The sequence below is a fragment of the Juglans microcarpa x Juglans regia genome, chromosome 3S (genome assembly GCF_004785595.1).
Source record: "Juglans microcarpa x Juglans regia isolate MS1-56 chromosome 3S, Jm3101_v1.0, whole genome shotgun sequence".
In the NCBI taxonomy this organism is placed as follows: domain Eukaryota; kingdom Viridiplantae; phylum Streptophyta; class Magnoliopsida; order Fagales; family Juglandaceae; genus Juglans; species Juglans microcarpa x Juglans regia.
Genome location: NC_054599.1, coordinates 7,182,702 through 7,254,643, shown reverse-complemented (window position 1 = coordinate 7,254,643; position 71,942 = coordinate 7,182,702). Strand labels below are relative to the sequence as shown.

At 35.4% G+C, this 71,942-nt stretch overlaps 4 protein-coding genes and 2 long non-coding RNA genes across 22 annotated transcripts; 2 read left to right on the top strand and 4 right to left on the bottom strand.

Annotated features, from left to right (window-relative positions):
- Positions 1-18,403: 18,403 nt before the first annotated feature.
- On the bottom strand, positions 18,404-22,893 carry LOC121258038 (E3 ubiquitin-protein ligase SINAT5-like). The gene is made up of 3 exons (XM_041159367.1): positions 22,214-22,893; positions 20,168-20,554; positions 18,404-19,046 (listed from the first exon to the last, which is right to left on the bottom strand). The coding sequence occupies exons 1-3, from the start codon at positions 22,469-22,471 to the stop codon at positions 18,684-18,686; spliced, it is 1,008 nt and encodes a 335-aa protein (XP_041015301.1). The 5' UTR covers positions 22,472-22,893; the 3' UTR covers positions 18,404-18,683.
- Positions 22,894-31,279: 8,386 nt separating this feature from the next.
- LOC121256920 (CLP protease regulatory subunit CLPX1, mitochondrial) lies at positions 31,280-37,906 on the bottom strand. Of its 2 annotated transcripts, none has more exons than XM_041157715.1 (15): positions 37,049-37,906; positions 36,502-36,563; positions 35,242-35,342; positions 34,993-35,072; positions 34,773-34,823; positions 33,904-33,978; positions 33,719-33,796; positions 33,451-33,507; positions 33,299-33,369; positions 33,107-33,206; positions 32,850-32,954; positions 32,406-32,468; positions 32,047-32,169; positions 31,740-31,895; positions 31,280-31,642 (listed from the first exon to the last, which is right to left on the bottom strand). In XM_041157715.1, the coding sequence occupies exons 1-15, from the start codon at positions 37,604-37,606 to the stop codon at positions 31,571-31,573; spliced, it is 1,752 nt and encodes a 583-aa protein (XP_041013649.1). In that variant the 5' UTR covers positions 37,607-37,906; the 3' UTR covers positions 31,280-31,570. The 2 variants fall into 2 exon arrangements, with proteins under 2 accessions (XP_041013649.1, XP_041013650.1); XM_041157716.1 differs by having other exon boundaries at positions 36,502-36,591; positions 37,049-37,170.
- On the top strand, positions 35,937-50,340 carry LOC121256925. The gene is made up of 3 exons (XR_005939132.1): positions 35,937-36,116; positions 50,086-50,101; positions 50,330-50,340. It is a non-coding gene; the product is annotated as an uncharacterized LOC121256925 (long non-coding RNA).
- LOC121256923 lies at positions 42,200-54,530 on the bottom strand. Of its 6 annotated transcripts, none has more exons than XM_041157729.1 (3): positions 54,390-54,530; positions 45,229-45,389; positions 42,200-42,925 (listed from the first exon to the last, which is right to left on the bottom strand). In XM_041157729.1, exons 2-3 carry the CDS (start codon positions 45,313-45,315, stop codon positions 42,524-42,526), a joined length of 489 nt encoding a protein of 162 aa, XP_041013663.1. In that variant the 5' UTR covers positions 45,316-45,389; positions 54,390-54,530; the 3' UTR covers positions 42,200-42,523. The 6 variants fall into 6 exon arrangements, with proteins under 6 accessions (XP_041013663.1, XP_041013664.1, XP_041013665.1 ...); XM_041157730.1 differs by having other exon boundaries at positions 45,301-45,389; XM_041157731.1 differs by lacking the exon at positions 54,390-54,530 and adding an exon at positions 47,564-47,581 and having other exon boundaries at positions 45,301-45,389.
- A 1,510-nt stretch (positions 54,531-56,040) lies between these two features.
- On the top strand, positions 56,041-64,150 carry LOC121256921 (protein DEFECTIVE IN MERISTEM SILENCING 3). Of its 11 annotated transcripts, none has more exons than XM_041157726.1 (9): positions 56,041-56,167; positions 60,159-60,302; positions 60,699-60,813; positions 61,355-61,583; positions 61,849-62,040; positions 62,129-62,449; positions 62,895-63,120; positions 63,590-63,638; positions 63,761-64,150. In XM_041157726.1, exons 1-8 carry the CDS (start codon positions 56,147-56,149, stop codon positions 63,629-63,631), a joined length of 1,290 nt encoding a protein of 429 aa, XP_041013660.1. In that variant the 5' UTR covers positions 56,041-56,146; the 3' UTR covers positions 63,632-63,638; positions 63,761-64,150. The 11 variants fall into 11 exon arrangements, with proteins under 11 accessions (XP_041013660.1, XP_041013659.1, XP_041013656.1 ...); XM_041157725.1 differs by having other exon boundaries at positions 63,590-63,674; XM_041157722.1 differs by having other exon boundaries at positions 61,849-62,046; positions 63,590-63,674.
- LOC121256924 lies at positions 57,480-57,962 on the bottom strand. The gene is made up of 2 exons (XR_005939131.1): positions 57,801-57,962; positions 57,480-57,552 (listed from the first exon to the last, which is right to left on the bottom strand). It is a non-coding gene; the product is annotated as an uncharacterized LOC121256924 (long non-coding RNA).
- Positions 64,151-71,942: the final 7,792 nt, after the last annotated feature.

The window sequence follows — 71,942 nt, the reverse complement described above, 5'->3', positions numbered from 1 at the left end:
TATTATTATAGTATCATATATATTATTAGTATTAGTATATAGTATTAGTATAGTATCATATGTAGTATTAGTATGATATATAGTATTATATATTAGGGTTGTACACTGCTGGGTTCAGCATTAGTTTCGGTGCCAAATCGAGACCCCATCGATATCTGCCATGAGAGCTCAGAATATATCGAAATCAATCGACTGGGGAGAGAAAACCGATCATATCGGTCTCGACATGCGTTGGTGAGGTCTTCGGTCTACCATCGGTGTCTTCTGTGAAGAAGGAAGGATGCCACATCACACCGTTGTTTGCCATGGGAGTTTAGAAGAAAGTTGCAGACAAGGAAACGGCATGAACTGAGGAAGAAGAAGAAGGGGGTTATTAATCCATTTTGAAATGGTTCTAAGAAAAATTGTTCCACTCTATTAGGGTTTTTTTTTTTAACTTCCAGGCCCAAAACGATGTCATTTCACTCATTTAAGTAAAACGATGTCGTTTCATTTACATATATTTTGAAATATATATATACAAACAATCACCCAATTCAGCGATTTTTTTTCTGGTTCGAACCAGCCGACATCGATTTTCATGTATTCTTGCTGTATGCCTATCGATTTTTGCCTGTTCTGTGCTCCGGCAGCCAATCTGAGTCGGAGCCAGCCGATTTTCTCAATTTTTGTACAACCCTATTATATATAATATCATATATAGTATAATATATCATATATCATATAATATTATAGTATTATATACTATATAGAATAGTGTTATATGATATATAGTATAGTATTATATGCTATATAACATAGTATATAGTATATATTACATGTGCTATATGTAAATCGCGAATGTTCAGTTTGTGCATTTGAATCATACATCATATAGAATAACAGTCAAATGTTTCACTTTAACGTTCGAACGATATAACACATATAAATTAAGTATGGCTTCCGATCAATCGCATTCTAATCTCCATACGAGCTAATGCCTTTGGTCGAATGCTCCTTGTGCTTTTTGATCGCCGTCATCACTACTGTGTCACCGCCATCGTTATAGATGACTTCGAGTCAAGAGGTACACAACTGATGAACATTTAATGGGTTGATTTCATACTATTTTAAATGATTTTTTATAGAAAATAGGAAAATCAATAGTTTTTATCGATGGATACCATAGGTGGCTGAAAAACACAAGGTTGGGATGCCTCAATACACATCCCGGCCATGTATATGTATTATTTGTGGGAAAAAAAAAGAAATTGGTAGATTCTTTTCATTTCAATGACCACCATTTGTATAAACAGGGGAAGTAAAATAAAGACGAGAGAGTTTGAGCTGATTGGCTTCCTTGCCGTTTGTATTTCATTCCGTTGTATTTATAGCAGATTACATATAACAAACTAGAGAAAATTAAGGAGTATAAAATATATTTTACAGCTAACTTTATTTTATTGTTTGAATCAAAACTGAATGAGGAAAATCTGGAGATGGATGGTTTACTGCACCACTTCTGATTTGATCCGATGTCTTCAACTTCTCCGTTGATTCTCTTAACTGCTCTTCGACTGATTTCCTTGATTCTCTCAACTGAGCACTGAATACTCTAACACCCCTTGCAAACTCATGAGAAGTTGGCGAATCATGAGTTTGGTCCTTAAAAACTAGAATCAAGTTGTTATTTGACCCTTTATAAACATGTCGGCTATTTGATCTTTTGTAGATATATGCTTCACCTAGATATCTTTGTCAACCACTTTTTCTCTAATGAAATGATAGTAAATTTCCACATGTTTTGTCCTAGCATGAAAGACAGGATTTGAAGCTAATGTTAATGCTCATATGTTGTCACACTAGATAATTGGAGGTGATGAAAGATATAATTTGAATTCCTTTATCAACATTCAGAGCCAATAAGCTTCGGTTGTAGTCAAAGCCATGCTTTGGTATTCCGCTTCCATTCTTGAATGCGTGACAACTCCTTGTTTCTTGGCACACCATGATATTAAATTTTTCCCGAGAAAAATACTAAATCCACTTGTGCTTCTCCTGTCATCTGGGTTACCAGCCCAATCCGAGTCACAGTAACATAAATGTTAATTGTTGAAGGTGAATAAAAAAGTATGTAGTCCACTGTTCCTTTTAAATATCAAAGCACCCTTTTTGCCGCTATCCAATGTGAGTCTCTCGGGTTATGCATAAACTGACATAACTGATTTACAGCATATGAAATATCAGGACGTGTAATGGTGCAATATTGTAGAGCTCCCACTACGTGCCTGTATTCCGTCAGGTCTGATAGTAGTGTGCCAACATTAAAAGGCAGTTTCATATCTAAAGTAGTTGGACAAGCTAATGGCTTTGCTCCTTGCATTTTGGTGCTTTCAAAAAGGTCGGATATATATTTTGCTTGCCGAAGATGAACACCTTCATCGTTACGTTTTGCCTCAACCCTAAGGAAATAACTTAGCTGTCTAAGATCTCTAATATGGAAATTTTCCTTCAAGCTGTCAATGAAAGATATAATAGCCGAATTGCTTGATCCAGTTATGATAATATCATCTATGTAGACCAACACAAAAATTTTTACTGTGTTGATATAAAGAGTAAATAACAAATAATCAACTTTTGATTCCTCAAATTCAAGATCTAGCAATTGTTGAGATAGCCTTCAAAACCAAGCTCTCAGGGCTTGTTTAAGTCCATAAAGAGGTTTATGTAGTCGACTCACGAAATCTGGTTTGCTCTCATCAATGAAGCCTTGAGGTTGTTCCTAGGCTTGTGCAAAATACCCGCTGGGCCGCACAATCCTCACAACCCGATTGGGTCTAACCCGTTAAAGTCGGGTTGAGTAAATGTCGATTTCATCATCCATCCAATCCGACTAATATCGGACAACACCTTTGAACCCGAAAGTCGAAATCCATTGCAGTGAAAAAGAAAAGTCTTCTCCCACTGCGGAATCTGAGTTTGAAAGCTACAAATCAAATGTGAGGCTTACGATGGGCAGAAACTAGATCTACAAATCAAAAAAGTAATATCGAATTAAGCGAAAATCCACCAAGTTTTGCTGCAAACGCTGCTCTTGTTCCACGTCTTTGCTCTAAGCCACCTGTAGGTATCCTTGATTCCTTGGACTTGACCGAATTTGCTTGCTTGTGGTTCTCTCATGATGCTATCTCATGGGCCACTAGGATAGCCGAGGCTCCCAAGACCCATTTTGAGTTTTGGAAGAGTTTGTTTCTGGTGAGTGAGAACCTTGATTTTGTTTGGTTGGTGAGAAAGTAGAGTGAATGGAAAGAAAAATGAAGTTTTTAGTATGTATGCCTCTTTATATGGTTTCGCATTTGATCATTTAGTTTTTTTTTAGTAATCACACGTATATTTGTTTGAATTATGAAAAGTTAGAAAATTGCCATTTTGTTTGGCTACTGAGAAAGTTAAGAAAAGATAAAGTGATTTTTTGGTTATGGGGGTTTTTCAATTCCAACTTCCCATCATCCTTGAAGCTGTCATTTTTTTAGTTTTTAATGGTACGTAATTTGATGGGCTTGAATATTTGAACTTTTCCTTTGGTATTTTTTTTATGGATTTTTTTTGGATCATCAAATTAATATTATGCTGATGTAGATTGTGATGTTGAGCTCATAAACCTCACAGTTCCATTGAGCTCATCGTCAATCAAGTCCTTGAATATCGGAACCTACACTTCGCCGATGGTTTTCTTTCCCAGAACGATACCTTCACAGCGAAGATCGAACTTTAGAAAAAGATTCTGCTTGCAATCATCATCAAGAATCGAGATTTCTTTAAGATCAAAGTGCATCTCGTGATTCCACTCAGGATTTCCATCCCCCACTCTGTCCACTGGCATTTCTTGATGCTGAAGATGTTTTCGCTCTAGCTTCTTCGATTCATCATAGAAAAACGATTTTTTACGCTGCAGATTTTGTTTCTTCTTCGCTTCATCATTGACCAGCATTTTTTGATGCTGTAGATATTGTTGGTCTGGCTTTTCCTTCACTTCATCACAGACAAGTTAGTGGTGGTGGGGTGTCGGTGGTTAGACAATGAAGAAGGGAAAAAGGAAATAGGTGAAATGTCGGTTCTGAATTTTTGACCCGACCCGCAAACATGTGGATCGGATCGGTTTAGTCTCTATTCTAAATGTTTGCGGGTCGGGTCAGGTCGACCCCAAAACTGGCTTTTCGGTGGATCGGGTTGCAGGCCTAGTTGTTCCATATACACCTCTTCATCAAGAATGTCATATAAGAATGCATTGGATACATCCAATTGTTTTATAGGCCAATTAAATTGAACGGCAGCAAATAAAACCAATCTAACCGTATTTGGTTTAACTACTGGAGAGAATGTATCAAAGTAATCAATTCTAGATTTTTGATCAAAACCATTTGCCATAAGCCTTGCTTTGTAGCGTTCGATGCTACCATCCAAGTGTCTTTTAATTTTGAATACCCATTTATTTCTTACTATATGTTTGCCGTGTGGCCTTGGACAGAGAGACCATGTCCCATTTTCCATCAAAGCAACAAATTCACGTCTCATAGTTTGTCTCCACTCAGGTTTCGTTACTGCCTGTGTATAGCAAGTTGGCTCAAATGCAATTAAAATACTAGTTAAACAACGGAAATGATGATGAGTAGAATAAAACATTTTGAACCCAGGAAATTCTTTTGGTTTCGAATTTCCTGTTTTGGACTGAGTGATGATAATATTTTCTGGTGGGTCTTGAGGTGTTATTTGGTTGAGGTTCAGGATGGGTCTGCTCATGCGAAGAGAGTGGTTCTATATGTAAGTCGGCTGTGTTCTTAGACATTATCAATGTTGAGGACTCATTATTAGGCAAGATGGTTTCAGTTTGAATTTCTGGTACTGCATTGTTTTCACAAGCAGTATTGGACGTGTATGAACTTGGGATTTCATTGAACAAAAATTTGGGTACTGCATTGTTTTCACAAGTAGTATTGAAGGTGTTTGAGCTTGGGATTTCATTGAGTGGAATTGAATGTAAGATAGGAAACAAATCTGTCGACATCATGCTTTCGTGGTCTAGTGAAATGCAGCTTTTATCCCTTATTGGAAATGAGTGCTCATCAAACACTACATGCATGGAAATATATATTTTTCCTGAGTCCAAATCTAAGCATCTATACCCCTTGTGTTGAGTGGCATACCCGAGAAAGAGACATTTTTTGCTTTTAAAGGAAATCTTATTGTTCTCATATGGTCTTAGATATGGGTAGCAAGCACATCCGAAAGTTCTTAGTGAAGTATAGGAGGGGATTTTTTTATGGAGCATGAAGTAAGGGGATAGATTTTTAAGAACTTTTGTGGGAAGCCGATTTATCAGCAAAACCGTTGTAAGAAAGGTATCAATCCAATAGTTATTTGGTAGTTGTGCTTTAGCTAATAATATTAAACCAGTTTCTTGAATGTGTCGATGTTTTCTTTTGGCAATTCCATTTTGATGTGAAGTGTAGGGGCAAGTTAATCTATGGTATATCCTATGTTTTGTTAAAAAAATATTTGAAATCATTGGAAATATATTCTCCTCCATTGTCGGATTGTAGTTGTTGAATTTTAGAAGAGAACAAATTTTCCACAAGAGCTTTATATTGCAGAAAAATAATAAAGACATCGGACTTAAAACGCATGGGATACATCCATGTAAACCTACTAAAATCATCAACAAAAATAACATAATAGCGACAACCATCAATTGAAGTTATTAGAGATACCCATATATCGGTATGAACGAGTTGTAAAGGCTTGGTAAAGACTGGGTAGAATCAACAAAAGGCAATTTGGTAGCTTTTCCTAATTGACAAGAGTTGCAAAAATCTAACTTTTTTAAGGACTCGAAAAGAGGAAAATAATTGCGCAAATAATTTAAGCTGGATTTGGCAGGGTGCCTTAGGCAATTATGCCAATGTTCTAAAGATGTTTTTATTCCTATCTTGGCAGTGAAACAACGCATTTTTATTTGATAAGCTCTTGTGGCTAGCAAAAGGATAAAGTCTGTTTTCAACCAGTCCTTAAAGCAGGATGCGATCCGTCTTGTTGTCCTTCACACAAAAATCAGTTCCAGTTAGCACAAAATAAAAGTCATTGTCTAAGCATAACTGATTGGTGGATAAAAGATTGGCTGAGGCGTTGGGGCAATGAAGAATATGGTTGAGTTTGAAAGAATTATGATCAAATTTGAGAGTTGTACTTCCAGTATTTTTAATAACCAAACCTAAGTCATTGCCAACTTGGACAGTATCATCACCCTCGTAGGAAGCTTGGTTCGTTAAATTTGCTGCATTGACAGTGATATGAGCATTGCCACCACTATCCGCATACCAGACATTCTAGTCATAGGAATTATTGGCTTCGACAGCCATTACAACAAGATCAACAGGTGGCAAGTGTCCCTGAAAAGAGAAGTCAAAGCGATGATATCAATCAAGGGCAACATGTCCTCTCTTATCACAAATTTGACAAGTTGGTCTGTCATATGCTTACTGATTGGTTCGAGTTGTAAGAGGAACCTGATTGCCTTTGTTCGGAAGTAAAGGTTTTGGAATTATGTTTTGTTGTTTCGACTTCTTTGGGAAGAAGAGTGATTTGCCTCTTTGGTTTGCTACAAATGCATAATGTTGATCAGGTGCCGAGTTGTGTTGTGCTTCAATGAGAGTTTCAAAGCTGAGGAGTTCAGCTTGGAAGTCATCGAAGGAAAGATCTTTGTCGCTGCATGCAATGTTGAATGTAGTGATGAAAGGAGTAAATGCTGGCCAAAGTCCTCCCAAGAGAAAGCTAATCAAATCTTGATCATCTGTAGCCTTTCCTGCAGCTGCAAGTTGATCAACGATATTTTTTGCTTCCTCCATAAAGTCACTACAAGACCGATTACCTTGAGGAATGGTCTAAAGTTGTCTTTTTAAAAGAGCAATCCTTGACCGAGAAGTAGATGAGAAACGAGTGTGAAGCGCATCCCACACTTGTTTGGAAGTCTTCATTCCATAAACAGTAGAGACTAACTTCTCAGTAATAGAAGCTAATAGCCAACTTAGAACACAAGTGTCTTTCTTTAACCACACTGTGTAAGCTGGGTTAGTGGTTCCATCTAAAAGAGTTTTGGATGGAGGAGTAACATCCCCATCCACAAGATCAACAAGATCATGACTCTTTAGAAAGACCATAAATTGGACACTCCATGGCAAATAGTTGGGACAGACCAATTTTTGGGACACAGGTTGAGCAATTGGCTTGGATATTGGGTTGAGGAAGTGGAGTATTGTCATTTGAGTTGGAAGCCGTTGTGTTGAATGTGGAAACTATTTTAGGATCAGGCATTTGCCTATGTACCAGTTGATACCATGTAAGAATTATAAACAGGGGAAGTAAAATAGAGACGAGAGAGTTTGAGCTGATTGGCTTCCTTGCCATTTGTATTTCATTCAGTTGTATTTATAGCAAATTACATATAACAAACTAGAGAAAATTAAGAAGTACAAAATATATTTTACAGCTTACTTTATTCTATTGTTTGAATCAAAACTGAATGAGGAAAATCTGGAGATGGATCGTTTACTACACCACTTCTGATTTGATCTGATGTCTTCAACTTCTCCCTTGATTCTCTTAACTGCTATTCGGTTGATTTCCTTGATTCTCTCAACTAATCACCGAATACTCTAGCACCAAACATGAACCCGGCATGTTTGATGGCAAACACGAGCGTCTCCTTGACGTAGTGTTGGAACCCGTTGGCATAGTCACCATCGAAGGAGACGAGCTCACAATGCAAGTTCTCCTAGCACATGACCCGCATCTGTTTCTCGATGAGGTCGTCCATGGTCATCTTGCAGCCGAAGGAACCGGCAGGGTGGAAGGTTGGGTCAAAAACTGTGCACTCCCCATTGTAGGTGAGGAAAACAATGGAGCCGTGAGAGAGATTGAGTGCAAAGAGAGGGATAGAAGGGTTGGACATCATCGCAAAGAGAGCGGTCTGGTTTTGGACGAGGATTCGAAGCTAGGATTAGATTAGGGTTTTGATTTAGGCTTTCACTTTCGTTTCTGGAAGGATGGATGGAGACGAGTGCTTCAATGGTTTGGACAATGGCGGAGCAGCACTGGTTTGATGTGGGTGTGGTGGCTAGCTGTGGAGTTGGATACTGAGTGGAATCGATTATGAGGGAGTATTTAAGTTTGAGTATCAAGAATACCTCAGGTATTTTCAAAATACTCCACTATTATTCGCTATTTTATTATTATTTTTTACCTACTTTTTACTATTATTCATTACTTTTCACTATTATTCAATATTCTTTAGTTGTTGGCTTTTAGTTTATATATAGTTTCTGAAATTTGATATTGCAATTTTCGTTTCTTAATTATGATGGCCTTTTTATTAGGTTTTTGTTAGGAATACGCTATATTATATGGATCAACTGCCCATGTAGTCTAATCATACAGAGTAAGATGTTCCAGCACTAAGTGCATGATGCTTAAGGCTCGGTAACAAAATTAGGCTTGCACATTGGCCCGCCCAATAAGTTATTGGCCCAACCCGACCCGACTTGATTCGCATTTATTTTTTCTTGAGAAAATAGCCCGACTCAGGTCGGCAGATTATTATTATTTTTTCCTCTTATTTTTTTTTTTTTTTTTTACCACCTTCCTTTCTCCCAAGCCTACGCACTTCCATTGTGCAAAGTTCTAATTTTCTAAACCTAAGTATCATTTATTAAACTACAAAGATAACTCAAGTGAAAGTGATCTCAAAAATATTTAGCCCTGAATAAACTAAAAAGGTTAACTGATCAATTAAAAGGATTGGGCACAACCCAAATTGGAGATGGCCAAACAGATTTTGAGTCACCTACATAAGCTCGAAAGTGCTCAAACTTTTCTTCATCCAAGCTAAATGCACCTACATCCAAATCCCTTCCAGTTCCCTTGATTTGAAAGCTTAGTTGGGTGTCAGTAAAATATATACAATTTCTCTTATAGCTCGAAAAATCGAGAGACGAAAAGGATATAGTGGAATTCAATCCCAAGAACAGCACATCATCTCCTAAGCTTTTAACCTCACACCATGTTTGAGCAATTGTGTCGAGTTTGAAAATCTCAAAGCCAACAGTCTTTAGTGTGATTATCTGGTCCCGATGTTCATCGTACTCATCGACATCGTCATATTTCATGTCCCCTCGGACCAACACAAATATAAATTGTCGAGCAACAATCTCGTAGGTACAATGTCATTGAACTCTGGCTTTGGAAATGAATTAGAGCTTGCATTCATAATATTGTCAAAAACTACCAGCCGTCCAAGGTGTTGAACTCCGTACAATTGGCCTTCATGAAATAAGAGATCTTCCATAAGAGGGATGTCTTCATCAAGAAATGACCATTTGTTGTCTCCACGTTTACAGTAGGCTAGTTTTGCATATTCACCAAAGATAGCCACTGCCACAAAATCACTGCAAGTAGGACTCGAAGAAAAGACAACTTTTTGAAGAACTGTTCCTGACATGAGTTGCACCCAAGGAATAACATTCCTCGAAATTATAACATCCATCGCCTTCGGGAATCCCCTCCCAAAGTTGATACTCCTTGTCTTGATTATGAGCACTGTACTCTCTTATATCAGGAAACTTGGACCTTTGAGGCACAGAAGCCAAACTCTGGCTCTTGTAAGTGGATTTAGTGCATATATTGCATCCTTATTGTCATGAATCACAACCCAGCCATGGTCTACTCCCTTAAAAGCTATCTGATCTCCAGCCCCAGGCAAATCTAGTTTGTATACATTCTTCTCAAGCGGGTTCCAGAATCCACATGTCTTGCTTCCAAGATAATCAGGTGGCAACAACCATGGACCGACGACTGAGTGGTTTGATAGTTTTGGAAGGTGAGAGCGCCACGAAGAGCAAACACAACGGAGTCTAACTTTGTCAATGTAAAGGACAAGACTCTCTTCAATGGAATCCACCAAATCTGTAGGAAGCGAGGACCACATGATATCTGTACATATATGTTTTTCAGAAATGCAAGTAAAAATTACAAACTAGAGTGAAAGAGTGAATATGATTCAAATGGAACAAAAAAAAAAACAACTCAAATGAAATAACAGAAATACACATATATAGCACAATTTTCCTTTGATCAAAACATCAAAAGGCAAGGTTGAGAAATATATATAGCTAGTTGAGAATAATGGGGACTCCTGGTAAGGATTTCATCACTTTCTATAAGTGAAATATTAGGGGATCGAATACTAACAAAATTACAATACATGTACAGCCGGAAAAATAGGGTCCGTGGGAAAAGGAAATTACGGAAACAATGTAGAATATAATACTGCATCATGATTTTCTGGTCTAGAAATTTATTCCAAAAAATAAATAAAAAAATAAAAAAATAAAAAAATAAAAAAAAAAAGGAGTTAGTCTACGTATCGGGATTGTTCATGTAAACACATATATTTATTTATGTTTTAAAAAAGTTAAAATTATAATAATTTTTTTTTAAATAATTTTTTTTCTTTTATTTTATTTATACTGCACACACAATTTCTGATTTAGGCTCGGTTTGTATTCGCAATTCATCTCAACTCATCTCAACTCATTTCAACTCATTTCAACTCATCTCACTACTATTTATTATTATTCATCAATTTTAATTCACAAATCTCATTACTATTTATAATTCATTTTATTACTATTTACAGTTCATCTTAATTTATTTTAACTTATTTTTAAATTCAAACTATATTTTGGGATTACAGATAGAATTTTTCGAAAAGAGAAAAAAATGTAAAAGAAGTTCGAAAACCAACCTAGAGAATGGCGGCTCGACGGGACCAGGTTTTGACCGCTGAGAAGGGAAGGCTGCGAAGTAACTGTGCGTGGAGTTTGATGGCCATAAAAGGCATTACGGATATGCGTATATAGTAGTGTTTTGAATGGGCAGGTCGTGGAGAATTCTAGTTCTGAAGGGAGTGGGAAATTGCAATTGACCAATATAACCCTCGTGAGATTATCACTTACAAGCTAGCAAAGGATTATCATTTCTTATTCAATAAATAATACTAGTATATCCTCTCATTTTATCTTTTTATTTTAGCCATTTATGTATTTTCTTCTTTTTTATTTTTTTTTATTTTTTTATTTAATGATTAAAGAAATGACTATTAGTATATTTTTTTTTAAATGTTTAAATATGAAAAAAAATGTGAAAAAGAAAAAAGAAAAAAAGAAAAAAGATGATTTTTGCTTAGGCGACATGCACAACGGTCACTACTGGGCGGAAGCCTAGCATCACTTTTTCTTTATATGATTGATATTAGGAAAAAAATAACACAGCGCCAACTGAAAAGTCTAGTTAATATATATAAATATATATATATAAATTCTATTTATAAGCCATCGTGGATATTACACCTAATAAAGATTTTACTTAACATAATTTAATTTGAAAAAGAAATTTTAAAATTTGAATCTTACAAATCAAATTTTGTCACTTAAGTAATGGTAATGATATGGTCTACACACAAACTTGAGAATAGAATAATTCAAATATAAAATTAAAAAAAATTAAATTTCTCTTTTATTCTAATTAATATTAGAATAAAAATAATAAGTGACAAAAGGGGTGTTGTTACAGTTTTTGGAGAAACAAGTAGAAACTAAGGAAATTCCCCAAGTTATTCAAAACCTTTTATCTACTTATCAAGACATTTTTTCTGAACCAAAAGGGTTTGCCCCTAGGGGTGAAAGTTGCTCGGTTCGAATCGGAGAAACCGACCAAACCGGTTGGCTCGGTCCGGACCGGACCGACCCAAGACCAAGACTAGTTGGTCTCAGTCCCTAAAATAGAGGACCGAGAATTTTCGGTCCAATCCAATCCAAGGGTTTCCCACCCTAGACCAAACCAGACCGACCGAATTTAAAATATATATATTATATATATTATTTACATAATAATTGTATAATTAATTATATAATTTTCATCTAACCTATCACCATTAAAATATAAAATTTTAAATATGTTATTAACAAATTAATATTTTATCAATTAACTAATTATATAGTAATTACATAAGTTAAGAATGTAATTTTCATCTAATTTATTATCATTGACCATATAAAATAGTTTTTTATTGAGTTAATTACATAATCTACATTAATAATTCACTTAAATTTAATTTATTATTTTAAATAAATAAAAAGTTATTAATTTATTTTCAAAATAATAATAATAATAATAATAACAATAAAATAATTGGGCCGGACCGAGTGGACAGATAGCTAGAGGTCCGGTCTGGTCCCTAAGGATGTTCAATCCGATCCAATCCAGGAAAAATGATGGACCAGAGCAGACCGGACCGATTTACACCCCTATTTGTCCCTAGTAGATATCATATTCATTCTTCTTTTTTTTTAAGCCTGGATCTAAGGTTGTATTTGTTAGGCCCTACAGATACCCTTGTCTTCAAAAAGAGGAAATTGAAAAGATTGTGAGGGAGCTATTACAAAATGGAGTGATTCACCCAAGCCAAAGTCCATAATTTTCTCCAGTTTTGTTAGTAAGGAAGGCGAATGGTAGCTGGAGAATGTGTACAAACTATAGGGCTTTGAATAATGAAACTATTAAGGATAAGTTTCCTATCGCTATTGTAGAAAAGTTTCTTGATGAATTATTCATGTCACAGAGCTGCAGGGGATTTTATTTCAGAGGAGATTACAATCACACACAGTGAGTTACAAGAGTATTACTCTACTCACACAATCTCTAAGGCCTTTTCTCTCTCTTGACATGCTCTCACACATTTGCCTCTCTTTGTTCACTCTAATTTACTGAACATCCACACAAGAGAACAAACATTACATATATATAGTGAAAACGGCGTTGAAACCCCTAAATGACAAAATCGAGTTCTTCGCTCGAGCGAGTGTCGAGTGCATCTCTAGCAAATAGCCAATAGAACATTAGCTCAAGTGGTTTGTCGAGCGCTGCTTAAGCGAACACTAGGGTTAGTGCTTCGCTCGAGCCCAACATCACGCAAACAATCTATCTGATCTTCGCTCGAGCCTACTGTCAAGTGCATCTCGAGCAAACTCACAGGTTGAGGCTTCCCTTGAGCGCCAGGTCAAGTGACAGTGGAGCGAACTTTCTGTCTGCACATTTTCTGCTCACAAACTGGGCTCCACATGCAACCCAACAATCTCCCACTTGGAGACTGGTTCTCCACATGCCTGCCACTATTTTAGCACAAGCCCTATCTCCTCTACAGCTCACAGCTTCTCGTCTTCAAGCCAAAAGACACACTGAAGTTGAGCCTAACTTCAATCTCTCATGTGTAACACCCTCATTTAGCATATCCATTGGCAACTCACAACTCTCATTGCACTGAGAATATTCGGTCTCGAACCGACCCTAGCAACCTTAGCTAACTCCCACTTACTAGATCTCCCTTCTCGTAAGATTTTTTTGTTCTTCTGTGGCTCACCAACTTATGTCAACAGAATACAATTCAAGGCTGGTGTCCATCGTGGAGGTCTAGTCGTTCTGGCAACTGTACGAGCACCAACTGTAGGTGTAGACATCACCGGAACACCGAGCGCTCTACTCCCATGTCTCACACCTCTGCTCCGCACCGTGGTCTCAGGAGATTTCTCCATACTTACATGAGGTACAACAAAACTGACTCCATTTTACTTCCCCATCTGATTTGAGAGATCAAGCCTACTTTGACACACCTATATAATTTTCTAAAAATCACTGGACCCTGATGTTAAATACAAAGTGTTGGTTTTCTTACCACACGCTAGGACCAGTGCACCCTTTATGACCTTCCACACTCCTCCAGAAAATGTTATTGTATGATCGATGTTGTCATAATGTCCCACAGAGATCAAGCATTTCTTCAGATCTGGAACGTGTCTGACTTGCTGCAAAGTATACACGCTCCTGTTCAAAAGTGCGATGCACACATCGCTCACTCCCACTATATCCAGTGCCTCTCCATCAGTCCTGTACATCTTTCCAAAATCACCAACAGCATAATTCTGCATGATCTCTTGATGTGAGGTGCTATGAAACGAAGCCCCTGAATTCAACACCTAATCTTTAACCGGGTTGTGCACTGCAAGAATTAGAGCATCTTGTATTTCTTCAGCCTCCGCATTCACAACGTCATCAGTAGTCCTTTCCTAATTCTGGTAGTCTCTCTTGATGTGGCCCGGCTTATCACAACTCCAGCAAGTGATCTATTGCCCAAATCTCATTTTGCTCCTACCTCTGTTCTTGGATCTTGACCTATCATGTCTCTTGCCCCAATCGTCAACACTCAGAGCCAAACTGGTACCAAAAAAACTCCCCAGAGTCCTTTCTGCGTACCACCTCAACAAGAATTATGTCGCGTACGTTATCGTAATTCTGTTTCATCTTGCCAGTTGAATTACTCACTGCCATCCTTATGGTCTCCCAACTATTTAGCAACGATGCCAATAGAATCTATGCTCTGATCTCATCATCAAACTCAATCTCTACAGAAGACAATTGATTTGTGATTGTATTAAAGTCATTCAAGTGTTAGGCCATAGACATACCATTTGACATCTTCAAATTAAATAGCTTCTTCATTAGATGCACCTTGTTATTTGCCAACGGTTTTTCATAATACTAGACAAAGCCGTCATGAGATCCATTATGGTCCTCTCCTTAATAAAATTTTGTGCAACCGATCCTGACAATGTCAGCAGAATAACCCCTAAAACCTATCGATCTAACAGGTTCCAATCAGCATCGTCCATGTTCTCTGGCTTCTTCCCGAATAGTGGAAGATGGAGTCTCCTCCCATAGAGGTAGTCCTCTATCTGCATCCTCCAATATCCAAAGTCAGTATTGTCAAGCTTCTTGATCCCAGGTGCTTTCACTTCGTCTCTAACCATCGTTCTCGCTCAAACCAGAATATGGCTCTGATACCAGTTATTGTGAAACCAACGATGACAATCAAATAAAAGCAACAATTACACGACACAAAATTAATATGGTTCGGCAACGTGCCTACGTTCATAGAACTGCAGGAGATTTTATTCCATATGAGATTACAATCACGTACAGTGAGCTACAAGCGTACCACTCTAATCACACAATCTCTACCCTCACTCTTGGATTTTTTCTCTCTCTTAATAGGCTCTCACACCTTTGCTTCTCTTTGTTCACTATGATTTACAGAACATCCACACGAGAGAACAAATATTACATATATACAGTGAAAACAACGCTAAAAACCCTAAACAGAAAAACTGTGTTCTTTACTCGAGTGCGTGTCGAGCGCCTTGGGTAAACAGCCAATAGAACATTGGCTCGAGAGCTACTCGAGCCCAGCATCACGCGAACCATGAGCGAACAATCTATCTGATCTTCACTTAAGCCCATTGTCGAACGCACCTCAAGTGAACTCATAGGTTGAACTTAGCTCAAGCGCCAGGTCGAGCAATAGTCAAGCAAATTTTCTGTCTGCTCACAAACTAGGCTCCACACGCAACCCAATAGTACGAACATGGCTAAGGGTTAGGTTTCTTCTTATAGTTTTACTATTAAGGGGGATTTGTTATTCTACAAGGAAGGTTGTATGTACCTAATGACCCTAGTTTTATTCAAAAATTATTGCATCTACTTCATAGCAGTGTTGAAGGTGGGCATTTTGGGGTAGACAAGACCCTTTACAGGGTTACGAGAAAGTTTGTCTGGCCAGGCCTTAAGGGTGTTGTTAAAGAGTTCATACGTGGTTGTGATGTTTTTCAGAGGATTAAGGTGGAGCAGTCTTGGCCTAGTGGATTGCTTCAACCTCTTCCTATTCTTAATTAGCCTTGGGCAGACATCTCAATGGATTTCATTGAGGGTATGTTTGTTTCAAAGGTTCATTCAATTATTTGGATGGTAGTGGATAGATTGACTAAATATAGTCATTTTATCTCATTATCACATCCTTATACTACCAAGACTATTGCCCAACTTTTTATGCAGCATATTTTTCAAATTACATGGATTTCCTAAAGAGTATTGCTAGGGTGTCACCCAGTAGTGACCGTTAACCGTAGCCCTAGGCAAAATCTATTTTTTTCTTTTTTTTTTTTTCTTTTTTTCATATTTTTTTTAACATTCTTAAACATTTTAAAAAACTACCAATACACTAATAGTCACTTCTTTAATCAATATGTAAAAAAAATTATAAAAAAAAATTAAATGCCTGAGCGGTCAAAATAAGGGGACAAAATGAGGAAGCATACTAGCGTTATTCTTTCCTAAATCTATTGTATCTTATAGGGATCATGTTTTGCCAGTAGTTTCTGGAGAGACCTCTTTAAAAGTCACGATGTACAGTTGTGCCATAGTACTGCCTATCATCCATAAACGGATGGGCTGTCTGAGGCTGTTAATAAGAGCCTAGAAAACTATCTTAGATGTTTTGTTAAAGACTGTCCTAAAGACTGGGTACAATGGATTTCATTGGCAAAACGGTGGTACAATACATCAATGCATAGCTCGACTAAGATGACCCCTTCTAGGCCGTGTATGGATCTCCACCTCCTTGGCTTGTGTCATACATGTCTGGTACCACCTGAGTGGCCGAGGTAGATCAGCAATTGTTGACTAGAGATCAAATGCTTCGTTTACTGAAAGATAACCTACGCCGTGAACAAGATTGCATGAAAAAATTTGCTGATTTAAAGAGAAAGGAACAAACTTTGGTAGAAGGGGATTGGGTTTACCTTTGGTTGCAGTCATACCAATATATATATTATTTATATAAATTGCATAATTAATTATGTAATTTTCATCTAATCCATCACCATTTACAATATAAAATTTTAAATATGTAAATTGTAATTACAAATTAATATTAATGTAATTAACTAATTCACATTAATAATTCGTTTAATTTTAATTTAGTAATTTAAATAAATTTTCTTTATTAATCTATTTGAAAAAAAATAAAAAAATCAATAAAAAATTGGGCTGGACTGATAGCTACCGGTCTGGTCCGATCCCTATGGATGTTCGGTCTGGTCCGGTTCAGAAAAAATGATGGACATCACCCCCGAACCGGACCAACCGATTTACACCCCTATCAGGACCAATGCTTCAAGCTAGCTCCAAGTATCTATGGCCCTTTCCAAGAGATCCAAAGGATTAGGGAAGTTGCTTACCGACTTCAGTTGCCAGCATCGCCTCAGATTCATCCGACACAAGGGTTAGGGCAATTTATGCCAATCGTGGACTGTATGAGCCGAAGTTGAGATGGGCTCAGTTAGTTGGACCTTTGAATTAGAAGTTAATTATAATTGTATATAGTTATAAAGCCCACAATTGTAAAAAGCCCATATGGCCTCGAGATAGAACCAAGAATTGTAAAAAGAGATCACGGGCTGAATGAGTATACAAGAAAATACACATTGATTCTCAATTCACTCTCTTATTCTGTCTCTTAATTCTTTCTAGATATCTTCTATCTCTCTCTTATTCCTAGTGCGTGTAAGAGCACTAGTAGTGGAGAGGAGGAAGACGAGAGTCTGGAGTAGTTTGAGAAAAAGACGGTCTGCCCAAGAACAAAGAGCTGTAAATCCATGTGAAAGGCCAGTGAGGCCCAGGTAGATGTGATGGGCGGCGCTTCTGAAATCCTCAACCCAGCCGAACACGAAACCGACGTTGGCAGGCTGGTCAGAAATGAACCTGATTTGGGTAATCGTGTCAAAAACGCAGCAGCAGTGTCAACAAGACAATCGCGCCATTTTTTTTACAATTAATCTCATATTATTTTATCTAATTATTATAATTTTTTAAAATTTTTATATAAAATAAAATAAATAATTTAATTTTTTCAAATCTTCAAATAAAAATAATATTAAAAAATATATTTTAATAATATTTTATTTAACTTTTAATTTTAACCTCAACTCATCTAATCTCATTTACAAAAACAAACAAAACTCAGTTTAGATTGAGAGTTAAGGACACATTTATTTTCAATAAACTTCTCAATTCACTTCATCTCATCATTATAACTTTTTCAAATTCTTATACAAAATAAAATAAACAATTCAATTTTTTCAAATCTCAAAATAAAAAATAATATTAAAAAAATATATTCTAACAATATTTTATTCAATTTTTTAACTTTAATCTCAACTCATCTCATCATTACAACTTTTACAAATTCTCACATAAAATACAACAAACAAAATTTTTTTAAATTTCGAAACAATAATAATATTAAAAAATAATATTTTAATAATATTTTATTTAATTTTCGACTTAATTTAACACAATTCAACTAAACTCACTGTCCAATCCATCCTAAGATAATGATGTGTATCCCATGGCGCCATACAAACAGTTCAAAACAGGAAACAACTTCAATACCTAGCGTGTCTAGTTTATATTCACAAGACACAACTACAACTTGTAGTCTTCTTGGTCTAGAGCCAGGTAATTCAACCATGTTTACAAGGAAGTGGTAAAGGAAGAAGAGATAGCTTATCATACAATTGAAAGAAGCTAAAACCTTCCAGGACTCCTTTGATACTTTCATCCATTACAACATACCAGAAAAATGGGAGCAGTTGCAACACAATTGCGTCTCGAACAGAAAAATTGATGCCTTCAAAATCATCTTCTCAGCTACAGAGGTTCGGTATGCACGCGCCGGCATCTGAATTTTGTTGTTCCTTCCATATTCTTCCAGTAACTCTCAGCTTCAGCTCTTTTCTATCCCCGCCAGAGAAGAAGAGAGCCATGTTTCTTTGGATAATGAGACCATCATGGCTGTCCCTGACCTTCCGGTGGCTATCTCGGATACTTCGTGGTGTACCTTCCCATATGAGTTTCCTGCCATTTGCCCCAACCTCAAGGCTATAAGTATAGTTCCGAGCCTCGTTTTCATCACCCATGAAACGGAGGAATGCCATGTAAACAGGGGCCATGCCAAGCTGGAAGGCTTCAAAGTGAAGGCAGAAGTATTGACCGAAACAATGAAAAACCTAACAAAATAGAGCAGTCAAAGTAGTGAGATTCAGGTATTTAGGCAGCAGATTGAAACTGGTACAAAGGCTGCTGTTCGAATGAAAGCCAGAATCTGAAGCTCAGGGTTGCTCAGGGTATTTTTTTCCAGAAAAAACTTGTCAGATAAATAACCATAAATTAGTGGAGTTCTAAGCTTCAGTCAACCTAATATGTTTATATAAATACAACAAAAAAAGAATCTAAACAAAGAAATAATAGAATGCATGTTTAGTCATAATCTATCAAAGAAATTTATACAAATCTCTAATAGACAAGATAAACTATTTAATGGAGCTAGAAGATCCTGATTTAAGCTTCTTTTCAATTCTCTTTAGTATTTCAACAATTGCTGTTGTAATTGACATTATTTATACATATCCTTATTGTATTGGCATGACGCATGTTAGGCACATGCTTATGTCATAAGGTCAGAATATACATGAATTCATTATTTAATAAATATGGCACAAGTATATATAAATATATTATGGTCCCTAGCATACATGCTAAAGTTTTCTACATGTTGCAAGTTCGTGAGAAACTATTGTCCCATGTCAAGATTATAATACATATAGAATACCATGCAAGTACTTATAAAAAAAAAAGAATACCACGCAAGTAATTATTAATCAAATGGTGACAGTAGAATAATATTTAAGAAGTGACAGTAGAGTTTATACGGCTAGCCCCAGAACCACTAAGCCACCCCTTAAGGTTCAAATGATAATTCAAGGATGACATTAATCTTTTCTTTTTTGAGAAGTCGTGAAATAAAAATCTTGACCCATTTTCCTATTAATTTTGTACGTCATTACATTTTTTGAGCGACACAAAAAGATTGCTACCTGAAGCAAATAACAGACACAAAGCATGTAATGCATTTCAGCATGCCTCAAAATGTCCTCTAAAGAATGATCATAAAAGATTCCTCTCCAATTAGTACACAATTTCTTTGATGAGAACTTTGTATGGAATATAGGTCCCGTAACTATTTACGCAAAACTAGATTCATAAGGCATCATTGAAAAACAAGTACGAAGGCAAGTTAGTAATTATGGAAAATCCTACCAAAGAATCTAAATACCATCATCACACTTACTGTGAGCATCCAAGTGGCATTCTCTACTTCCCGCGGATTGGACTTCACGTAACGATGGTTGAATGTGCATCCTGTGTGCATGTCCACCTTGTGATCATCCCTCAAATGAGCAACGAGGAAAGGGATATCCCCAGCAACAGAGCACTCTGATCCGGCATACGGGCAATTGTATGGTCTGAAGTTACACATTGCCTCATGTTTCAGCTTGCTGTAGTAAGGAAATATTTCTGGGCATCCCAAGGAGTAATACTTGCAAGGTAGCTCAAGTGACTCGGCCACCTTCTCCAAGGCTAAACACCTAATGTCTCCAAGCTCTTGTCTACAAGTGGGGCACCGGTTATGTACCCTCGTTTTACAGGTAGAGCAGAGAGTGTGTCCATTGTGGCACTGCATAAAAGGTAGTAGCTATTAGAAAAGGAGCTCATTCTAAGACCTACAAACTTAGAATATTCAAAGCTGAATATACCATCTTTGAAGAAAAAACCAATCAGTTTTTCATTATGAAATTGACACGAGTAGAAATCAGGGGGGAAACTAAGAAGAGATACAATATCATAAATTTCCATCCGGTCAACAAGATGAAACTATATAGTGAAAAACATTTGGTTCAAAAAAGAGAAAACAGAATGAAGTAAACACTGATCAATGCCCCAAGTGCTCCAATTATCTACTTCACAGCTTAAAGGAGATAATTATTGCAGAAAATTAGCCATACTTCAGAAGTCAACGGGTGGCAACTGGTTATATGCAATCTTGACCTTTTTTTTAATGATTATCCATAGTTCTCATAAGAAAATCTTCAATAATTGCTGTCCTCCCTAGTTTAGATATCATTTTTTCTCCCCAAAGCCAAAATGTCATGAACACTCGACAACTTCAGCATACCCACGGGACAAGCTCCAATAGTTACCAACAAATAGTGTCTTCCCCAGAAAGCTATATAAACACATCATCAACTATCAACTTATCAAACCTTCGGTCCTCCATGCAAAAGTGCAATGCCAAAAACTGCTAATATACACAAACAGCACCAAAGCCAAGCACTGATTTCAAATCCTCTCTATGGCTTGCAGCTAAAAACATTTAAGAGGCATATCTAATAAGCAATAGATTTCAAATTCCATTCTGCCAAATGAACAAACAAGACCCAAGAAATTATAGGAAGTAGGAATGAAGTTGTGAAAACCAACATGATCAGCTAATCAAGCGAGCCAAGATAAAATTTCTATTGACACCCCTCAACTCTATAAATTATATATAAGCTCCACACAGGTGTTTATGACCTGCACTGGACCTAATCAGATGACCAAGACAAAATGACCAGCAATTCCTTGTTCTGGACTTTAGACACTCCCTTCTGTTGAAAACCACGGCTACCCCTAAAAGTCACTTCAAATGATTTTAGTGGTTTACAAGTCCGTAATTACTTAAAAGAAGGGCAATTTATTTTCAACGATAACCTCTTACCATGTACAAATATCCATGCGAAAAGCAAAGTACAAACAAATCCCGAAAGTATCAAGAAGGTTTGATTCGTCAGTCTAATAATCATTGTCCTCTATAATTATCCAAATAAAAACCATTGTCCTCTATGCATATTCCATAACTAATTATAAATCTACAGCTAACCATTGTTTATATAACTTTCTACATTCATCCCAAAACAATCTATGGTGTGATAGAGAAACACCCACCCAGAAACTCAAAACCCATATCTACTCAATCAACAATCATCGAACCAACAAATCCTTCAAAACTCAGGCTCACATAAATTCCACTCAAACCCATCCCAAAGTCGCCAATCTCCAGCACTAATCCCCCAAACAACTTTCTACCAGATTATGAAACATCCCAATTATTTTTTTTCAAAAGCAATCCTAATCCTACAAATCCACTCCATCCCAACCAGATCGATCTCCGTCAAAATCTACGAACAAATCCCACCAAAAACTTTTCCAACAACCAAACCAGAAAACCATACGAGGAAAACACATGCAAAACCTCACAAAATTTGAAAACACTTTAACAGAGAGAGGACAAACAGACCTGGTGGATTGGTGGGTACATGGAATTGGTACAGACAGGGCATTCAAGCAATTCGTGGACGCTGGTGGCCGGTGCAATCACCGTGGGACCCACAATGTTAATGCTATTGACGTTGTTGCCATTGCGAGGCCTGGAGGAAGAAAATTCGGAGTGATGGTGAGGATGTGGATGAAGACCATGGTGCTGTTGCTGGTGGTGGTGGATCTCATCCTCATCCAAATCCGATGACGAAACGCACTCAATATTGTCCAAATCCATCCCGACCGAGAAATCCCCACTAATCAGATCCCCTCCCGCCCTCCCCCCCAAAAAATAAAAAGAAAAAACCAACAGATTTCTGAGGTTTTCCTCTTCCCTCGATTTCCCTCAATTTCTCTAACACTAACAATTTTCCTTTGTTTTCTTGAGAAAATTTAAGAGGAAAGAGGAAAAGAGGAGTGTGGGAAGACTGGGAAGGACATCGACCATGGATGGAATGGAATGGTCTGTTGGATGGCTTCCGAGGGAACAATTCCACTCCCCCCCTCTCTCTCTCTCTATGGGGAAAAAAACCCCCCGAAAACAAAATAAACAGAAAAGGGCGAGGGAGGGATGTGAACTGTGAAGAAAGAAAAAGGAACCCGTTCTCTCACAGAGACAGAGAAAGACGGGGGTGACCGTTTTGATAGAGAAATTCCATCCCACGATTATTAAGGAAAATTTTACAAGAAGGACCCGTTGTAAACTCGGTTCTCTCAACACTATTCAGTTCATCAGTTTTCTGTTCAATATACCAACAAGTGGACGTTTGGACACGTGGTTAAAATGTATAATTCTTAATATTCTCACAACTTCTCATAATTTTATTTTTAAACATCACCTAAATATAAAATATTTTTTAATTTTAAATCATGAAGTTTTTCATTACGTAATCATTATCCAAATACAAAAATAATATAATTTTCTAAACTTCAAAACAAGAATAATATTAAAAAATTATTGTCTAACAATTTTTAACTTCATAATATTTTTATTTAACTCTTTATCTCATTTTTTAAAATCTAATAAAATATCTTAATTCAAACAATGTTACTATTATTTATAGAATTATGAAATATTCAAAGTGTCCAAACGAGTTAGTCTACTCATATAGAATTAAGATTCTACTTGTAACGCCTTGGTCTCGGAGGTCCAGAGAATTAGCTCATAATATTGAATATCCTCTCCAATAGCACAATTATATACATAATCCAGAAAATCCATAAAATATTCAATACAAATATCAATATTCCTCCATAGGGACACTAAAGAAAATTCTCAATAAAATAAATCAAAAACTCACCAAAGACTAAAAAATATCAATAACTTAATATACCAAAATAGCCGAAAACATAGCTTTACTAAACATGACCCAATAAATATTTGTACCAAATGACACTTATTCCTCCACGATCTCAAATCTTATTAAAACTTCCTACTCTTGTTTTCCAGCTAAACTATCAAAATTATCTGAAAAAATATTGTAGAGATAAGGGCTGAGTTATCAACAATTCAATAAGCAAAGATCATATGCTAGTATGTAAATATGAGCATTTCCATAAACTTCAGAATGCAGGAACAAAATATTTCATTTTCAATATGTAAATCTCAAAAATACATATTATCAAAAAATCATAGCAACATTTCAAATTGTTCATATTCAAAGACATTTTTGGCACAACATGACTGAACATCTTCATCTTATTATATTAAAGCATCATATCAGAATAAAAACCATGTTTAACCCCCGTGGTAGGGTTGTGCACTCTGCGGATAGCCAAGCAGAAGATAAATTACCATGTTCCCAAAGCGATTGCACTTAAAACAGAGACCACTATTATATCCCGTGGTAGGACCAGAGGTCACTATTATATCCCTTGATAGGGCTAGATGTCACTATTATATCCTGTGACAAGACCAGAGGTCACTATTGTATCCCGTGATAGGGCCAGAGGTCACTATTATATCCCGTGACAATGACAAATGTCACTATTATATATCTTGACAGGGCCAAATCTCAGTGCAAAACAGAATCAAAATCACCACATCAAAACCAGAATCAAAGTTAGAACAGAATCAGAAAGTCATGCCAAAGGTTTTTCAGATGCCACATCATATCAAAACAGAGTACTGAAATTCAGATCACTTCACACTTTCCAAAACAGATTCAAAACATCTTCACGTCACATGCAAAAATTATTAAATTTTCATATTCGCTCATTTTCTCAGTTCAATAATAGAATGTCAAAAATAAGCTCATGTCTACACCAGTTACACCAGAAAATACTTTATTCTTATACAGAATTTCATTAGTAATGCAGAACAAATAACTGAAATCATTTCAGATTTCTTTTCATAATAAAACATGCATATTTTTTAAAAATCAACATCAACCCATTTTATTTTTATCCAAAGTCTAGCATAGGAACCCTGTTTACCTAGATTTCTTAACTTCTTAGAATTTCCTCACAACAGAGCTAAGGGAATAACAATCGTCACCTAATAACAAAAATCATATAGCTTGAGTAAATCTCCAATTGAACAATCATCTCATATTTTCACCCAAAATATCTATTTTAATTCCTCAAAAACCTAAAAATTTTCTTAATTCTAAAATATCATCGCTTTCTAATTTCATCAATATCCAATATAAAACTAAGCTCGTGATAAAACAAATTTAACTTACAAATTAAGTCTAAAACACCCTAAAACATTAACAAGCTTTTGAAATAAACCAAGCCTTAAGCAAAAATAAGCCCAACACGAGTTAAGCTCGTGGGCTTTAATTGCAAACTTGTAAATACCATGCGGCTATACCTATCCAAGCAAGAAACCAGAACCAAAGGCCCCCTGTGGCTGAGCACTCCGTCGAAGTTGACGTTGGGCATGGAGCATAGAGACGCAGCGGGAGCTGGTTGAGGGTGGTGCGGCATAGATGCCGTCGAGCTGAGCGGCCGAGCACGAGAGAGAAAGAGAGAGTGACGAGAGAGAGTCCGAGAATGTGAGAAAAAGAGGGAGAGGCAGAGGTGAAACCGTGGGCACGGTGTGAGCTTACCGAGAAGGATCAATGGCGGCTTAGGGTGGCGTGGAGTTCCCGGCAGCACTTTCTGTGCAGTGTGGTGACTTTGAGTAGGGCTGGCGACGTGGCTCACGGTGGCAAGCACTTTCCCTATTTCAGTGTGGTGCAAACAGAGCACACAATCCAAATTTTTCGATGGCTGGGCACGGAGGCGTAGGCGACTTTGTGGAGGTTGTTGCTATTGCACAGTGGCTGATCAGAGGGAACACGGCGGACTTGCGACAATGGCTAAAATGTGCAGTCTTTGGCTGTTTAGGATGGCTTGAACGTGCAGGGTTGGCAGTGCTGTTGGGCTGCTCTATGGTGGTTCGAGCGACTATTCAAGGGTGCAGCAAACGACTACGGTGTACATGGATTTCCAGTCGTGTGGTTTTTGGACGGCACAAGGGGTGCAAAGATGACTTTGTGAAGCAACTATGTGAGGCTGTGCTAATAGGTGTTGGGAGGCAGCGACAAGGAGACGTGGGGTAGGGAACGTGCGGTATGGAAGAAACTGTTGTGCAGGTGGTGTGATCTCAGTGAATGGTTGCTCTATATATACAATGTTGGAAACCGTAATGGAAGTAGATGGCGTACGTGCATGGGATATGCGAGTGAAAACTACTTCCTGGTTGCCACGGCTTGGACTTTTTCTCTGACTTTTGGGCCTTGATCCAAAATTCTATAATATTACGACTTGTTCTATAAATTTTCTTGGCCCATAAAAATATTTTTAACCCAATCCAAAAATATTCTAAAAATTTAACTACAATGGCAAGTCCAATAGAAAATTTGATAACCATTAAAAAAAACCAACTTAGGCCCGTAAAATAGTACTCGAAAAAATTCAACTGGACTTTTCATATGCTTAACCTAAAAATATTTAGAAAGCAGGTTTGATGTTAGGCCAGGTGTTACAGTACTAATTTAAAATAATTCAATTAAGATTTAAAAAACTAAAAAAAGAAAAATCATATTTAGTGGCCAACTTTGGCTTGGATTGGCATCAAATCGCCTTGGTCCAGTGCCACCTAGGCATCTAGGTGGCGTCGAATGTGGTGGATCCAACTAGATCTTCCAAACTTGGAGTCGTGGTGGCACCAAATCTAGCCTAGGTGTCGAGTCCCGTTGGATCTATGCCTTCTAGGGCTAGATTCGACCTTATTACCACTAGAATTTTTTTTGTAGGATCGACCACCGCTCAAGGTGGTAGTTGCCACCAATGGCCGATTGAGGCCTCTAACCCAATCAATGCCACATTTTTATTATTATTATTATTATTTCAATCATCTCTTGAGAGGGCTGTCATAATAATGTCATGCGATTGTTTTAAAAAGTAATTAACATTAAGATGTTTAAAAGCTTAAGATTTAGAACAATTCTATATACAAACCGTAAAGTGCGTAAACGCCGCGTAATTGTTTTGAAAAAGAGTGGGTTTATATTTTAGGTTTTAGGTTTTTCTTAAAAAAATAACTAATTTAGTAAGGTTGAGCTTATTATAGAATTTTTAAGAGGAAAATTCTTCTTATCAGTCACTAGTTATTACTCCACACCACACACCTTATGAAGAACACTCTCACATTCTATAAAAAAAAATTATAAGCTTAGAGTGTGGGAATAAATAGTAATTTATGAGTATAATTCCTCTTTTTAAGATGTTAAGATGATAAGTTAGGATTGGAGGGTATAAAGAGATCGGCTTTACACCCAACCCCGACCATCAGCACCTCCCGATTAGTAAATGAGGTGTTGCTATCAGGATGGGTGTAGTAAAACCTAGATCTTACACCATGAAAGCCTGGCTCGCCACCTCAACGTTTCAATCATTTTACAATAAGCTCAATTATATCATATTAAAAGGACAATCTCAAACCCTAAAATATAATCCTTAATGCATTTTATTTTAAAGATAATTTTCATACACCATTTCGGCCGACAACACTCGAGGTGGCGGCTACGACTCCCAAGAAATATCTCAAAAAAATCACAAGATAAATTTAGTCCGACCATATCTTGGACTTTGGAGTGGTAACTCCCATCAACGTCGGTGGATGTTACAATCATGAGTGAAAGTCACTAAAGTTTCCGCACGACCGGATTCGGTAAGTCTAGCACCTCCCTAATGCCGGAGTCGACAGTTCCGAAGCCGGATTGGCCATTCAATGCATAATTGAGCAAAATTTTGAATATTTGATTCTACTTCGACTTCGCTCTAACATAGTCGTAGGTATAATCGGACCAACTCTAGTTTTGACTCTGACTTTTAACCTTCAATTTTAATTGATTTTGATATTGTACATATATTATAAAAATATATATTTATAATATTTATCATATATATTAGTATAGTTATATATATATAACTATAACTTATATAGTTAAATTTAATAATATACTAGTATGAGTTAATTATTATTAAATAATATACTTGTACTATAATATAAATAGATTAATGATAGTTTAGTATATATAAACATGATAATATTACTACCATATATAATCAAGTATAGAAATAAGTTAGACATTAACATTTAAATAACTATAGTATAATAGGTTAATAACACATATACGAATATACTAAAGTATAATAATATATAATTAGACACTAAAAAGTCTAGTATATAATTAAGTTAAAAATAAGTTAGACATTAGTATTATAGCATGTAATATTAATGTATAATAACATGTAATTAGATATTATAGTATAAGTCTTATATAGAAATAACTAATAAGTTTAGTGTAGAAATAAGTTATAAATAAGTTAAATACTAGTATAATATTATAACATGTAATACTATAGTATAATAACATGTAATTAGACACTATAATATAAGCCTAGTATAAAAAATAAGTTAGATATTAGTTTAGAAGTAAATTAGCAGTAAATGATTTAGTTTAGTTTTTAATTTTTTGAAAATTTTGAGATTTGAAAGCCCACAAAAAATTTTATTTTAAAATTGGCTAAATATGAAACTTAAAAAAAAACTCAAAGAAAGTCCAAATCCGACTCCGCTCTGACAAGGCAGAGTTAGAGTTCGAGTCGGATCGGAGCCTACACCAATTGGAGTCGTATTTAAGAGAATCCAACTCTGACTAAGTCGATACTCACCCCTAATCCAATGCCTTCAAGGTGTAGATTCGGCAAATTGGCATGAACCTTTCAAATTTAGCAAACTGGCGCTGAATCCTTTTAATTTGACCCCTTTTCGACGTCGGGTGGCTTTGCCAAGCTCGGAAGTAGCTTTTGGCCACCCCAATCACCCACCAATGTTTTTATGTTTTACTTCTATCTATTATAGTGTGTCAGCTTTCTATTCGAGGTTCACCAGATTGTGATAGTAGATTTCTCTTTATTAAGTTAAGCAATGTTAAGTAATGTTACATGTAGTCGTAAAATACATAAGCACCGCGCAATCATTTTGAAAAAAAGTGGAGTCCACTATTAAATAATTAGTTTTTTTTCATGTGGGTCCTGCATTTACTCACTTTTTTCAAATAAATTGAATGACGTCTGCTCACTCCACGATTGCAAATATTATTTCTCTATTAAGTTGCTACCCTATTTCTTATGTTTTTCTAATGTCTAGGAAAATGGTTTGATTAATTGATTATGGGGTATTTTTTTTTTTTGTGAGAAATAATAAACTCATGACTTTTTTATATCTGTTTTACAAGTCTATTTCAAATGAGAGGTAATTATAAAATTGAAGTTATTTTTAATAGAGTGGCATAATTACATTGATTGATTATAAAAGAGTTGTAGATATATCACAACTTGTGATTTAAAATTGTATACTTTTCTCTCTTTTGATTAAAGTATAATATAGCGAATATATATATATATATATATATATATATATTAATCTCTTTCTTTCTTTTGTTTGGTAAAAATTGAAAGAAATGGAGTTCTTTGCTTTATTTACTTTAGGGGAATTTTAGAAGATGATTATCTACTTTGCAATTAAATTTGTGGCTATGCACAAAATACTAGAATTATTATGACCTTGTAACTTAATTGCATTTATCTTCTTTGTGAATTAAAAGTGAAAAATATCTATATTAGCCGTTGATTATTGCACATAACCAAAATTGCCAAAAAAATATATTTTTTAATTCTAAATAATATATGTGTGTATGTAAAACATTAGAAACTATACTTTCATTGACTTGATATAGAGGTTTAGCAGTCCTTGGATAATTTATTGTTAAAGATTTCAAGTTATTATATACTATTAAATCAACAAAATGATATATTAGTGGAACATTAAAGTAGTTACTATATATATATATATATATATATATATATATATATATATAAACACACATATTTCTATGACCATTTTGATGTACATATATTTCCTAACCAATGTAGTTAATGTTATGAAACTATTTATTAGATATTCCTAAAGGATTTGAAAATTTTTAATTTTTATTTTTAATTTTTATGATGTTTTTGCTTGTCTTTCTGGAAAGACATGATGATGGGTTAACACACTAAAGTTTTATGTACTTATTTGTTTATGTTTGATCCTAACAGGAGTTGTAAGAAAACAAAAAAGTGGTTACAGATGGACCAATGATGGAGAGGACAGCATCTGATCAACACCACCTGACCACCAACAGCGAGACTTCACATTTTACAATTTCTTTTTCTTTTTCTTTTTTCTTTTTTCTTTTTTCTTTTTGTTTCCCCGACTTTAAGTGAAAAAGATTGTGTTAAAACGTTATTTCTTTCATGATTACTCTTTTCTATATATTTATTGGATATTGCTACTGAATCATTGCTCATTTATATACAGAACACATGACCTCAGATAGGTTCTTTCTCAATTTGGAGTTATGCGTCCGTTTGGATGGTGAGATGAGATGAGTTAATTGAGATAATTTATAAATAATAATGATATTATTAGTTGAAATTAAATGAAATGAGATGATTTCATCTCACATCTGTATCTAAACTGAAATACATCAATCACAAAGAAATTACTCAAAAATAAACATACAAAGTAACGTAGTTTGATTTGATATGTCAGATTGTAAAATTATTTTTATCATAAAGTAGATTTAAAGAATCACATAAAACGACATCAATTTATGAGTAAGAATGAAGAAATCACTTGGGGCAGCATTTAGCAGTGTACAGTACCCTTTGATTGAACATGAAGTTAAAGGAGAATTCTGGTTGGAGAGTTCAAATCTACGTCCATTATTACCATTGCTTTCAGTATAATTAAAAAAAAAAAAAAAAACAAACAAACTGAACTATAAAATTGTCGAATTTGTTGTGTAGATAAAAGAGGAAATAGTCAAAACGAATGCAACAAAGGAACTGGAACACAATTTTGTTGTTACACTACAACAGACAGACACATGGCAATCCAGGAATAATTAAATGGTCGGTCTCTACAATATTAACTTTTAATCCACGATTTAGGTGTCAAATGCCTTTTACAATCATCAAACATCATATATTTATATATATATATATATATATATATATATATATATATATATATACACACACACTAATGCAGCAAGTAATGATGCTCAATTTGATACAAAGTAGCATTTTCTAATGCTCAATTTGATACAAAGTAATAGGCGGTGCTACTGGGACCGATATTTAACCGAATGAAGTGTACCGATTAGTACAAATGCATTTTTTTTATTCTTTTTCATTTTTTATTTTAATCATTTTTACACCGTTTTAAATATTTTTAAAAAATATAAAAATATATCAATTCACTAATATTCATTTCCTTAATCATTAAGTGAAAAAAGAAATTAAAAATTTAATCGATCACTTTTACCGGTTAAATAGCTTTATAGGTAAATCACTCAAATAAAAAGCCACGAGAGAGATTCTGCTCATATGATTGGTAATAACAAAATTTAAGATAAAAGAGTAGCATTTCTCTTTGACGGAGGAGGTGAACGGCATACAATTGAATCAAGCACTGCAGACCATTGGAAGAGTAGTGTCTGTCTGTCTGTCAGTCATTCGGAGCACAATTGCTTGTTTATTATATAAATGTTAAATAAATTCATAACTTATTATGTACAAAAGATAATGATATAAATAAAGGAGAAATGATAGTTGTAGTCGTGAGTGTGCAAGCGACATGCAATCATTTTGAAAAAAGTGAATAAATACGGAATCTATATGAAAAAAAGTTAATTTTTTAATAGTGAACCTCACTCTTTTTCGAAGCGACTGCACGGCGCTTACACACTCAACACATGTATATAGCATTACTCTAAATAAAGTTCACCAAAGATTACATGCTGACAACAATAGGAGTAGTCTCTATTTCCACTTCCGGTTCTCCATCAGACCCCTCCACAGCGGTCTGAAAAGCAAGGAAATAAAAGCTTTATTAGAAACTTCAAATTTGTGTAATGTAAAACTCTTAGCTAAGATATATATTCTGCCATAAAAGTAGGCACCTCTGAATCCTTTGTTTTTTGTTGTGAAAGATATCGATCAAATGCACCCTTTCCGTACAGGATCTTTGCTCCACATCCCCGTCCCTCAGATCCTACAGCCTCTTCATCAATTACTACTGCATCTATTATGTCATCACCTGTTCTAACATCGGGAATCTGCAAAACGATTTAAAGGGATGATTTCAATGATCTAAGGAGGAATATAATGTATATCCATAAAATTATGTTGAAATCCTAATTGCAACAGCTACTGCAATCTATTCACTTCACACCAAGAGAAAAATTGTAAAGCAGAAAATTCACACACCTCGTACATGGCATCCATCAATATATCCTCCAATATTGACCGTAAACCTCGAGCTCCGGTGTTTTTAGAGATTGCTTTTCTAGCAATTAATCTCAAGGCATTCTCCGTTAGATGCAGCTTGACCTGAAAAGAGTAAAATCTATACTAATGAAGCTCTAAATAATAACATTTGCAGACTATGAATGAGCAATGGATTCTGCAAGTCTAATGTGAACAAGCAAAAAAGATAGGACAAACATGTAAGCAATGAACTTTTTTTTTTTAATATAAGCTAACATGCAAGAAATGAGCTTTTTAAATGGATGAATAGAGCCCAAAATGAAGAATGAAGAAAGAGGGGCCGCAGATGAAAAACTTACGCCATTCATCTGGAAGATCTTTTTGTATTGTTTCCCAAGGGCATTATTTGGTTCTGTAAGGACCTATAAAACATTATTGCAGGATTAATAATGACATTATTTGTGTACAATAAATGCCTATGAAAATATCAGAATGATCGCATTTCCATAGGTATAATTAAAAGGACCAATCACATAAAAAAATACTTTCCCACCATGTACAACCCAATGGAGTTAAGAAGAAGAAGATGCAATAAAAGATAAGACCCGATGCCTCTAAACTTATCCATGGAGATGACTATGTAATATGGTTATTAATGCGGGTGCGTTTGTCCAGCTCTCTAGTGTCAATATCTCTCCTTGATCTGTATATTCTCAATCTTCCTTATCATGCCATAAAATTTGAGTAAATGCCATTGTGAGACACAATTCTTTTCACAAGACAAACAAGGTAAAATATATCACCTGTACAAGTTGGTTTTCAGTAAGAGCCGATAAACTGACAAGGATGGGAAATCGTCCAACAAATTCAGGTATTAAACCGTAAGAAATGAGGTCACTGCTTTCAACCTGCCAAAAACAACAGTTTCCATGGAATGTCAATATCTAAAACTGCTACAACAAACTAGTTGAAAAAAGTAGGGTTTCGTGTTAAGAAATATTTTATATAAGAAAGAGGCTATAAGCTGTTACTTGTTAATGGAAGGCAGGAGTGCACTTACGGTCTCCAATAAAGATGATGCAACAGAAGCATCTGTAACACCACCAGCTCTCATGTTGGCACGTACTGGAGCACCAAACCCAATAGAAGAATCTTGGTGCCTTGAGTGGATGCCAAACAATTACTAGTAATTACTATTCATTTCAAGTCCAAAAGACTAATACTGCAAAGACTAGACTCTATATTGACTAACCTTTCTGAGATTGTTTTCTCCAAGTCAATAAAGGCACCTCCACAGATGAAGAGAATGTTCTTCGTGTCAATCTGTAAAGAAACAATAACAGCAAGTATAATTACAAACTGTTCTTAACCTGATCTACGAAAAGAATGTAACATTGCATGTACCTGTATGTTTTCACCTCGAGGGTGCTTTCGAGCTCCCTTCTCAGGAACATTGACAACCTAAAATGGATGGAAGTTAGTAGATCAGACGGTGAATAAGTAAAAGCCCACTCCACCAAATAAAATATTCGGTCATTCATTTTAGTTACATGTTCATCTATGACAAAGGCCTCTAGAATACAAACATCATGTCCATCATGTCCAATGAGTAACTTACAAGGAACCGTCAATAAACTCATATCTCCAATTTACATTTAAAAATTGCACCTACCGTTCCTTCCAGCATCTTTAGTAATGCCTGCTGCACGCCTTCCCCAGACACATCCCTGCTAATATTGAGGCTCTCAGCCTGCAAAGTGGAATTTGGAAGACATAGAAAGCATTAAAAAGAGAGTATGGAAGTTTAAAAACAAAAAAAAAAGTGAGAGGGAATTGAACAGGAAAAGAAAGGGGAACCTTTTTGGTGATCTTGTCAACTTCATCAATATAAACAATGCCCTGCTGGGCAGCTGCCACATTATAGTCAGCAACCTGACATACGAATGTACTATTAAATAACCTATAATTATTTATCCTTCATAAGCATAAAGTGCTGTGAAGCAGCACTTTATCAAATAGAGATCAAGCTTATATTTGAGGGCAACAAAGGATGTGGCTCCATTGCAAGAACCTTTCACATATTACCTGAGGAATTACAGAACAAACCACTACTAAGTACCACGTTTTATTCTGTAAAATTTCTCAGAATAGTACTAAATCTTGTACTAAAAAATAGTTCCTATTGCAGCACCCACATTTTACTTTCTAAATATAATAGCACAGAGTCCAGCTGCAACATGCACCCACATGAGAGAGCAACAAAAGTGGTTCCCAAAGATGACATGGAAGATTGGGTTACTTGACTCAAGGATATTATAATGACTGACTAGGAGCTGAGGTACAAAGTGAAGGCCCGAAAAAATGATTAATGCAGATAAAGAATATAACTCGGTACCGAGATAAGAACCACTCCCTTTCAATGTAACTTGGAGATTTACAGGCTAAAATATTGACTCAAGATTTGTATTTCCAATAGCAAAAAGTTTGGTATGTCCTGTGGAAATCACTATACAAGTTAAGATACATACAAGTGAATAAGGTATGACAACCATCCAGCACAAACTAATGGCCCACAGTCGAGGAGGAAACAGTTGGTATATTCCAATGGCAAGTAGAAAGCACAATTCACAAGTGACATGTACATACACCACTGAAGGGAGGCTGTGAGTTTTTGGGATATGTTAGAAGTAAATAGGTTTGTCTTACTAATAAAAAAAAAGGATTACCGTAAGGAGTTTGTATAATACAGACTCTACGTCTTCCCCCACATATCCTGCCTGCATATAAAACAGGAGATCATGGTCAAACCAAAATCAACCCCCATTAAGATTTATACTCAACTACAGTAGTGTGACTTTAACAGATAACAAATAAACTTCATACCAAGAAAGAAAATCTGAATCCACAAAATGCAACAAAACAAAAGGAATAATGTCATCAACTTGCCTGAGTCAGTGTAGTTGCATCTGCAATAACAAAAGGAACATTCACAAGGCGGGCCAAAGTTTTGGCAAGTAATGTCTTCCCTGTCCTTGAAATAATATTTAAGGAGAACAAGTGAGTAGTACAACATCAACTAAACCTTCTGTTATTTATGTGGTCAGAACACTGACAAATACCAACATTCTTGAACCTAGTGAAACATTAAAGCTACATACTTCAAATTGCTAAAATGTATGGGTTACACTAAATTACCTGAGCCTGTTGGTCCCATTAGAAGGATGTTACTCTTCTCAAGTTCCACTCTATCATCATCCACTATTTCTGCTTCCTTCTCACTTGACTCTTCTGTCGGCCTAGCTTCCCAAATATTAGCAACATGTTAGATATCATTATCTATACCTAACAACCATGTTTAACTGAAGCGAACAGCAGAAAGCACACAACATGGCCCACACCAGCTTATTTTTCCTGGTAATCTAAAGGTGTCCTACCAGCAATCCTATAAAGGGAGGTCAAGAAACCAATTTCTACAAGCCCAGTATGTGGGTACATTGACACACTCTTCCATGGCAATTTTATGAGTGAAATTGGGTGTACATCATCTCAATCATTCCATTGATTGTATCAATTAATGTCATGAATGTATGCCAAAACTTAACTAACTATATTAATATGCATACAACTATACATTTATATTAGAATTACTTATAAAAAAAAAAACTATACATTTATAAAGATTTAAAAACAACTTCAAATCCACCTGTTTTTCTTAGGACATCTTTTCATTGATTGTGAAATGATATACTTGTTGGCTATGGAGTATTGACACCAAGCAGGTGTTTTGGCTTTCCTAAATGTATAGACGAACAACTTTCATAAGAGTAGCAATATGAAGCTATTACACAATACAAGATCATTGATATTGACATTGCAGATTCTCTGTATATGCTTAATTTTTTTTTGACAACCATGGGTGTCCGGGCCAGCTTGCTCACACCTCGACTAATCCCATGGGGCCCTGAAGTTAACGACCAAGTAAACCTCCAATGGCCCTAAGGGGACTCGAACTAGTGACCACTGGGGAGCAAACCCAAGGCCGGACCAGCTGAGCTACCCCTCATGGTTCTGTATATGCTTAATAAGACTGAGCAATAGGTTAACATTAAGTTTCTTTTTCATTTAACTTAAATGTGACTGAATCATTAATCTTTATGTTCTCTGGCACCACATACATGAAAAGAGAGGCTAAAAACACAACAGTGGTAGAGTTTAGAGAAAACTTAAGTCCTATGACCCACTGTATGAATCATGAGGCTGTTCAGTAAACCCCCGAGTTTCATTGCACAACCTTAATTTTCTTGACATTGGCCAAATATAAGACTATACAATGCATGAATTGATCTTTAGCGAACACACTGCTCTATGTCCTTTTTTGAATAATACACTTCCCTTCAAGAAGAAAATAAATGGAAGAACAATATATTCAGACAGGAAATGTTATATTGAACTAACCCCTTTTGAAGGGACTCATAATATATCCTCTGGTAGTGATTGTAAACCGACACAGCAAGCACCTGTATTGAAGCAACAAGATTGGGAAAACTGTGAAAAAGATCATTTCTGCACGTGAAGACAACATTAACTGGAATAGACAATCACGACCAAAGGATATTAATCATCAAACTTAAACATAAGTGACTCATCAAACACGTTTCACAATCCAGCAACAATCCCTTCCATTTCAAATTTAGCGGATAAACATACCAACAATATCTTTCCTCTATATACGCATATAAGAAACCAAAGCCGCTACCATAGACAACAGAACCATATGGGTCACAAGTAAATTACATCTTAACTTTTTCCAAAATACATCTTTATGCTGTCCACACAAACGACGCCAAAAAGTGGGAAAAAGCATAACTTCAAATCCAAGGTCAACAAACAATCATAAATACACTATTATTATCAGCACAAACAAAGGGATAGACTCAATGCCCTCTCTATAATAAAAACTAAAACTGACGTGCAAACCCAACTAAACGTATACAAAATTCACCTTCTTGGCCCTCTCCTGCCCGATTACGAACTTGTCGAGCCCCATACGGATCTCCTTCGGCGTCGGAAAACTATTCCCCACATTGGACCCTCCCCAGCACCCATCTTTCGAACTTGACCCGAAACTACCACCGCCGGACCCGGGGCTCGCACCGCCGCTCCCACGAACCGCATGCAAGCTCGAATTGCCCGTTCGTATCACCATCCCGTCCCCGGACCACACCTCCCGTGTGTCCCCATCCGAGCTCAGTACGGTACAACACTTAGTGCTCAATTTCTCCCTCGAATTCTTATCAAGATTACAATTCTGAGTTATTTTCCGACTGTCGTCGGATACTTGGATACCCTTTTCGATGAACTCGCCACATAAAGACACGGGTTTAAAGGAAGTGAAGTGGTAGGGGGTGTTCATATAGAGGTCATCCCACTTGGTACGGTGAGTGCAATGAGAGCTAGCAACGCGACCGGCGTGCACGTGGTTAAATATGAAGCAGCGGAACAGGGCGGCCGAGAATGAAGCAGTTTCCTTGGAAGGTCTGGATCTGAGCGCAGCAGCCATGGCGCCGCGAGAATTTCCTTTCCCTCAGAAAACGAAGGAAAGTGAGGGAATACTTTAAGCTGATAGAATCAGAAATCTGGGGCTCATAAAGGTGTAAAAACGAGATTTTCTGAAAGGGTTTTAAGAGAATCGGAGTGGAATCGTGTGTTTTAGAATATGGGATTATTACCATGTATGGTTGTAGAATTTTGAAGATGCAAATGGATTAAAGAGAAGCAGCCGATGAAAGATTTTCTGAGAAAATATCTGATTTTACAGAAAGGGTTGGGTACTGTGACGTTTCGAGAATAGACTGTAGATATTATAAAACGACATCGTCGGCTTTAGCAAATCAGTTAAAAGGCATTCAGACAACATAGTTCAGCATCAACAGAAACATCCATCTCCAACGGTTTTAATGCTTTTAGCCTTTTAGTACACCTAAGAAGAAGATTAATCACTCCGTTAAAAATGCCACTCGTGATGATCAAAAATCAGAATCATCAGATCATGCACAACTAATCATTTTATCTTTATAACTGTTGGACTCAGCAACTCCTTGTCCACTGCAATGTATACTTTTGTACAGCTTATAGTACCATTGAATGCAATACAATTGAAAAGAAGCACTCACCCAATACTCTTGTATCAACCAAAAGAATTACGCAAACTTGCTTTAGAAAATCGAGGCAATTTGATTGAAGAAGTTCAACGTCAATTCGTTAAAATAAACTCACAAATTAATATAATTCTATGTGATATTTATATCTACTTTATCATAAAAATAATTTTACGATCTTACGTACTATATTAAATCACGTCAATTTGTAAATTTATTTTTATAAAACTCTTTATTCATGGGAATTGAACTTTGTGTAGTCCACTCCATCTTCTTAGAGCACTCCCAATGACTTTTGTATTACAGTGGGGCTACTCTGCTGCCCCACTCTTATTGTTAGGCGTACTGCCCAGCGTTATTATTTTTTTCTTTTTTTTTACATTTTTTAATACATTTAAATATTTTTAAAAAATAAAAAAATATACTAATACACTTAAAATCACTTCCTTAATCACCAAGTAAAAAAAAAAATTTTGACAGCGGTCAAATGGAGCAGTCAAAATTGCGAGGCAAAGTAACTTTTTCCTTTGTATTATACAAAAAATGTAAATAATTTGAAGAATTGTTCTAAAAAGAAGCTCCATCCGATTGTGTAAAATACAATTAGTTGCAGTACCTCGCTACATGTAGCAAGTACTATTCATCTTGTAAAAAAAATTTTTATTGTTGATATTTCATTTACTCCCTCATTTTTATTTACTTTGATTTTTATCATGTAAGAAAATTATTTTTATTGTTCATCATTTAAAACACATATATTTCATTTTCTTCTAAAAAATATCTTGGAATTGTTTTTAAACCAATTTTTTCATATTTTATTTTATTTTAAATTTTTATTGGCTTATATATTTTTGTTTTACGTGTATAAGACTGAATTATTTTACATTGTATATAAAAATAAATTGTAAATATAAAAAATATATATATGGATTTTGTAAATTTATTGGTAGAAATGAAATATTTTAAAAAAATAAAAAAAGAATATTTAAATGATATAGAGAAAAAATAGATAAGCTGATATATGACATATTGTAAAAGTCAATATGTAAAATAGAAAAAGTGAGTTTTGATAATATATTTTAAAGGATAAGATAAAGAATCTATTAAGAGTGATCTTACTCGAATCCTTTTATCTAAATTTGTAAAGGTCAATGGTACCATCGGTTTCTACGAGTTTATAGACCCATTTGTTCTAATAATTTTCCTCTCACTTCGTTACTACCAATGAGGGTTAGAAATTTCTAGTAAGAAATTTGGCACCGTTTGGGTAGTGAACACTTCACTATTATTTATTATTTTATTATTATTTTTTATTATTATTCAATATTTTTTTATTATTTTTTCACTATTTTTTACAGAATATCTAAGATCACTTCATTGAAGAAGCGTTTTGGCTTGAAGTGTTCTATTATTGATCAAGTGACAATGTAGAGAGCCAGATTCAAGGGAGCAGGCAATGACTTGTGTAATTGAAGAATCAGGAGTTGAATGAGGAATGTTTGGAATGACAGTCCAAAAGAGAGACCGATGGAGGGGCAAGAAAAGTCCCAACTGTAGGAGAAGATTATGTAGAAGGGGTTAGTTGGATTTAGAGATGAGATGAAATGAGATAATTTTAGATGAAAGATTAAAGTTAAAAAAAATATTGTTAGAATATTATTTTTTAATATTATTATTGTTTTAAAATTTGAAAAAGTTGAATTAAGATTTGAAAAATGTTGAATTATTTATTATATTTTATGTGAGAATTTGAAAAAATTAAAATGATAAAATGAGATGAGATAAAACACTTTCTAAATTTAAACGGAGAAAATGTTGTGTTTGGAACACATTCCATCTTATCTCATTTTATCTTAAAATTTCTTATAATTTTTTTTACAAACATCACTCAAACTCAAACACTTTTTAATTTCAAATCTTCAAATTTTTTTATCTAATCATTACAATTTTCTCAAATTTCTAAACAAAACACAAAAAATATACAACTTTTTCAAATTTCAAAACAAAAATAATACTAAAAATTATATTCTGATAATATTTTAATTTTATAATATTTTTATTTAACTTTTTTTCTCTCATTTCCCAAAATCTAATCAAATATTTTAATTTAAATCATTTTATTATTATTCACAGATTTATTATCCCATTGTATTCCCTTAAATATAGAAGAAATCAAAATTGTATTAATCCGTCTCTACTTCAATTAAAGCAAGACTAGTTCCTACGGCTACTTTCTCCTCCTTCATTGTTGTTAATCCATTGACATAAGATTCTCAGAATCATTTGGTTTCACATATAGTCTCAATCTATCTCATCTAATCTCATTTCATTACATTTACCTCTAATTTATATTTCTTGAATCTATGGCTTTGGAAGCAAATGAAAGTGAAACTCCTCTGTCAACTGAATGCACTCCTGAACTATAAACATATGTCATGTAATTAAAATTATTTATGTAAGTATTAAACATCCTGTAATAGAACATCTTGAAGTGAAACAAAATCAAGGGCTATTTTGAAGCATAAATGGGTACATGACATTACAACGTGTCAAACTTAATATGGTAGAGAGGCCGACTAATTGATAGCAAAGCATAGAGATAGTGATAAGGGATGAAAAACTGTTGATAGATTGGGAAGGTGCTGTTGGTAGCCTGTAGGATTGTTCACCTGAGAACGGACATCTCCAACCTAAACCCAAGTGTGTAATGCAGGATTGTTCACCTGAGTACGGACATCTCCGACCTAAACCCAAGTGTGTAATGCAACCTGAGTATCTGCCTGAATTAATCTGGATTATGATCTAGACGAATCTAGATTTTTGAAACCCGGTATCCGGTTTGTACCCGAACTTTCTAAACAACCAATTTTTTTTTAACAATTCTTCTACGTACAATCGAGAGTTGCAACGGTGGAAGAGACGCCTGCCACATCAGCCTAAGAAAAGAAAACGGAAAACAGACGAAAATAGAAGAAAAAAGCTAGGCATCTTAAAGAAAAAAAATTATAGACGACAAGTGCATGCTCTTCGTCTTCAAATGGAGGGGTCTCTCGATGTGGGTAGATAAACTTCAAGAGAGCATTTTAGTTATCTTCGTGGGTCTCCTCTTCGTCAACAATAGAACACCACTACTGCCCACTCATTTCTCTCTCTCTTTGGTCTTTAGTTCCATGTTCATTCGGCGACTACATCATAACTAACAAAAGAGACTCACTCCCTCTATTGCTGAAAAAAAAAATATAGTCTACTTTCAGTTATCCGAGAATAATCTAGAAAAGCTTTACCTTTTTTTTCTTTTTCTCTTCTCTTCATTGGTTTGGCTAAAGAATTTCTTTTAGTTCATTCTTCTACGCTTCTACTGTTGTTTTCATCTGTATGAAACGGATTCATCCGAGGTATGTACTTTTATGTTCTGCTTTGCTGAGAAATCAACAGAGAGTAGACATATTGATCCATAGAATTCAATATTTGGCCCATTACAATGTTGCCTTCATTCCTTTGTAATCCAGAGCATCAGCTTATTGTCCATTGAATACTCCATAACAGAACATTACAAAACCCTTTCATTGATTATTAGAAACTATTTATTATATTTCACTTATAAACCTATCATCTAATACCATATTATAAAAGGATAATAAGAATTGAGATAATAAATAAATTTTTTATTCCTAAAAATATTAATTGAACCGTCTCTGTCATATCCAAGTATATTTCACACCCCTATACATGAAGAAAAAAATGGACCCGTATTAAGCGGTTCATCAAAAGGTGAAAAGGCCATCTTGCTTGGTAGCGGTAAATAAAAGTTTAATTATAAATGAAAAATTCTATTCACCATCCTCCCACCACACTACTTACCACACATAATTTTTTTAATTTTTTTTTCTTTTATCATATGTATAATGTATTAATGATGAATAGAATAAATCAATTAGTTTAAAAAGAATAAAACTAAAAAAATTTAAAATTTTTTTTTTTAAATAAATGTAGTGTAGTGTGTGTCTATGATGAGTAGCAAAGCTCATTACAAATTGCTTAGTGAATCAGCATTTGGTGATTAAATTATACATTTCTGCTCCGAAAATAGCTGATGAAATGAGGGGAGGAAACTGAAAAGTGCACTCCACCGCACAAGAAATTTCTCCAGGAAATACTTTGCAAGTACGTGCATGAAAACAAAGTTTATAAGCCAAGTCTATGGAACTGTAATAAAGAGCTAACCATGAAGAACCATGTTACTCGAAAAGAAAAGATTGAGAGAGAACCATTATTTTTCTTTTTTCTTTTTTTTTTTTCTGGGCAAGAGAGAGAACCGTTCACTTGTTCTTGTCTTCTTCCTTCATCTTCTTTTCCCACCTGCGTTTCTTGTAATCCAGCAACATTTGTGGCATCTCCTGCATCAGCTTGGCAGTGTTTTCTCGTTTTTCCGCAGCAATTCTATCACATTTGTGCCCTTTCCTCTTGGTTCTCATCTCTTTCCTCTCCGGATCATATGGCCAATCTTCCCCTGCAAGGAGGACCTCCTTGCGTAGTCTAGCTCTATGACGAGCACTGATGCCAAGGGGCTTCCAGGCCCCCAGTTCCCAGTAACCCCATACACCCTTGGATAGCTCACCCTTGTATTTTGCCAATTTCTCCCGCCACGGGTACTGGTAGTCCCCAATTGCCTTCACAACAGATTTTGCGGCTTTGCCTGCCATCAACTTTCCCAAGGTACTCTGCCAGACCACAGACCAAAAGAGGACCATAAGATGCTATCTAATTTTTGTTATTTATAAGAACCATTCTCAGTAAGAAAAATGCATGTCAATAAAGGCAATCTGAAAAGAAAGCCTGATTGGGAGAAAGATAAATGTAACCAAGGCAGCTAAGAAGTTGCCCTTTGGCCTTTTTCAAACAGAAAAATTGTACTAGGATTCGAACAAGACAATCATGTCATTTATAGTAACCCTTCAATCACACTGCTTATCAGATAAACACAGATATCAGATAATTTCAGTAGCTTGTTTAAAGCAATGCTGCTGTTACGATCTAAAAGAGAATTTTTTATATAGGTAATATAAATGTTATTAAATCGAATGAAATAGGCTTTGCCCAAGTACACAGTGTATACAAAAGAAAACACCTAGTTTTACATTCTAGGAACCAGAAAAAGATACAAGAAAATCATGAACACTAGTTCGATTTAGTACAATAGCAGAAAACCAAAGAAATAAAGTGTGCAAGAAGAGATTTCTAAGTTCATCCAAAAAGCGCTTCCTATCTTCAAAGCTCCTATCGTTCCTTTCAAGCCATATGCACCACATAAGACATGAGGAATCGCTATAACATTGACAGCTTAAAAACATATAGTTTCTAAATTCAATCACTCTTAACAGATTTGAGGTTATAAGTCAACATAAAAGATCAAGCAAACAACTCAAATAAAAGACTAACCGCTTCACCAAAGCTCTAGATGATAAAAAAGGATTCTATCTTGGCTTGAGTTGGATGTTTGAGGTGGAACTAAAATCAAGGAGAATATGATCCCTACAATAAAGAATTTCTCTTTTAACAGATGGCGGAAGTACTAGCTGACCCTCATGTTGTCCTTGACTTTCACATCTGATTAAACAAACAAGAAGAGTAGCCTATATCAGCATGTTTTTACCCTTGTAAAAAGCAGGTTACCTAGAGGAGTGTGCTCTACTCTGTGTGTGTGTGTGTACATTCTCCACAAAAGCTAGGAATTGTTAAACATTTTCAGAATATCAAGTACTTTTTTTTTACAAGTAAGATCAGAATATCAAGTACTTATAACTCCAACCCACTTATTCATGCCTCTTTAGATAATAAAAAGTAAATTTTGTTCTTAACACACATGGAATGTGTCCAGCATGCATCAGATCTTTGCCATACAGGTGTCAGTTCCTAAAGGTGTGTGACACAGCCACAACATCTCTGAGGAGGTCTCAGAGCATCATAGCTTTAAGTCACTTATATTTATACTTTGTGGCACATGGATCCTATAATTGGATATTTTGACTTATAATCTTAGTAAAAAAAGTTGTTAACATGTATATGGAGCATAATAAACAACTACAACCATAAACTAGCTTCTCTTCTGTTGACAGCTGCATAGGTAAGACTACAGAATTTTGGTAGAACTTTCCACAAAGTGAGGAATCTTGGCAAGAATATGAAAAAGTAAGCTATAAATAGGTTGTTGGTTGTTACACGAGATAAACCTCCAGGAAGAGTATAAGACAATCTTTGGCTAGGAAATTATGTCCTTATCAACACACAGCTTCACAAAAATTTATCATAAAGGATTCTGACTTCAGGACTTGATATCAAAATTATTTCAGATACAAGTTTTCCTAATTTTTCTGGGCAACAAGTGACACAATGAAGATACACAATTTATTTTGTAATGGCAGGAATAAATGATGCCAAATACCTAGAGGAAACATGTCTGAAAGGCTGAAAAACCCGCTAAAAACTTCTGAGTTTTTCTAGACACAAGCTCCTAATTTTTGCACACTACCACACCTATTGGCGTGGACACCGTGGAGAATGACCAGGCTTTAGAACAACTGCCAATTCTTTACAGTTTGTAGGAGATAACTTTTACAAATGATGAAGACCAACCAGGCCCCTGGTATTCACCACCAAGATTCAAGTTTGAGAGACAAGGTTGATGAAAGGCAAGGTTGAAGATTGAAAGAGTCTATTTTGATGTCAGCAAAGATCGAAGCTTTGAGGTTGTGGGAACACACAGAAATGCAGCTAATCCAGGACAGAGGAGACTAAATTTGTCCCTACCTTTAAGAACAAAACTTTGTGCTCCTCCAAGCCAACCAAATCAAATCCTACTAGAAACGAAATCAAACACAACCAGATCTATAACTAAGCTTGTATAAATGATTATTCAAAAAATAAAGTCTGAAAAATGCCCCAACAATGTCGATTAAGGGTGAGCGATTTAGAGATTCATTTAGAGGAGATGGAGTCGAATAGACAAGGTCGAGGAGGCGTTTACATGGCTGTGACAGCGTTTACATAGAGAGATGGAGGAGTTGGAGATGAATAGACGAGGGAGGTACAAATCTACCAGCTTGGGCGGCATCTACAAGGCTTCAGCAGTGTTTCTTGCTCAGTTGTGGTTGACAGGCGCGATGTCGTCCGTTCTCAATTTCGGCGGCAAGAAAGTGAACAGGGAAGAATTGGGAATGAGAGCTTCAGATACCCTAGGCTAAAGCCGTTGCCTATAGTACGGGCAGAATGGGATTTGGCTTGCTTTAAATTCAAATTCTATGAGATATCATGTTTCATGCATCTAAATCTAGATAGCCTCATCTTGCTTCACAACCGCAGTAGAGTAATCAAATTGAATGTAAAAAACTTTCAAGCTCGCCAAAGATAGAGGAGGCCTTAATTTGGACGAAAAGCACAATTGTTAGTCTCAATACAAGAGGTAATAAACAAACGAATATAGAAAACAGTAATGCTTCAATTGGGTTTTTCTTCAAGTAATTAACGAGATAAACCCTAACTGATAAACAAGCGAAAAAATTCAAAAAATTCTGGAGCTAATCAAATCCAAATTTCTCAGGATATTACCTTCAAAGATAGAGACCCTAATTTGCATATACTTTGAAGGAGAACTTGAAAATAATAAGATAAAATTTTAAACAAAAAGCTAAAAACTTAAACCCGCAGTTTGGTCGATGCGGAAGCAAAGGAAAAGAAGGGAAATTTCATCATTTTACTTATCAAAAAAAATTATTTTACTTATCAAAAAGGAAAAGAAGGGAAAAACACAACTTCAAGTCTTGAATTCTTACATTGCATTCATCTCTCAAAAATAAATAAACTTAATAAAAGAGCAAAAATCTCGGAGCAAACTATAGATGCATTAGGATCAGATGAGTAGAGAAGCAAATTGACAATTTTTTTAGATTAAAGACATCAACGTCTTTTCTTTTCCGGCATTTTCTAGGCAAAAAAACATCAATGAGAGAGAAAGAGAGAGAGTACTAGGGTCGACTTCGGAGTTAAACACTGGCTGGCGGCTGACTCCGACGAAGAGTGGTTCGAAGATTTCAAGCGCACAATACCCCGTAAAGCATCGTCGAAAATGCGGTTAAGCCCTTTGACAGTGTGATGAGTGGAAATAGTTTTAAATGAAAGTTAAAATTAAATAAAATATTATTATAATATTATTTTTTAATATTATTATTATTTTAAAATTTAAAAAATTAAATTGTTTATCATATTTTATATAAAAATTTAAAAAAATTATAATGATGAGATGAAATAAGATAAAATACTTTTACTATTTAAATAGGGCTAAATATATTTGGTATTTATTTTTAATTTTTAATTTTGACTTTGCAACTAGTTTGGTCTTTTTTTTATTTTTTTAATTTTAAAAATTCTGTATGAAGTCCACGCCTGACTAAAAACGAGTTGTTTTATTAACGAGTAATGTTACGTACACTCGTAAAGTACACAAATACTGTGCAATAATTTTGAAAAAGAGTAGGATCCACTATTAAAAAAATTAATTTTCTTTTATTTGGTTCTCGTATTTACTCACTTTTTTCAAAGAGATTGCACGACGCATGTGCACTCCACGACTGCTAATATCATTTCTCTTTATTAAAAGTCTATACGTTGTCGTTTTATTAAAACACATGAAAGACTCCATCCACTTCCTCAGCAAGGTAAACACTAGGAGTATAACCGGTTCGGTCTAGTTTTAGACAAAATTTAGGACCGAACTAGTATGTACCGGTTACCCTCATAAACCGATACTTCCAGTTTCCGGTCCGGTTTTCTATTTTTTCAAAATGTAAGTTTGACAGTTTGTCATCTATTGGTGCATGCAAATTATTATATGACTCTTAATTGATTTTGATAATTTTGAGCCACATTTAAAGATGTTTCAGTTCTTGTTACCTATTCAAACTTAGAAAATGATTCTATTTATACAGACAATGATTATTATGAAAAATGTTACAATGTAGTTCAATCAATATAATAATTTCCTGGACACTGCTAAATAATCAGGAAGTGATCATGTACCATGTTTGAAATATTTGTCAATTGGATGCCATTTAATTGTAATTTACTACATATTGACAATATATATATAAACCAGATGCATTTATCCCAGATGCAATGATTCTATTTTCTTAAAGTTATAAACTCAATCATAAAACCCTAACAACACACACAATCACAAACATAATCACAAAAATCCTAAATTTCGGATTAAAAAATCCTAATAAAGCATATACCATCTACGGTTCTACTAGATTTCAAAATAATTTAAAAAACACAAAAACAAATTACCGTGAGTCCGTGAGGAATCGAAGACAGAGAGAGTGAGGTGAGGCCGAGGGTCTGTGTGCGGTAGGCTGCGATCCTGCAGCTAAGTTATGTGCGACGGTCGGTGAGGGGGCAGAGAGATAGAGATGAGAGAGTGAGGCAGAGAGACGAGAGACGAGAGAGTGACTCAGTGAGGCAGAGAGCCTGAGAGACGGGCGTCGTTTGCAGAGAGACTTGAGGAGAGAGAGTGAGCCTTTGGGGTTTATTTGAGAATCAAGAGGAAACGGTCTAACGAAGGCTTGGAGACTAGAAAACGGCGTCGTTTCCTATTGGTTTCAAATTTTCAATGTGGTTCTTTTTTTTTAAATGATAATATTATTATTATTATTTTTTGATGGTTTGGGAAATTGATAAAAATAATTGATACTTATTTGTAATACATTTAATTGACTATGGTGATTTAGTTATAGTGATTAGTATTAGTTATATATTAGTATAACTATAGTGTATATTAGACTATTAGCATTAGTTATATATTGGTATAGCTATATAATATATTAGACAATATAATAGTATTAATATTAGACTATTAGTATAGCTATATATTAATATATTAATATTAGTTTTAGTGATTTAGTACAACTGTATTAGTATAAGTATAACTATAGTTTATATTAGACTATTAGTATTAGTTATATTAGTATTAGTTATAGTCATTTAGTATAATACTAATAACATATTATAATTTAGTAGAATACTTTGACTATTTTTAAATTCTAATAAAATAAGTCATAAATTCTTAAGTAGGTTTACTTCTTTATAATTAACATAATTATTTGATTTTACAAGAAATGTAATAAATAATAATATCATTTAAATATCATTAACATATTTCTTTATTATCAATTCACAACTTAATAACGTAATTATAACAAAATCTATCAAAGTAAACAATAGAATTTCATTTAATAAATTAGACTTAATCATATTAAAGCATTCAAAATAAAATTAAACACTTACGATTTATTGCTTAAATTTAAATACTAATGTAATATCTAATATATCAAATATCTTTAAATATATATTTTTATCTAATTTTATAAAATAACAGTAGAAAAATTTAATTCATAAAATAGACTTATTAATACTAAATATTAAAATTCTTGTAGACTATTAAATCATAATGTAATACTTAATAATATAATTCAGTCCCTTAAATATATTCTGTAAAATTAGAATTTATGGGCTAAGATACTTATTTAATTTAAAATTAATCCTAACTTCAAAGTTTTAGCCCAATCCGACGTGGAAATTAAGTGTAAAGCAATCTACCATGCCTTACAACTAAGGCATTGGCGTAATTTAACCAAAAGGGTTCTTCACATAAGGTTACATACCAACTTAACCAGAGTTTTAAGGATATTTTGATAATAATGGAAAACTTGCATTCACTTTTTGGGAAGGGCTGAAAACCAAAACAATCAAAGAATGGAGACAATGGCTTATGGGAGAGGGAAGCACCGTGCGACAGGGGAACTCGAAAACTCACCGAGAGAAAAGGAGACATGACGGAGCTGGGTGAGGTGGACGGTGGTGATCCTGGCGACAGAGCACTGAGAGAGAGAGAGAAAAAAAGAAAAGAAAATTGTTTTGGTGGTGCCTCACTATGATGCAACGAAAAAGGAGAAAGTGAGATCGATAGAGCTTACCGAGGTGGCGTGAGGCTAACTGTAATGAATCGTCCAACAATTTCTATAGCTTTTTGGGTGGTTTCCGGCAAGATGAGTTGTGGGTATCTCAGGTTCCCGCATTTGGGCCCTTCTCCGTGGTCCATCGGTGTGATGGGTGACGTTGGCTTTTGTTTGCTGTGAGGGACTGAGGGTGGCTTGTGGTGGCTCTCACTGGTCGGGAAACGTCTGCTTGTGGACCGTTCGCGGTGGAGGAGTGCATCGTGGGGGCGATCGTGCATGGGATCGAACACTTGGGGTGGTTCTTCTTGCGGTTTGGGTTTGGTTTTCCTTGTGGTTTACGTGCAAATAATCGATGTCGCTGGTTGTGTAAAAGACCGACCTTCTTGGGTTGAGCTGGGTGGCATCTTAACAGTGGTGTCGGGGTCTCACTAGGTGGCGTTCGGTGCAGCTTTTCGTGGTATAGGTGTGCTCTATTTCGCGAGTATAAAACAAAGACATGCTCTTTTACTTGTTCCGTGCGACAGTGATTCTCTGTGGGTTGTTATAGTTTTGGGAGGTTTATTGCATGCTAGACGTGCAACGGAGGGACCACACACACACACACAGAGGAACGGTCCCAGGTGCGTAAGCCCCGGGGTGCACATCATGACATAATGATTTAAATAAAAAAAAAAAAGTAAAAAAGTCAATAGCTTATTTGTTTGGGAAAAGAAAATACAAGGTTAAAGAAAAATAAAAAATCAAGATTAAAAAAAAATCTAAACTTCAGTAAAGTATGAGTATTGATCTGCATCCATATTGAATTATCTATTTACTCTCTATATAATAATAAAAATTATTAAATTTTTATTTAAAAAAATTAAAACAAAAAGAAAGGAAGAGTATACTGTCAGAACAAAAAGGACATGAAAAAGATACGTCAATTCATGTGCATTGCGATGCTATTAAGGACCTTTTGGTAAAATATGATCTTTCATTTAAATTCTATAAGGGAGCTACACGTCAAATGGTCAAGAGTCTTAAGGACCTTTGATAAAACAGGACATAACAGACTTAACAGAAAAACAAGAAAATTTAACGAAAAAATAACAAAAGTTACTATTCACAGTTAGATAGCCACTTATTATAATAGAGTAGATATACACGTGTGTGTAGGCTTGCAGTTTGGGGTTGACATAGTGGAGCAAGTGCTGTGTTTCATGGTGGTTGGAATTTGAAAGTGGGTTACGGTTTCGATGAGCCGAAGGCTGAGGGAGGAATGTTGTGAGAGAAGGGAAAAAGGACGGTGCTACTCCCACCGCTGGGAGCTCTCCCGCTAATGTTTTGTGATTTTTTTTTAATTTTTTTATGTATTTTTTAATATTTTTTAATATTTTTAAAAAAATCATAATATTATTAGAAAATATTTACTTAATCATTAAGTAAAAAAAATAAAAAATAAAAATAAAAAGTCACAGCGGTAACTTTGAACGGGAAGAATGAGTGGAAAAACTAGCATTTTCCAAGGAAAAAAATATAAGTAATTGAGGATTCGGCTTATGTCGATTACAAATTACAATCAACATGCAAGAGGAAAGGGAGAACGTGGAAGACTACATGATCCTATTAACAATTACGAAGAATAATAATAACAACAACAATAATAAAATTTATATAGTAATATAAAACAATTCAAAGATAAAACTATTCACATTTAATTTCAATAAATTATAGCTTGTGGGCTCACCTACAATGGCTCATTAAACTTAATTAAGCCTAATAAAATTGTCCTTGGAATAATGGACCGGGTCATTACACCTGTTTACTTAGAATAAAATTCTCTTATTGATTATATAAAAAAAGAAAATGTTGAAAACATAATAAACTAATTGTGTCTATTAAATAAGTTAATTGCAAACACATGTTGTGTTTTTTCTTTCTTGTCATCGTGGAAAAACAGAAAGGACTCCAAGAACCAGATTGCAGTGTGAGAACTTTTTGTACGTGTGGGCTCTTAAAGCATTATCATTTCCAGATGTGAAGCTAAAGAAAGTGTTATGTTACTGATTGCTATATCATTGTCCAAATGCAAATGTGTGGTGACCTACACTTTTGAGTGGCAAGAAAAAGTATGAACATGGTATAACTTTGTCAAATCAGTTTAGAGCTATAACATTAGAATTATACTGCAAACTCATATTTATGCTTATAATTTCAGGTTTTGAGTGTTTCAGAATGTGATGCTTATTAAGGTGTCGATTGGATACAAAATACTTTCAATCAATCTCATTTCATCTCATCATTACGACTTTTCTAAACTTTCATACAAAATATAATAAACAATTCAACTTTTTCAAATCTCAAAATAATAATAATATTAAAAACTAATATTATAACAATATTTTATTTAACTCATATAAAACCATCTCATCTCATTATTCAAACGAGTCTTAAGAGTTAGGTCTCGTTTATTTTTACAAATTATTTTATCTCATCTAATTATTATGATTTTTCTAAATTCCTACACAAAATACAATAAACAATTCAACTTTTTCAAATCACAAAATAAAAATTATATTATAATAACATTTTATTCAACTTTTAACTTTTCTCTCGTATCATCTCATTTTATTTGTGTAGATAAACAAGGCCCGTCTCCTTCATTTACTAATATACCTCGTGATTGCTCATGTACTTGGTGATATGAACCCGTAAGAATGGAATTCCTTGAACCCACAATCAATTTGAAAACTCACCCAAGAAAGCCAAAATCAAGTCAATGGATGAAGAATTTAGACCCGATGAGAACTCGTTTCAAGAACCTAGATTATGTTAAAATCTAGACCCGTTGAATAACCTGTCTCAAGAACCCAGATTATAAGGAGGAACGTCATAAAAGTTGTGATTTGCCTTTGATAAGTTCAAAAGTTCATTCAAGAACAAAAGGAGATAAACTCAACTCACAGTAAATAAATTCATCAAATTCCATAAATTTCTTAACATGAGGCAACAAACAGTAATTAAACTATAACCTAATTAAAACTTTAGCCAAAATAAAGTCTCTTTTACCCAAAAAGCCCCTAGATGAACAGTGTCGCGGCTACAGTAACACTACAGTAACCTCTTGAAACCCTAATTCCTAAAATGTAATTTTTCAAATTAGCCATTGGCCAAAATATAAGGTCTTTCCAAAAACACTAGTTTATAAGAAATAAGACATATGTGGGTCAAGTATCCTCAAGCCCAATTATTCTAGACTAATTCCTATAACTAATAAAATAAGACCGTTTAATAAAATAAACAAGTTCAAGGATTTCAATCACATAATCATAATAATAGACCTTAATTTTTGTTGCACTCTTCCATAACTTGTATCACGTGGATGATTACTGGATCTCATTCTCTCAAGCTCATATTGAATATTCAGCTATTGTTAGACTCGTCCTAAGTGGATTGTACCAATTCTTGCATTGCTTCCTTGATCTTCTTAGCTATTAATCTTATAATTGACTCATCCGGAACTTGCAAATGATATTTAAGACTGGGTCCATGTTGGTGCCCATCATTCCCACTCTCCTCAAAATGATTCGACCTCGAATCTCCACCTTGATCAAACGAAAAAAATGTTAGCAACATTGAAAATAGTAGAAACATGATACTTACCTGGAAGACCCACTTGATATGCATTATCATTAATCTGTTTAAGGATTTGGAAAAATCCATCCAAACTACTCCTGTCATCAACTGGTAAACGTATTAAATCTAAAGGAATAAATGGATTAAGTCTATAAACAATTCCAAATTGTGAAAATTGAGTAGTAGTATGAACACTCCAATTATTTGTAAACTCAATGAATGGCAAACAATACTCCTACAAATGTTCATGAAACACATCTAAAATCTTCCTTACACCAAAATAATCATTCCAATTATATGCAAAAACAAAGAGGAACACTACAAAAGTTATGATTTGCCTTTGATAAGTTCAAAAGTTCATTCAAGAACAAGAGGAGATAAACTCAACTCACAATGAATAAATTCATCAAATTTTATAAATTTCTTAACATGAGGTAACAAAAAGTATTTAAACTATAACCTAATTAAAACCTTAACCAAAATAAAGCCACTTTTACCCAAAATGTCCCTGGATGAACAGTGCCGCGGCTACAGTAACGTTACAGTAACCTCTTGAAACCCTAGTTCCTAAAATGTAACTTTCCAAATTAGCCCTTAGCCAAAATACAATGTCTTTCCAAAAAGTCTAGTTCATAAGAAATAAGACATATGTGGGCCAAATATCTTCAAGCCCAATTATTATAGACTAATTCCTATAACTAATAAAATAAGCCCCTTTAATAAAATAAACAAGTCCAAGACCTTTAATCATATAATCATAATAATAGGTCCTAATTTATGTTGCACTCTTTCATAGCTTGTATCACGTGAATGATCACTGGATCTCCTTATCTCAAGCCCATCTTGAATATTCAGCTCTTGCTAGACTCGTCCCAAGTGGATTTCACTAATCATTGCATTACTTCCTCGATCTTTTTAGCTCTTGATCTTATAATTGGCTCATCTAGAATTTGCAAAGAATCTTTAAGACTGGATCCATGTTGGTGCCCATCACTTGGCCCTGCAAATTCATTTTTTTGCTTTTCTTGGTAGTTCATTTCTACTTCACCACGTCTACTGTGACATAATCAATCCACAGAGTACCTCAAGCTGTGAAATTAGTGAAATACATTATTAAAAACTGTTCCTTTTTCCCCTTTACGTTTCTGTAGTCTTTCAGCAAAAGCCTAGTGAAATGAACAAAAACAATTTATTGATGCAGCTTGAGTAACATGCTTAAGTTCCGGTAAATGATATAAGCTTGTCGTTGCTTGGCTAGAACAGAATTAATGGGTCACAAAACCCAATCTAAAGTTCTAAAATTTTTCGATGTGTTTCAGAAACCAAATTGCTTACTATTATTGAAAGCAAACAAACACACAAATTTGCACAAAACCTCCCTCTAAACAAATTTTCAGCTAAGCATTTTTCACAACAAAAAATCGCCAAATCCATACGAACCAATGGAAATAATCATGAGGCCAAAATTGATGGAAAAAATCAAAGCCAATAACACCAACATTTGCAAACACTTCCCCTAGAAGTCTCCAAATCCATACGAAAGGCCCGAAGAGACTTACCGAAAGACCCAACGAGAGAGAGCAAGGCGATGTTCGAAAGCTCCAATAGCGGTCTTTGTGACGGATCGATGATGAGGCTTGAGTTGGTGAGAGACCAAAGTTTTAGCTAGGGGTTTGGAGCAAAGTTTTGAATACCGTATCGGACGTCGTATCGGTCAAGACACTAGAATGAAATATTTTGATATTGGTACCGTTTCGTATACCATTTCAGGATAGTCGATATATAAATAAATTATTTATATAAATATATAAAAATTATATTCTAAAATAATAGTCTATACACGAATAAATTATATATAAATACATATATATATATATATAAATTATAAATAGTCTAGTCTGAATTGTGGGTAAAAAAATGAGCTTGTAGTTTAAAAAAATGAAAAAAAGAAGAAAAAATTAAAGGCAGAAATACCGGCCAGTACATGCCGAAATATAGGCCGTTACAGTACCGGCCAGTACGGTCGATATTTGGACCGATATGAAATATATGTAATACATGTACTGGATTAGTGGCCGGTACGGTATGGTATTTAAAACAATGGTTTGGGTTAGGCGGGGTACCCCGTCCCGATGCTGGGGGTGGGGGCAGACTCTCAATCTGCCCCTCCTCGGTCCATTTCAATAATGGACTACAGTTTACTAGGTCCAAAAATTATTCTTGGATCTAAAATTGATCAAAAATACATTTTTGGACTTAAATTGTAAATTTCAATTTGTAAATATGACTATAATTTAAAAATTATGTGGTTTTTAAATTTGCTAATGCATATTTTGTGTAAGTTATAGTGTAGTAATCCTGCCAAGACAATACAATAGTCCCACATTGCTTAAGTGTGAGACTTGTATTGTGAATATAATCTATAAAAGGACCACCCTATTCCAAGACAATACAATAGTCCCACATTGCTTAAGTGTGAGACTTGTATTGTGAATATAATCTATAAAAGGACTACCCTATTACACTACAACTTACATAAAATATTAAGTAAAAGTTCTATTTAATACATATTACTATATTCATATATAGTAAAAATAATAAATATTTATAAATATATATAGTTAAATATATATTTATACAGAAAAAATTGGGTGCTGGGTGGGGGATGGGGCGGGGCCTCATTGGGGCCATCTGCCCTCGCTCCCGTCAGTGTCTTGCCCTGTAGGGCGGGGGCCTTGCCCCCGCATGGGCAAGGCGGGGTTGCCTGCCCCACTATGCTGGGGCGGGGCAATGCGGTGCAGGACCTCGCTGCCCACCCCTAGTTTCAGCGAGAAGGAGAATTTTTAGCCCATTTAGATAATAAAAGTAGTTTTATCTCGTCTTATTTAATTTTATCATTATAACTTTTAAAAATTTCTATACAAAATATAATAAATAATTTAATTTTTTTAAATTAAAAAATAATAATAATATTAAAAAATAATATTTTAATAATATTTTATTTAATTTTTAACTTTTGTCTTATTTCATTTCATCTCAACTTGTAAGCGATATCTAAAAAAAGACTTGCGAATGAGAGACTCCAGCCCAATGTTATATTCAAAACTGCGTCGTTTTTGTAGATTAGCTTTGAAACGCGACAACTTTGCCTTATCGGGGTTTTATTTATTTATTTATTTTATTTATTCTGCAATATGCGTTATATTAGAAATACTATATATTTATTTTTAGGAAGTCACCGGAGGCAAGCCGAATCCCCTAGTAGGTACGCAAAATTGCGACAGAGGGGGAGAGGGAGGGAGCGGGTGAACCTCAACGATGTTTCAACCCAATAACCAGGTATGCTCCTCTTCTTCATTTCTAATTTTTCCCAGACTGTTTGGTTCTGAGAAATGTGGGAAAGAAAGAAGAGAAGAAATAAAGGAGAAAGAAACTTGAAATCGTCTTGTTAACAGCAAATACAGACACTGGCTACATTATTTGAAATCTCCCACATTTTCTCAGTAACCAAACGGGAAATTGGGGCTTCTAATGCTAGCCTTGGCTTCCTTCTTTACGGTTGCTTGAAACTTTAATGTCCAAGAAAAGTTTATAGACTTCAATACGGTCTTTTGCTTTTAACTGTTTTTATATTTATATTTTTAGCGCGATTATTTATATTTTGGAGTTAAATTTTGCACTGGGTAGTTTTGAACAGCTCATAAATTATGCTTAGTGATATGAACTCGAGAGTTTCTGTCGGTTGAAAATCAGTAAATAAAGAATATAAAGGGATAAATCAATTGCTTCGAGGGAATTGGACTCCAGGTTTTGCCCAAGGACTCTGCCATTTTACTGATACCCGGCCGTACGGCATCTACTGCTTCTTATAGGAGCAGATCGTGATTCATGCCCAACAAGGAAAGTTGTAACGTAAATGCATAGTGGACAAAATGTGCGGACTACCCAGAGCGGATTGTAATATTAGGTTTGTAATGGTACGATATTCGTTACAGAAAAATCAGTTTGGACGTCAGTATGCCCTTCTGGCACTGTGTTGTTGAAGTTATTGTAATTGCTTTCTAATTTACCAAAAAGAAGCAATTATTGTAATGGCTTCAAATGGTGGTCTTTAGTGTACAGCTGGGATGTGCCTTGTGTAATTTGCTTGGGGAGGTAGAGTGAGAGTATCAGATTCATATCTTTTAAGCTTTTCTAACCCCTTGGGGTTGGCTCAAGTGGTAAAGGTATTGGGTTTGGGGGTATGATTCTCCCAAGTCTAAGGTTCAAATTCCATTCGGTGCAAACAATCTTTAGAGGCCATCAAATAGTGGGATTTTCTCCTTAAATTACCTGAGGTGCAGTTGCGGGAACTCCTTGACGAGGGCTTGGGTACCCCCGGGATTAGTTGGGACGCTGTTCCCAGACACCTGGTACCAATAAAAAAAAAAAATATCTTTTAAGCTTTTGAATTAGTGTTCATTCTATGCGACATGTATTAGAAGATGGAAGTTCTTTGGTTAATTCTGGTGATATAAAACGGTTATGCTTTTGAATTGGGAAAACCTTCAAACCGAATGCGGTGTTGGTGAGTTTTACACAATCCATTGGGAGGGGACATGTCATTGTTTAATTATTCTTACCGTAGACCCAAAAACAAGTTACAAAATTCCTTTTTCTCTTACGTCTTTCCTTCTTTTCCTCTCTCTCTCAAGCCTCTCTCTCTCTCTCTCTCTCTCTCCGTCCTCACTGTCCCTTCTCTCTTTGCCCCCCGTCGCTCTCTCAAGCCTCACCGTTGCTCTCTCTGTCCTCAAGCCCCCTGTTGCTCACCAAGTCGATCTCCATCGAGGTGGAAGGCTGTTGAAGTCTGACACAGTTGGAAATTTAAATTTATTACGGGAGGTTGGAAATGTAAAGGTTGTGGTTTAGGCTGAGATTCATTGGATTTTGTTCAGTATTGAAAAAACAAGTGAATTACAACAAATATGCTCACTCTCTCTCCCCACTTAGGAACTTTGGAACGTTAATTTTTTCGGCCCACAATGCACCACCCAACCTTGGTTGCTCCGCACAAAATCTCTTACACTCAAAAGCACAACCCAACACCGGTTCCTCCGCCATATTCTTCCTAATGTAAATTTGCTTTAGTCTCTAAAAAAATTTTGGATGGAGCTGCAATTGTGATTTACCGGTTTTGTAAATCTTCTCCAAATTTCTTTTCAATGTTAGTGTGGAAAATTTTGGGCGGAGCTATGATTTTTGTGAAGAGCTGTGCGGCAGTTTCTATTTATAAAATGCCGTGCAATTTTTGTAAGATAAACGTTTAATGTAGACTACAATGTGGCGGATGGGGGTGGTTGGCGATGCCAAATCACTGGTGGTAGAGCTCGCTGGGTGGCAACAATGGCTGAACGAAGATGGGTTTCTATATTAGCGGGAAGGGTTACTATCTTTGTTGTTAGAAATGGGAAGAAATCCTGTGCGGCAATGTCTATTTGAAAATAAAAGTTATGCTGATGTGTCATTATCTCATTAGTTGGTGTGAACATGACGTTTGCACCACTTCCAGTTGGAAGAGGAACTCTTTTGAATTATGTATCCATTCTTTGGTGTAGAAGACATTAAAAAGTTGGGGTTTTTAAATGCCTTCTACATTGTGATTGTTATGGAGTGGTGCTTCACGTGCAAGAAAGCTGCGGAATCAGTGGATCATCTACTTCTACATTGTGATGCGGCTAAAGTGGATGGTGTGTTTAGAAGATCCGGACTGACCTGGGTTATGCCAAAATCAGTGGTAGATTTACTTGCATGTTGGACTAGACTTCATACTTGCTCTCAAGTGGCAGCTGCGTGGAAGATGATTCCTTTGTGCATTCTGTGGTGCATTTGATTGGAAAGGAATGAGAAGTGTTTTAATAATATGGAATGCAATGTAGAAGAACTCTGGAAATTTTTATGTGTTCTTTGTTTAGTCGGTTTTCAGCTATTGTACTTAATGGAGGGGCTGTCCATGAGTTTTTTTCCTCCTTTTTCTAGTGTTGGAATGTATTTAGGCGTTTCTTTTGTATACATCCTGTGCACATGGGCTTCGTCTATTGCATTTGATGAATAAAATTTTTACTTAAAAAAAAAAAAAAAAAAGTTGGGATTTTTTGCCGGTTAGTTCTAAACTAGGAAAACTCACTTTTTGCCTTTTGGCACTGACACAATAAGAAGTGGATATTAATTTGACACTGCATTGTTGCTGCGCATGGTAGAGATCATAACACAAAAGCACAATTAACTGGTTAACAAGGAATAGTTGAATTTCTGATGGCAAGGTAATGCTCTTTTTTTTTTTTTTTTTAACAAGTCAAGGTAATGTCAGCGGGATATGTGCTGGACAGATAGCATACGACTTCCCTTTCTTGTACTTAGTCATATATGGCATGTATCTATAGCTTTACATATCTTGTAATTAGTCATAGCTTCTTTATTTAGACAGATCTTGTAATTAGTCATAGCTTCCTTATTTAGACAGATTCTATTGCTGTAAATGGCTTGATTTAGAGAGATCTTGTAATTCAATCCAGTTAAAAGGTAATGCATTATTAATGTAATATCAAGCTTGTTCTCTTCTTTAAAGGAACTTATTTAGTTGAGAAGATTTTGGCTATAAATTGTCGTTCATGGAATGGTACGAGAGGGTGTTAACCTCAAGGGATTTGAAAACATTCGTGTTGCTTCCCACCACCCTACTCTGCCTGAAATATTGCTGTAATATTAAACTTCCCTGCAATTCAGCGTTGTGGAAATTACAGAAATAATAATAAAGCCAAAATTAATAGTGAAAGGCAAGATTTTCACCATTGTTGTGAAAGTCTAAATTTTGATCTACCTGTAATGGAAACTCTATAAAAGGAGTTGAAGTGCTGTACAGAGCCAAAAGCTAATTATTCAGAAAGTTGTGCCAGATTGGATATACTTTGCTGTTTTAAAAGTCTGCTATTCCTTCTGATTCCTTAAAAAGCTTCTCAGAGTTATGGTTAGAAATGGTAGAATCTCTACTTTTTGCCTGGCTGGTGATTTGTCATGTTCCTTGAAAGGTAATAAGAAAAGTGTTTCTTAATAGGCAATTGAAAAAATAAAAAAGTAATATTCTAGTAAACAACAGCTATCCACTCTTTTGCATTAAGACCAGCTTCTTCCTTTTTTTCTTCCCCTTCCCCCCGAATATGCATACAAAAGTATCTTTTCCGCATGTGAGAAACAAAAATCTTGAAAATGAGGGACAAATCTTTGTACAAGAGGCTGTTGTTTATGCTTTTCAAATAATGTAACTTTAAATACGTGTTAATCCCTCTCTTTGCAGATTTCATTTCAAACAAGGGCATTATCTGTCAAAGATTCATCAGCACTGACGCAGGTTGATCAAAATGAGACCAGTATAGTTGTGAGGGATGAAATGCAAAATGGAGGATTTGCGCATGCGGAAACTATCATATACTATTCCAAGGTTGTGAATTTTATACCGTGGAGTTGGTTTAAAATGTTTGTTTTCTGTGTCTAATTTGTAGAAACAATTGATCTTTTATGGAGCTCATTAAGAAATGAGTGATGGCGAAGATGCTAGATTTTCTCTATTCCTTAGTTCATGGTAGATGATCCTCAGATAAATGACATCTCCGCCCATCCCCCCCCCCAAAAAAAAAAAAAAAAAGGGATGGGGGGCGAGGCCAGAACTTCAATCCCATGCAGGTGCATGATCATTCACCTATCAAAATAAATAAATAAAAAAGTTCGTGTTGTTTTTCTTACTGCTTCATCAGGTGGCAATGTAACAAACAAATGAAACTTTCTTTTTTCTTTGGTAAATTAAGCAAACTAAGTTCATGATACCTAATTTATGCAGAAACTTCAAGATGATCTACATATGCTGGGGATGAAAATCAAAGAGCATGAGGAGAATTTAAAATTTCTCAAAACTCAGAAAAGCAAATTAGATGACTCCATTCTCGATTTGCAAGGTATGATCTTTTCTTATTTTTAATAGATGCCACTGTCAATACAGAGCAAATCCATCTTAAACAAGTAAATGAATCCAGATGACATGGGAAATGACCACTTTATTAGACCTTAGTTAGATTCTGCTTATCTGGGATATAATTACAACTGTCATGGTGTAATAAATATAACTTTTAGTTAGATGCTGCCCTTTAAACATTAGATCAAGCACATCTCACTTGGGTGTAATTGTTGGTTGTCTAAGAAGATATGCGGGGTAATCATATATAAAGATGCTAAGAATGGTGTATGATTATATGTCATTCCAATAAAAAAAATACCGTCATTCTTAGCATCTTTACATACGATTAACTAGAAGGGAAATTAGTCAAGAGGTTTGTGGGAGTTGTAGCGAACTCAATAATGAAGGGCATCAAAGTTTTGATTTCCTGTTATGTAATCCACCTTGGATGGGAATAACTTTTAAAATTTTCAAATGTCTATGGCTTTGACTCTTTTTTCCATATTTGATTACTTACAAGTTTTATCTCGTTTAAATTTTAGTCAAAAGTCATTCTTCAAGCATTCCTAAGACTGAAAATGAGAACAACTCCCAACCTCAGCCTGAGGAGCAAACAACTGAACAGATTCTACGGTATGAAAAGTCTGCTGCCGGAATTCTGTGTCAATTGAAAACTCGGCATGGTACTCAGGCTTCCCATCTTCCATTGACCAAGGATGTGCTTGGCGTTGTTGCTACACTTGGAAGATTAGATGACGATAATCTTAGCAGGTTTGCTTGACTTTGCATTTTCTCCGTTTCTGGTATTCTGCATTATTCATGATCTCATCATTAGCTGCATTCGAGGTTTAATGATTACGATCGCATCCAAAATAGACTGTCATCTTCTATTAGCCTTCATCATTGAAACTTGAGGTGCCCTGTTTGCTTACCTGGTCGGGAATGGGGTATCCTAATTGAGGGACATCATGACTGGACTATTAACATTCTCTCACTATGCTTGACATAATTTTCCTTCAACTTATTTGGTCTGCAGGCTTTTTGCAGAGTACTTAGGAGTTGAGACTATGCTGGCAATTGTCTGCAAGACTTATGAAGGTGTCAAAGCTCTAGAAACTTATGACAAGGAAGGCTGCATTAATACAAGTTCTGGTCTTCATGGGCTTGGTGCTTCCATTGGGAGAACTTTGGATGGCCGATTTCTTGTCATTTGTCTTGATAATTTAATGCATGGGTCTCTCTTATGCTGTCTTTTTGTTTGACAATCTGACTTGTATTTTGTAAACCTTCTGAAAAACTTTTTTCCTCTTTCACAGACCATATGCAGGTGAGTTTGTAGCTGATGACCCTCAAAGAAGGCTTGATCTAATAAAGCCAAGATTACCTAATGGGGAGTGCCCACCTGGGTTTCTTGGGTTTGCTGTGAATATGATCAATGTGGACAGCACAAACTTGTTTTGTCTCACTGCCAGTGGGTATGGCCTCAGGGAGACACTATTTTATAATCTCTTCTCGCGCCTGCAAGTTTATAAAACGAGGGCAGAGATGGTCCTTGCTCTTCCTTGTATAAGTGATGGAGCCCTTTCTTTAGATGGAGGGATGATTCGGAGTAGTGGTGTTTTTTCCCTAGGGAATCGGTAAGAAGCTCTGCTACCACAAGCGAAATGCAAATTTATCGTCATTTATTCCATTGGGACAATCTTTCTCTTGCAAACTTGATGATTTGCTTGATAAGATATTTGCAGTATTCATGTAATGCAGATGCCTCTGTATCACACAGTTTTACATTGAAAGATTAAATAGCTTTCCTTTCTTCAGTGTTGCCTTCAATTGATTTTCTCTCTCCTCTTTCACCAGTGAGCAGAAGTAGGAATGAGAAAGAAAGGGTTAGCCGCACAATTATAAATAATACAAGAAACTGTGCTTTTGACTGAAATCTTTGATCTTTTTACTAACAAATAAGAATCACTAAACCAACTTGAGTGGGTTTGATATTCCTTGATGAATTAGTGATTAGTTCTGTGTTCAGTTGTTTTTTTGTATTGTATTTTTCAGTGGTACAATAAACCTGTCTGTTGTTAGGGAAGATGTTGGTGTGAAATTCCCAAAGCCCTTGGTAACATCAACTGTACCTGAAAACTACAATGAGGCTGATAGACTTGTCAAGGAGATGAAATGGAAAAAAGATAAGATGCTGGAGGATATGAAGAGAGAACAAGCAATCTTGGACTTAGAAAAGTCCAATTTTGAAAAAAAGAAGCAAGAGTTTCTCAAGTTCCTTGCTGAAAGCTCATCATATGCAACTCAGGTAATTGCCTTGAATGGATCTCAATTGACAAGTATTTGTGGCTTACATATGGAAGTAACTACTTATCAAAAACACATGGAAGTAACTTCTTTTGTTATTTTGACTAGTAGACATAAGTGATGAACAACCCTTGACAGATGCTTTATAAAAAGATGTTCTCACTAAGTTTTATTTGATTTCTTAACCTTGTGGGGTTGTGACTTGCATTCGAAAAAACTAGATTTCCCATAGGTGTTGCATGCTCTCATCATCCCACTTTTTTATTTATTTATTTTTATTTTTTTAAATTTATTTTTTATTTTGTAAAAATTCTTCTGGTAAGTGATTATCTGTCCACGACTTAAGTGTTCTCTTTATTTATTTATTTATTTATTACTATTATTATTATTTTCTGGGTAAGTGTTCTATATAGTTGACTGGTGTGTTTCTACATTTGTTCTAAAAGATTTTGGTCTTGATATATGCGCAGCATCAAAGTCAGGCAGCTCCAGAGAGATTCACCCCAAGATGATGTATAGGTCGAACATCCGTCCTAAGATTAGTACCAATGTGAGGTAATGGAGTAGCCATTAAAGTCTCTCTGTCAGCTTGAGCTCTGACCGAGATCCATGCTTTCTGCTTTTTCTGGTTTTGAAAGCAGGAAAAATGTAGTGGGAAGGGAAAGGCATCCTTTTTCGAGGCCAGTGAGAGGATTTGCTTCTTCAATTTCTGATGCTGCAAAAGCACATTTGGATTAGTGAAACCCCTTGGAACTCAAGATGCTCATGGGTACATTGTAATGAATGGTTAAACTGTTGAAGACCAAACTTCTGTCCAAAAAACAGAAAAACAAAGAAAACCACTGACCATTAGTTGGTTTTACATCTCTTTGGCAAGATGCTTGCATTATACTCATCACTTTGCATGATTCATGGTTCTACTAAGGTAGAGTTTATCGGTGCATTTAACTAGTCTTGCAGTCTTATTAAGATTTTTCATGATATTGTTGGCACCCTAATAATTTCTTCCCAATAAATGTAATATTATTATCGAAAATCATATTTGCTATTAGTCTATTGTTGTATTCGCTATTGTTATTCTTTTTTATCTTATACCTAAGGTCTCGTTTGTTTTTACAGGTGAGACGAGTTAAAATATTATTAAAATATATTTTTTTAATATTATTTTTATTTTAGAATTTGAAAAAGTTAAATTGTTTATTTTATTTTGTGTAGGAATTTGAAAAAATTATAATGATTAGATGAGATGAAATGAAAAGTTTTGTAAAAGTGAACGAGGTCTAAATTGTTCCTACCACTTCAACATAGTCTGTTGTGGTTGCTCTTTTTACAAAACTGCCTCATTAATTGTCACTTAAGCATAACAATCCAGCTTGGATATTAAGCTGAGGACTGTTCGATCCTTAGATTTCTCAAATTGTCAAACAAATTCAAAACTTGTTCTTCCCTTCATGCTTCAATGCTTAGTAGATCTCTGAATTCCGAAGCTCAGTGAATTTCGCCTCTCAAAAAGCTTGCAACGTGGGCATTTAGTATTGGTTTTTGGACCCCTACTTTAAGACTTGGAATCAGAAATAGATAAATATATGAAAGGAATTTTACAATACTTATAATTGTATAAGTGAATTTGAATGTTGAAAGATTTACGTTATGCATTTTATCTCTATTCCACTCTAAGCTCTAAACTTTGAACAAAAATTATAGAAACTTTCTTCTGAATGTGGAAAACTGTGTCTTATTGTAAAAATAGCTGCTGAGAAGGATTTTAACAAAGAGGCTTTCAAAAATATGATGGCTAAGGTATGGCAAACATAGGGGGCGATTCTTTTTTACGAAAGTTGGGAAGAACTTATTCTTGATTGAATTCCGTGAGGAGAATGACAGAGATCATGTTCTTAAAGGACGACCCTGGTCTTTTGATCGGTTTTAAATATGTTTGAATGAATTTGATGGAGGCACAGCGGCAAAGGACATCACATTCACAAATGAACCATTTTGGATTCAACTCCACAACATGCCATTAGCAGGTATGACAAAAGAGTATGGAGAAAAACTTGGTGCAGCAATTGGCACAGTCATGAAAGTTAATGTGGATGAGAAAGACATTGGTTGGCGTAAGTTTTTGAGGATCAGAATGCAAGTTAATATCACAAAGTCCCTGGTTAGAGGAAGGTTCCTCTTTATAGGGGAGAGACATTCCTGGATCCCTTTCAAATATGAACGCCTGCCCCTCTTTTGTTTCTAATGTGGAGTCATTAAACATGAAGGTAATGCATGCTCAAAGAATAATAACGGTGGAAGGTTATTAGAGAATATGGATGATCAATATGGTCCATGGCTTAGAGCTGGTGCAGTCATATCAGCAGGTTCTGGCAGCTAGAAAAAAGGTGGTGAAAAGTTTCAGGAACAAACCTCTAAGTCACGGCCTAGAATTTGTTTCGATGAGAACTCTGATGAATTAAAAGTAAAGTATTTAAAGGAAGATTAAGAAAAGGAAACTGCCAATAAATCAGCTCGAGGATCTGAATCAAGAGAGTGTGGCGAGGATCAAGGGAACAAAGAATCAAAAGGAGGAAATCATGGAAAGTTGACAGCTGACACCCTATCTAGGACTGAGAATATGCAGAATCAAAGAAAGATCCAACCCCACATAGAAGATTCAGCAGCCATACCAATCTCGATCAAATGTGGTAAGGATCCTTCCATAAATATCAAAGGTCAAAGCAATTTGATCAGTTTGGAAAAATGGTATACAGATCATGGAGGGTTGCTTTAGAAAGCCTTTATGTGTATGACTTTTGACTTTGTGCCCAAAAAGCAACTTGCCAATCATGAGAAAGCCACTCAGGACCAGCAAAGCAGTTCCAAAACCCTAAGGGGAAATTCAAAAAAAAAAAAAAGGCAGCTAGAAACGCCGAGCTAGAAGAGACTCAAAAACAGTTTTGCCTTTTAAGGACGACAACCCTATGGGTACTGAATTGCATGATACCAGCAAGAAAAGGGATTTGTTCCTAATGGATGAGGATGACAGTCTTGATATTCCTCTTAAAAAGCTTAGAGGTGATATTTCTTTTGTTTCTCAAGAGCAACTTATGTTGGTGGAGGCTGCTCAGCAGCCCTACTAGGACCAATGATCATTTTAAGTTGGAACTGTCGAGGGTTTGTGAACTCTTAGATAGTTCATGAACTTCACCACTTGGTGAAGGAGAAGCACCCAAGTTTTATTTTCTTAATGGAAACAAAATGCAGAAGTGACAAAGTAGTGAGTATTAGGTATAAGCTGGGTTTTGATCAAAGTTTTGTGGTTGATAGCAAGGGGTAGAGTGGGGGACTGGCCTTCTTGTGGAAGGATCATTTTCAGGCCCATTTAGATACATATTCCCAAAGTCATATCTCATTGCTGGTGGATGACCACACAAACAATGACAAATGATGTTTAACTGGGTTGTATGGCAGCCCTGTCACGAAAAAAAAGAGAAGAGAGCTAGAGACTTCTAACTCACCTCAAACCAGATGCTAAGCTCTCATGGTTTGCATGAGAGACTTTAATGAAATCCTCACTCAAGATAAAAAACAGGGTGGGGCTACTCAACCTTATAAGCAGATGGAGAGTTTTAGAGAAGCATTAGAAGAGTGTGCGTTTAGTGACTTGGGCTTTGAGGGACCTAAGTATACATGGTGCAACAATAGGGAGGGTGGTGGTTTTACCAAAGAAAGGCTGGACAAAGCTTTAGATAACAGTGCATGGATCAACTCCTCTTCCCATTCAAAGTCAATGTTCTTGCATTATGTAGCTCTGATCATTGCCCCATTCTAATTTATGCAAGTAATGAAATTGAAGAAATCAAACCACTTGGAAAGCCTTTTCGATATGAAGCGAGTTGGGCTAGAAGAGAAGATTGCCATGAGGAGGTAAAAAATGCCTGAAAAGGCCTTTCAACTACAACAACAAGATTATTTCTACTAGGGAAGGATTGAATAGATGCGGCCACAAGCTTTCTCTGTGGAGTGAAAAATGTGTTGCACAGGCAAAGGGGTTCAATCAATAAGAAGCTGCAAATGATTAATTCATTGCAAAGCTCGAATAGAGAAGATTCTATACAAGAAGTTAAACAATTCCAAGGAGAAGTAGATGTCATGTCGGAAGAGGAACACATCAAGTGGAGATAGAGATCCAAACAAAGGTGGCTGCAAGAGGGTGACAGGAACACAAAATATTTCCACTCTTGTGCAACTCAGAGAAAGAAGATAAACACCATTAAGAGCATCTCTGATGGAGAGGGAAACATGGCCACCAATCCTGAAGACATATAGTAGGTTGTTCCACTCTTTCTTCCACAATTTATTTTCTTCCTCACAACCTTCTAGCTTGGATGTATGTCTCGAACCTTTGGATGCATGTGTAACTGATGAAGTGAATGAGAGTCTCACCAGGGAATTTACTACATGTGAAGTTAAAAAGATAATTTTTAGCATGAATGCTTTGAGCTTACCAGGTCTAGATAGCTTTCCAGCTTGCTTTTATCACCACCACTGGGATGTAATTGGTGATGATGTTTGTAAAACAGTTCTTGACTTTCTTAACAAAGGACTCTGGTCAAAGGGGTTAAATGACACTCAATTAACCCTTATCCCCAGGAAGAAAAATCCAGTGCTTGTATCAGACTTCAGACCTATAAGCTTGTACAATGTTTTGTATAAAATTATCGCAAAAGTTCTGACTAACAGATTGCAAACTATCTTACTTGCTATTATCCCTCCAACTCAAAGTGCCTTCACTCTAGATAGATTGATTATGGACAACATCATTGTTGCCTATAAAACCTTGCATTCTATGCACAACAGGATGAGGGGAAATAAATATGGTTTTATGGCCATGAAAGTAGATATGAGCAAGGCATATGATAGGGTGGAATGAGACTTCTTGGCTGCAGTAATGAAGAAAATGGATTTTGCTGACAAATGAATTGCCTTGATAATGAGGTGTGTAAGGACAGTATCCTATTTCATACTTATCAATGGTATGCCTCACCAAGCATTCCAACCTTCCAGGGGAATCAGACAGGGTGACCCTCTTTCACCCTCTCTCTTTATTTTATATTATGAAACCCTCAATTCCTTACCCAACAATGCAGCAAGCAAATGTCATATCACATGAATCTTAATTGCTCGAGGTCAGTTACACATTGACCACATCATTTTTTTTTTTTTTTTGCAGATGATAGTCTTTTATTTTGCAAGACAAACCCTCTGGAGTGGAACACATTAATGCATTTGCTGGATGTTTGTGAGAAAGCCTCTGGCCAGAAGCTTAATAAAGACAAAACATCAATAATCTTCAGTAGCAACACCAAGTAGCATATAAGATAAATTATCACTACAACAATTGGCATCAGATCCACCTAGTCATATGAGAAGTATCTTGGCCTACCACCCAAATTGAAAATTCAAGATCAAAAGCTTTCAAGAGCATCCTGGATAATGTAAGAAGAAGGGTTAGTAATTGGAAGGTTAAATACCTTTCTCAAGCTGGAAATGCTGCTAAAGTCTGCCTTCTAAGCCATCCCTGCTTACAGCATGAGAGTTTTCAAACTCTCAAAGAATATGCTTGGAGAGATCAATAGAGTAATGAAATAGTTTTTGTGGGGTCAAAGTGAGGAAAGGTTAAATGAAGGTAGATGGGAAAGGCAAAGGCTGCAGGTGGTCTTGGGTTTAGAGATTTGGAGAATTTTAACCTTGCTATACTAACAAAACAAGATTGGAATATACTGGAGAAATCCTAATCACTAGCAACCTGGGTGATGAAGGTAAAATACTTCCCAGATGATACTTTCTTGAAGCCAAACTAGGTAGGAATCCATCTTTTCTTTGGACCAGTCTTATGGAAACAAGGCCCTTTCTTGAAGATGGACTATTATGGAGAATTAGAAATGGAAGTCTAGTAAGGATATGGAAAGAAAAATGGATACTACATCCTTCTTCTTTCAAAGTCCAAGCCCCGCCTAAGATCCTTTGTGAGAAAACCAAGGTAAAGGACTTGATAGACAGTGACACAAAGCAGTGAGATGTCCAGGTAATACATTCCCTATTTACTGCATCAGAAGGGGAGGAAGTTCTTAAGATTCCAATCAGTGCCTGTGACAGAAGTGATAAACTGGTATGGAGATGCACCTCAAATGGAAAATTTTATGTAAGGAGTGTATACCACCTTTAAAGAGAGATAAAAGATAGAAGAAAAGGACAATCATCTAGCAAAAATTATACAGATCCATTTGGTCTCGGATATGGAAACTCAAGATTTCAAATGCATGCAAAACCTTTCTTTGGAGGGCTAGTCTCGAACTCTTCCAACTAAGGTGAATCTGTATAAAAGGAAAGTGGTCGACAATCAAACATGTCCAAGATGTCTAATTTGGCCATAAACTACTGAACATTTTCTGTGGAGTTGCCTTTCTGCTCAGGATGCTTGGGGTCAGTGTTCTAAAAGAATTAAAAAAAGCAGTATCAAGAAGAATTCCTTCAAAGAGATGCTTGAAATTGTATTCTCAAGTTTGCACGTTTATGAAGTTGAGGAGTTTGCCATGGTGGCTTGGAACTTATGGAAGAGGAGGAATGCTTTTGTGTTTGGAGAAGATTTGGTGCATCCCAGTGCTCTGGTGATCCATCCAATAGAAGTCTGAAGGAGTTCAAAGAGGTGCATCACAAGAATCCCTGCTCGATAGTGACCAACTCAAATCCCATTTTACAATGGTCAGCTCCCCCTAAGGATACTTTCAATGTGAATTGGGATGCTGCCATCAACAAAAATCTATGTAAAGTGGGCATTGGAATGGTGATCCGTGATTGGAAAGGTCAAGTGTTAGCTACTCTTAGAGCTGTAAGAGATCTCTATCCTAATGCTTATTTTGTTGAAACAATAGCTGCTCTCCAAGCGGCAATCTTTAGCTCTGACCTGGGTTTAAACCAAATAATCTTGGAAGGGGATGTATTGAGGGTTGTTAAGGCAGTGGAGGAAGATGAGGAGAATTGGAGCAGTGTTGGACTAATTTAGTGACATCCAGGAATGTCTTTTTCACATGAAGAAGTGGTCGATTCAACATATTCTTAGAGAAGCTAATAATGTTGCCCATGAACTTGCTAAGAATGCTTTATGTTTAGAACCTGATATTGTAGACATTGAAGATTATCGTAATTGTATTCATTCCTATTGCATCCCTATTGCTAATGCAAGTGCTTGGAATTCATGGATTCTCTAGTAAAGGGGAAGCAAGGTGGAACTCTTTCATAGGTTGGTTTAATAGAAGTCTCAATTGAAGTAGGAGTCGCCACTTATTTTATGGCTTTAATTTGAGCTTTATATCCCAAATTTCCATAAAATGTGTATGCAGGTTAAGGGGATCAGCTTTTGTGCAGCAATAGCAAGTTAAGGTACTTTAGATGTTATAGGCTTATACCGCCACCATTTCACAATATATATTGTTTAGGAAAGCTAGTCTTGGGATTATTATTTTATCCTCCAGATGCTCTTCTTATGAAAGTGGAAGCTTTATACTCTAACGGGTCCATTAAAGTCTCCTTGATATGACATTTTTTAATAAAAAATAATATTTACAATTGTGGAATGTACAAGCGTCGTACAATCACTTTAAAAAAAATAAGTAAATACGATATCTATATGATAAAAAATTAATTTTTTAATAGTTAACTCTACTCTTTTTTAATAGGATTGCGTAGCGCTTACACACTCTACAACTCTGTCTAGCATTACTCTTTTAATATTTTGTAAAGTAATGTTTTGATTGTGGGTGAGTCTGTTTTACCTAAGAAAATGATAGACTTACAACTAAAAACACTAATATGACAATGAAGATTTGAACGTGACTTTTACACCACATCCTGCTTCAAGATTAATTCACAAAAAAGAATAGATAACCTTAAACTATCAAGAATTTTACATTTTATATTTTAAATTATCAAAATTAATATATCACATCCAAATCACCTATTTTTCTTTTAATTTATCTCAAATGTAATAATTGAATTATGATGCAAGGTATTAGTTTTAGTGGTTTGAAGAAAGAATGTATTGTTTTCAATAGTTTAGGATACAAAATCCAAAACCTATAATAATTTAAAGATCGAAAGTGTATCTTTTCTGAAAGAGATAATATTTCTATATGCGGATTTTTTTTTTTTAGCAATTGTCGTAATGTTTATTGCTATTATATTTTCCAATCTCATACTCTATTTTTTTTTTTAATAATTCTCCACGACTCTAATCTTCTCTATCTTTAATCCATTAGGCCTAATGTCGTGGACATTAATCACAGTTCTTAATTATGTTTCATTCCAGCCATGCTATCAGGAATTTTCCGTTCCGATGTAATACTCCGTACACTATATCTCATCGTTCTATTTCGCTCTAAATTCCAGTCTTTTCTAGCCGAAATTGGCATTTCGTTTCAGTAACTAAATCTGAGTGATCACCAAAACGGGATTTAGAACATTGTCTTAATCCACAACATACAACACCCAATGGGTGACGACAACTCGTTATGAGAAGACATTCATTGATTATGATTTTTTGTTGCATTAATTTGGTAAGAATAATTCTTCTCATCAGCTACTATTCACTACCTCACACCCCACACTCTATAAAAAAAAAAAAAAAAAAGAAAATGAAAGAAAAAACTATCAGGTGTGGGATGTGGGGGTAAATAGTGGCTGATGTATAGTAAAACTCATTCGATAATTGAATTTCTCATTTTCATCGATTGCCATTTCTTTTTCTTTTTGTATCAATTTCTCAGTTGTGTAATTTAA

Excerpts from the sequence above, each read along its gene's own strand:
- LOC121258038 (XM_041159367.1), bottom strand. The coding sequence starts at position 22,471 with ATGGATTTGGACAATATTGAGTGCGTTTCGTCATCGGATTTGGATGAG. Across the intron at positions 20,555-22,213 it reads TGTACCCACCAATCCACCAG|TGCCACAATGGACACACTCT; the intron begins GTCTGTTTGTCC and ends CCTTTTATGCAG. Across the intron at positions 19,047-20,167 it reads ATGCCACTTGGATGCTCACA|GTTTTTCATTGTTTCGGTCA; the intron begins GTAAGTGTGATG and ends CTATTTTGTTAG.
- LOC121256920 (XM_041157715.1), bottom strand. The coding sequence starts at position 37,606 with ATGGCTGCTGCGCTCAGATCCAGACCTTCCAAGGAAACTGCTTCATTC. Across the intron at positions 32,469-32,849 it reads CTGAAAACCAACTTGTACAG|GTCCTTACAGAACCAAATAA; the intron begins GTGATATATTTT and ends AATGTTTTATAG. Across the intron at positions 31,896-32,046 it reads TGATGGATGCCATGTACGAG|ATTCCCGATGTTAGAACAGG; the intron begins GTGTGTGAATTT and ends ATCGTTTTGCAG.
- LOC121256923 (XM_041157729.1), bottom strand. The coding sequence starts at position 45,315 with ATGCCGCCCAAGCTGGTAGATTTGTACCTCCCTCGTCTATTCATCTCC. Across the intron at positions 42,926-45,228 it reads GTAAACGCTGTCACAGCCAT|AGTACCTTGGGAAAGTTGAT; the intron begins GTAAACGCCTCC and ends GTGGTCTGGCAG.
- LOC121256921 (XM_041157720.1), top strand. The coding sequence starts at position 56,147 with ATGTTTCAACCCAATAACCAG. Across the intron at positions 60,303-60,698 it reads CTATCATATACTATTCCAAG|AAACTTCAAGATGATCTACA; the intron begins GTTGTGAATTTT and ends TAATTTATGCAG. Across the intron at positions 62,047-62,128 it reads CTTGATAATTTAATGCATGG|ACCATATGCAGGTGAGTTTG; the intron begins GTCTCTCTTATG and ends CCTCTTTCACAG.